Source organism: Ceratotherium simum, chromosome 40 (genome assembly GCF_057802395.1).
Source record: "Ceratotherium simum simum isolate JZ-2026a chromosome 40, ASM5780239v1, whole genome shotgun sequence".
NCBI classification, from domain to species: Eukaryota; Metazoa; Chordata; class Mammalia; order Perissodactyla; family Rhinocerotidae; genus Ceratotherium; species Ceratotherium simum.
The window spans coordinates 710,250-781,984 of NC_141939.1; the positions used below are offsets into that span (position 1 = coordinate 710,250).

The 71,735-nt window shown below is 42.4% G+C and overlaps 3 protein-coding genes across 3 annotated transcripts in view; 2 read left to right on the plus strand and 1 right to left on the minus strand.

Moving 5' to 3' along the window:
* The window catches only part of IL1A (interleukin 1 alpha), an 8,422-nt gene extending 6,649 nt beyond the window's left edge, over nucleotides 1-1,773 (plus strand). The window contains exon 6 of the mRNA XM_087426091.1: nucleotides 820-1,773. Coding sequence (XP_087282217.1) covers nucleotides 820-1,011 — 192 coding nt within the window. The 3' untranslated portion in view covers nucleotides 1,012-1,773. The remainder of the gene's footprint in view (nucleotides 1-819) is intronic.
* A 13,771-nt stretch (nucleotides 1,774-15,544) lies between these two features.
* CKAP2L (cytoskeleton associated protein 2L) lies at nucleotides 15,545-56,528 on the plus strand. The gene is made up of 9 exons (XM_014791606.2): nucleotides 15,545-15,651; nucleotides 16,932-16,998; nucleotides 18,403-18,454; nucleotides 40,769-42,015; nucleotides 45,591-45,798; nucleotides 50,734-50,889; nucleotides 52,192-52,255; nucleotides 53,679-53,868; nucleotides 55,317-56,528. The coding sequence occupies exons 1-9, from the start codon at nucleotides 15,621-15,623 to the stop codon at nucleotides 55,540-55,542; spliced, it is 2,241 nt and encodes a 746-aa protein (XP_014647092.1). The 5' UTR covers nucleotides 15,545-15,620; the 3' UTR covers nucleotides 55,543-56,528.
* A 7,136-nt stretch (nucleotides 56,529-63,664) lies between these two features.
* Nucleotides 63,665-70,625, minus strand: NT5DC4 (5'-nucleotidase domain containing 4). The gene is made up of 16 exons (XM_087426080.1): nucleotides 70,549-70,625; nucleotides 69,936-70,009; nucleotides 69,721-69,838; nucleotides 69,546-69,641; nucleotides 69,245-69,336; nucleotides 69,078-69,135; nucleotides 68,644-68,737; nucleotides 68,398-68,451; nucleotides 68,071-68,154; nucleotides 67,722-67,754; nucleotides 66,920-67,027; nucleotides 66,631-66,697; nucleotides 66,343-66,513; nucleotides 65,575-65,626; nucleotides 65,130-65,190; nucleotides 63,665-64,010 (listed from the first exon to the last, which is right to left on the minus strand). Exons 1-16 carry the CDS (start codon nucleotides 70,623-70,625, stop codon nucleotides 63,801-63,803), a joined length of 1,449 nt encoding a protein of 482 aa, XP_087282206.1. The 3' UTR covers nucleotides 63,665-63,800.
* Nucleotides 70,626-71,735: the final 1,110 nt, after the last annotated feature.

The following is a 71,735-nucleotide window of genomic DNA, read 5'->3' on the forward strand; positions in this document are numbered from 1 at the left end:
TACTGAGATAGGAAAAACTAGGAGAGGAATAGGTTTGGGAAATAAAATTCTTGTTGACATTGAAAACCCTAAGGAAACCTCAAAAGGTATTTAGTTGTTTTAAACTAAAAATAGTAAAGAAGAAGCATCTCAAGTTGGAATTTGAATTTTATTTTCCCATGAAAGTATTGTTAGATTCTATACATACTCACAAGAAGAGTACAGTCTAAAGAGATCACAATTGTCAAAAATCGCATTGAAAGGATTCAGCTGCTGATTTGCCTAGGAAGGTGTGTGTGTGTGTGTGGGCGCGCGCGTGTCTGTATGTGTACATGTGTGTGTTTTAGGTTTTTTTAAGCCCTCAATTGTTGACTTAAATACAGAGATAAACATCTATAAATTCTAAATTATTTTCTCAAAGTATGATTTGCCCACTTAGAGGTCAAAATGTTTAGAGGTCTTAGAATTACTAGTGCTCAAATTTGATGCAAAATGCCTTATGCCTATGTTGAAGGCAGGACAAAAACAATGTTTCACCCTACCTGGCAGGATTCAGTGAGACACTAGTGTCATTGGCAATCTTTAGGAATAATTTGGATTTTTCTCCAGTTAACTAAGGAAATCAACTATTATGAATAGACTGGGCCATACATCTAATCGGCATGTAATAAATGCTTGCTGAATGAACATATGAATGAAGAACCTATATCATCATATTACAGAGTCACGGTCCTAAAGTGCTTATGTTTCTCATAAAGGCCAAATGCCAAGGGGTTGAGCTTCAGTTCTTTTTCTAGCATCTTCTCGTTCTCTAACAGATCTCTATTCCTCCTATCATAGGAGATGCCTGAGACACCCAAAACCATCAAAGATGAGACCAACCTCCTCTTCTTCTGGGAACGTTATGGCACTAAGAGCTACTTCAGATCGGTTGCCCATCCAGAGTTGTTTATCGCCACAAAGCAAGGAAAACTGGTGCACATGGCAAGGGGGCAACCCTCTATCACTGACTTTCAGATATTGGACAACTAGCCTTGACTCTGGAGTCTACTTACTTGTGAAGTGTTGACAGTCCGTATGTACCATGTACATGAAGGAATCAAATCCTTTACTCTTAGTCACTTGCTAAGCATGTGCTGAGCCTTTGTAATTCTAAATGAATGTTGACTCTCTTTGTAAGAGAGGGAGCAAAATCTAGTGGAGCCAACACTAACATATAATGTTGTCTGTTATTTAAAGAACACCCTATACTTTGCCAAGTACCAATCATTTTAATTATTATTCTTCATAACAACCTTGAGAGAACCAAGGCTACTGACTATGGCTACCAAAAAGACTTTACCCATATTACAGATGGATTAACTAAGGCATAAGAAAACTAAGAAATACCCACAATAGCAGTTGGAATGAGAAGCCATAGACCTGGGATTTCATTCCAACTGATTGCCTTCTGCTTTTAAGTTGCTGATGGACCCTTAATCAAATGCTGTATGTTTCTGGGACCTCAGTTTGATCATCTTCAAAATGGAGGGAATGATACCTATATCCTTCCTGCCTCAACAATATTTTATGCCAATCAATGAGATCATTTTAGTAAAACGCTTCTTGAAGCTGAGCCTCAAGAAGAAGGCAAAGCATGAAATGTTATTTTAAGTTATTATTTATATATTTATATATATTTATAAATAAATTGTTAAGATAATTATATTATTATATTTATGGCAGTTCCTTGCAATTTCTTGTGACCGGGTATCCTCCGCCCCAGTAGACAGTGTTTTCCAGGCTGAGTGAGTTTCATTGAGTTACACTAAGGCACTTTGGTCCCCCAGTTGTGCTTTTCCATTGTCATGAACTCTGTATTCCAGTACCTGGGAGCCCGGAAGTTGTGGTAATAAATTTATGTTAATTATCTTGTTTGTTTGAGCTGGTAATTGGTCAAAATTTTTCACTCCTCTGCCTTTAAACTTACTTTGGCATTCTTGTGTCATTCATTTCACCTGCTATCAAGTCCTACTAGCTAAAATGGGATGAACTGAACTTGGGCAACCACGGGACAACTGTTACCTAAACTTTCTTTTCTGGAACATAAGAATGTTCTTTCTAGATTCTAAAAGTTGTGATCAAACCATAGTGTTACATTACTATCAACAATAACATTATTATCAGTCATAATTGAATAAAACTTTTAAAAAAGTAAATCTAACACATAATTATTTGTTGTCTTAATCATTATTTTACTGCATGGTAATTAGGAACAAATGACAAAAGTTCACATAAACAACTGTAATTAGTGTTACTTTACAAAACCAAACCAAGATTTTATGGTTTTTCTCTCCCCTTTGTTATCTTCCCAGTAGGCATAAATGACATTAAGAATGATAATATTCCCAGGTTCATTTAAAGGTCACATTACTCTTGTACAACACGTGTGTTTATATATCCATACAAACTGACACACACAGAGTAGCATTAAAAACTAATGGATCCATTTGGAAAGCATGGATATAAGATATGTTGAATTGGAAAAAGTTAAAATCAAGGGAACTTGGAATTAGATGTGGGAAATAGTTGGGAAGGAGTAGTCCAAGACGACTCTCAGTTTCCTGGTATTGGAGAGAGGGTGAGTGGCAGTGCCTTAATCAGTACTTTTGGTAGAAATATGGAGTTCTTCTCAATCCCAGGATGAAGTAGGATGAGTACCATTTTAGACATGTAATAATTTGAGCTACTGGCAGGACACCCAAGTGCAGATGTATAATAGGCAGATGATAATGTGTCTGGAACTCAAGTTAGAACTAGATATAGATTTGGAAGACATCAGCAGGTTTATAGCAGGTAAAATCCTTAAAATGACATCAGAGAGAGAAGAGAAGCATATGGTGAACCCTATTGGTTGACAATGCAATCGCCATCTCCATTTCCTCCTTACTCACAGAACCCTGATTTCATTCAGAAGGAAATGTGTCTTGACCCAAAGAATGAATCCAATCGATATAAGTGATTCATGGTCACTCTATCCTCACATGACTGAGTCATGTTGAATTAGTCCTGTCTAATGAGATATCAATCTGCTGAGAGCAACTTCTGGGACAGATCTTCTACCCTGATGAAAAATAGAGACATATAAATCCAAAAATTCATATGGGGCAACAAAGGACCCCAAATAGCTAAAGCAATCCTGAGAAAAAAGAACAAAGCTGGAGGCATCACAATCTCTGACTTCAAAATATACTACAAAGCTATAGTAATCAAAACAGTATGGTACTGGTACAAAAAAACAGACACACAGATCAATGGAACACAATTGAAAGCCCAGAAATAAAACCACACATCTACAGACAGCTAATCATTGACAAAGGAGCCAAGAACATACAATGGAGAAAGGAAAGTCTCTTCAATAAATGGTGTTGTGAAAACCAGAAAGCCACATGCAAAAGAATGAAAGTAGACCATTACCTTTTGCCATACACAAAAATTAACTGAAAATGGATTCAAGACTTGAAGGTAAGACATGAAACCATAAAACTCCTAGAAGAAAATATAGGCAGTACACTCTTTGACATTGGTCCTAGAAGGATCTTTTTGAATACGATGTATACTTGGGCAAAAGAAACAAAAGAAAAAATAAGCAAATGGGACTTCATCAGACTAAAGAGCTTCTGCAAGGCAAAGGAAACCAGAAACAAAACAAAAAGACAACCCACCGCTTGGGAGAAAATATTTGCACATCATATATCCAACAAAGGGTTAATCTCCAAAATATAAAAAGAACTCACACAACTCAACAACAAAAAACAACCTGATCAAAAAATGGGCAGAGGATACAGACATTTTTCCCAAGAAGATATACAGGTGGCCAATAGGCACATAAAAAGATGTTCAACATCACTAATCATCAGGTAAATGCAAATCAAAACTATACTGAGGTATCACCTTACACCCATGAGAATGGCTATAATCACCAAGACAAAAAATGACAAATGTTGGAGAGGATGTGGAGAAAAAGGAACTCTCATACACTGCTGGTAAGAATGCAAACTGGTGCCTCCACTACGGAAAACTGTAAGGAGATTCCTTTAAAAATTAAGAATAGAACTATCCTATGATCCAGCTATTCCACTGCTGGGTATTTATCCAAAGCACATGAAAACATGAATGCATAAAGATACATGCACCCCTATGTTCATTGCAGCATTATTCACAATAGCCAAGATTTGGAAGCAACCTAGGTGCCCATCCAGGGACAAATGGATAAAGAAGATGTTGTATATATACATGATGGAATACTACTCAGCCATAAAAAAAGATGAAATCTTGCCACTTGCAACAACATGGATGGACCTTGAGGGTAACAGGTTAAGCGAAACAAGCCAGACAGAGAAAGACAAACACCACATGATTTCACTTATATGTGGAAGATAAACAAACACACGGACAAAGAGAACAGATTAGTGGTCACCAAAGGGGAAGGGAGCTGGGGGGTGGGCATAAGGGGTAAAGGGGCACGTATATATGGTGACGGACAAATAATAATGTACAACTTAAATTACACAATATTATAAACTATTATGATGTCAACAACAAAAAAAATAGAGCCATATAGAAGAAAGTCCTTTTTCTTCCTTCCTGCGTGAAATATGTTCTATGAGCATGTGGAGCGTGGAACTGTAGTAACCAACTTGCAACTACCAGGAAGACACAGCCACATGCTGAGGGAGGCAGAACGGAAGGAGAAAAAGAACCAGCATCTCTGATGACACGATTGCACTGAGAACCTATGGTCGGACTTTAAGAAAACAGGAAACATTATTGTGGTTTTAAGCCATTTTCATTTGGTTTGTTGTTACTTACAGCCACACTCACCCTGATACAGAGCACCACAGAAAGAACAGAGAGAAAAGGAAGAAACCTGGTTTCTTGTTTGTTTTACCCCATTCTTTCTAGCTGCCACTACTTTCCTAGGATTTCTGTACCCCAAGTCTGGCTAGAGTAAGACTAAGTATCTTAATATTTAAGAAGTAGAAAAATACAAACCATTGAGCAAGCAATACCAATTCAAGAAATCTTAAAAAGTATAATAGCTCCTCTGTCTTTAATAGTGAAATAGTGAATCATTCTAGAAATGGCCTCAAAGTGTTATTCTGATAGGGCCAGTTATGCATATTCTCTACTCCCCACTCTCCCACTGCCTAAACAGTAAGTAGGTCACCCTGATAAGGTTCAACAGTCTTAGCACTAAACTTGTTGGATTCTATTTCTTTTATTATAGTCTTATTCCTCAGTTTCCAAATTGATGAGAGTAAAGCCAAATTTCGACCTTTAAGTCCAAGGTACAGAAGCAAAAATCCCAAGGATATTTCTCTAAAGCTTCTCCCACTAAGTCACCCCTGACACTTAAAAATACCTACACTCAAACTTTTGGGGATGACGGAAATAGTTGAAATAGCAATAATTACTGTGCTGCATATAAAATATGCTTGTGTATCTATATCCATTCCTTGATTATGTGGTGGTTTTATGACTATATACATTTGTCAAAATTGTCCTCTTGAGTCTTGACCAATGTTGGCTAGTCAATATCTTTCATAAAATTTTTTGCAGAGAATTGAGTATAGTACTCAAGATATGGTCAGACCAGCACAGACTAGAGTGGGATCTTGTCCTTCCGATTTTAGACACCATGCTTTTGTTAGAAAGTGACATTCGCTTTTTGAAAGAAAGTGACATTGTTGATTCATATAGTGCTTGCAGGCAACTAAGACCTATAGGTTCTCAACCTAAGTTCAAAACTTTAAATGTATCCCTGTTAAATTTAATCTTGTTAATTTTGCCCCAGATCTTTCTAGATTATTCCAGATTCTTTTTTTTTTGTACACTGGCTCTTCCTCTTAATTTTGTGACAGCTCTAATTTGGTGAGCATATTTTTATTTTGTTCATAGTATGCTGTAGAGTATATAGAATAGGTTACAAACATTTTTATAGTGTGATCCTGTTTTTATTTAAAATATCTACAATTTTTATTTAAATGATTATGGAAAGGTATACACCAAAATGTTAACCATCCTTATCTCTGAGGGACTGATTAATTTATAAGTTTTATTTTTCTGGTTATATATTTTTCTAAATTTTTAAATGAATGTATGATTGCACAACAAATTACCAATTTACACAAAAGAAATTTTTATGAGTTTGACTTTTTATTTAGATTCCACATATAAGCGATACCATCAGTATTTATCTTTCTCTGTCTGGCTTATTTCACTTAGCATAATGCCCTCAAGGTCCATCAATATTGTGGCAAAAAGCAGGATTTCCTTCTTTCTCATGGCTGAATAATATTCCAGTGTGTGTGTGTGTGTGTGTGTGTGTACCTATATACATATACACACACATACCACATTTTATTTATTCATCCTTTGATGGATGGATGGGTTGTTTCCATAGCTTGACTAATGTAAATAATGCTGCAATAAATGTGAGAGTGCAGATATCTCTTCAATATCCTGTTTTCATTTCCTTTGATATATAGCAAGAAGTGGAAATCCTGGATCATATGGTACTCCTATTTTTAATTTTGGGGGAATCTCCATACTGTTTCCATCGACAGTGCACAAGAGTTCCCTTTTCTCCATATTCTTGCCAGCACTTGCTTTCTCTTGTCTTTTTGATGACAGCCATTCTAACAGTTGTGTGGTGATATCTCTTTGTGGTGTTGATTTGCATTTCCCTGATGATTAGTGATGTGGAGTATCTTTTCACGTACCTGTTGGCCATACATATATCTTCTTTGGAAAAATGTCTATTGAATTTCTCCATCCATTTTTAAATCAGATTGGTTTTTTTTGCTATTGAGTTGTATGAGTTCTCTATATATTTTGGATATCAACCCTTTACCAGAAAGATGGTTTACAAATATTTTCTCCTATTCTGTTGTTTGCCTTTTCATTTTGCTGATGGTTTCTTTAGCTGTGCAGAAGCCTTTTAGTTTGATGTAGTCTCACTTGTTTATTTTTGCTTTTATTGCCTTTGCCTTAGTGTCAAATCCAAAAACTCATTGCCAAGACTGATGTCAAGGAGCAAACCCCCATTTTCTTCTAGGATTTTTATAGTTGTGGGTCTTAAATTTAAGTCTTTAATCCATTTTGAGTTGATTTTTGTGTATGGTATCAGATAGGCGTCCAGTTTTCCCAACACCATTTATTGAAGAGACTATCCTTTCCCCATTGTACATTCTTTGCTCCTTTGTTGAAAATTAACTGGCTATATATGCATAGATTTATTTCTGGGCTCTCTAACCTGTTCTATTGGTCTATGTGTCTGTTTTCATGCCAATATAATACTGTGTTGATTACCATGCTTTGTAATATAGTCTGAAATCAGGAAGTGTGATGCCTCCAGCTTTGTTCTTTCTCAAGATTGCTTTGGCTATTTGGGGTCTATTGTGGCTTCATACACATTTTAGGATTGTTTTTCCTATTTCTGGGAAAAGTGCCCTTGGAATTTTGATAAGGGTTCCACTGAATCTGTAGATTGCTTTGGGTAGTATGGACATTTTAACAACATTAATTCTTCCCATCTGTGAGCACAGAATATCTTTCCATTTGTGTCTTCTTCAATTTCTTTCATCAATGTCTTATAGTTTTCAATATACAGAGCTTTCACTTCCTTAGTTAAATTTATTCCTAAGTATTTTATTTTTTTGATGCTATTGTAAATGGGATTGTTTTCTTAATTTCTCTTTCTGATAGTTTGTTGTTAGTGTATAGAAATGCAATGATTTGTGTATATTGGTTTTGCACCCTGCAAATTTACTGAATTCGTTTATTATTTCTAACAGTTTTTTGGTGGAGTCTTTAGAGTTTTCTATATATAATATCATGTAATCTGCAAATAGAGACAATTTTATTTCTTCCTTTCTGATTTGGATGCCTTTTATTTATGCCTAATTGTTCTGGCTAGGACTTCCAGTACTATGTTGAATAAAAATGGTGAGAGTGGGCATCCTTGTCTTCTTCCTGATCTTAGAGGAAAAGCTTCCAGCTTTTCACCATTGAGTATGATGTTAGCTGTGGGCTTGTCATTTATGGCCTTTATTATGTTGGGGTACGTTCCTTCCCTACCCAGTCTGTTGAGAATTTTCATCATGAATGGATGTTGAATTTTATTAAATGTTTTTTCTGTATCTATTGAGATGATCATATGATTTTTATCCTTCATTTCGTTAATGTGGTGTATCACATTGATTGATGTGCAGATGCTGAACCATCCTTGCATCCCCAGAATAAATCCCACTTTATCATGGTGTATGATCCCTTTAGTGAACTATCGAATTCAGTTTGCTAATATTTTGTTGAGGATTTTTGCATCTACATTTATCAGGAATATTGGCCTATAATTTTGTTTTCTTGTAGTGTCCTTGTCTGGTTTTGTTACCAGGGTAACGCTGGCCTCATAAAATGAGTTTGGAAGTGTTCCCTCCTCTTCTATCTTTTTGGAAGAGTTTGAGAAGGATTGGGACTAATACTTTTTTTTTTTAAAGATTTTATTTATTTATTTTTCCCCCAAAGCCCCAGTACATAGTTGTCTGTCATAGCTGCACATCCTTCTAGTTGCTGTATGTGGGACGCGGCCTCAGCATGGCCGGAGGAGTGGTGCCTCGGTGCGCACCCGGGATCCGAACCCGGGCTGCCGGCAGCAGAGCGCACGCACTTAACCGCTAAGCCACGGGGCCGGCCCCAGGGACTAATACTTTTTAAAATGTTTTGTAGAATTCACCAGTGAAGCCATCTGGTCCTGGACTTTTACTTTGGTGGAGGTTTTTGATTACCTATTCAATCTCCTTACTAGTAATTGGTCTGTTCAGATTTTCTATTTCTTCATGATTCAGTCTTGATAGGTTATATATTTCTAGGAATTTATCCATTTCTTTTAGGTTGCCCAATTTGTTGGCATGTAATTGTTCATAGTAGTCTCTTATGATCCTTTGTATTTCTGTGGTATCAGTTGTAGTGTCTCCTCTTTCACTTATAATTTTGAGTCCTCTCTCTTTTTTCTTGGTAAGTCTAGCTAATGATTTGCCTATTTTATTCATCTCAAAATGTATTATTTAAAAACATCTCACTGAACTATATATAAAATGAATGTTAATATATGTAAAGTATGCCTCAATAAAAAAGTTTTGTTTTGTTTTTTTCATTTACAAGGGCAAAAATGTATCCTTATTCTATTTCTTTCTTTGTGTAACCAGCATGGGTTTTGTTTTATTTTGTTTTGTTTTGGTACCCTCTCTCAACTCTGGCCCTGAGATGTTCACTTATCTGAAATTGCTCTATAAAGTTGTTTCTCTTTCTTGTGGATACATTGTTTGCTTTTCCCCCTCATTCTTCTTCCTACGTTCCTCTCTCACTTGCCAAGGACACTTGGCTCCCAGTTCTCAGTAACTTATATTTTACCTCTTTTTCCATCAGAGTGACTGACAGACAATAAAGGGTCTTATGCAATCTTAAAAGCAAAAAGGCTAAAGCCCTGAAAGGTGTTAAACTGAGGTCTCTGGAGTGCCTGGAGTTCTCTAACATTAGTGTTTTTCAAAACTTTACCTGCGCAGGCCTCACTTCTAGAGATTCTGATTCAGTCAGTCTGGAGTGGCGCCTTGAACATCTTATTTTTTTTAAAGCTCCAACAGTCATTCTCATGTTTATCCCTGGTTAAGACTCACTGAATGAAGGTATTTCCAGAATCAAAGATGGTTTTATCAGAGGACTAACCATGGCTCCTCATTGGGCAAGTCAATTCATGGTTAGAAGAGGTGAGAAGACACAAGTCCCATCAATTCAGCAGAGGCTTTCTTAAGGCTGCGGGACACCAAAGCCCCCAAATAGGAAATAGGGTAGCCCACCCATTTCATATAGACATTTATATTCACAAAGGAGCTGAGGGGCCTGGCAAGTAAGTTCTTGCCACTGGATTTACTCTTTCAAAAGTCTGGAGTGCTCTGCCCAATTGAGAGAGGAATACGGAATAAGAAAACTGTGAGTGGATTGTCCCTGAACTGTCCTTTCATCTCTTAGCACCCCAAAAGCCGACTTTGGTTCTTAGTACCATAACAAGAGACCTTGATTCCCAGAAGAATACTCCCCTCCAACCCATACTAAGTAGAGCTAATTTCTTCCACACAGCTCCTACTCACTACTTCATAGATGGTGAAGTCAGTTCTTCCTCTTGTGAAGAGAAATGCAGTTACTAATTTTTTTAAAGGAAAAAATTTTGGAGATTACAGATAGGCATTCTTGACATGAACGGATTGCAATAATTTAGAAAAGATCATTCAATAGATGTTCTGTGAGTGCATAGAATAAAATGCTTCAGTCGCAAGGTCTCAGCCTGAGCTCTCTAGAAGCAACTTATGCCACAAATTTCATTTCCATTTTTGCTGGCATTACCTTTGGTGCCATCGGAGGGTATATCTCCATTGTGGCAATGGGTGTATTGTGGCTTAACGTCATTAAACATTTAAATCAGATACATACCTCCTCTTGTTCTGATCCATACTCACTCAGGGAATTTCAGGAATTATAACCTGGTTTCCTGCACGTTTGCCTCAAGGAAGAGAATGTGCCGGCTAGAGGATGGGAACGTCAAGTGTCTTCTGCAATTCTAGCCCTGTTGTAAATTAAAATTAGCTCTCTCTAATAATTCAGTCTCTTGTAAATTTAGAATACGATAAAGAAAAAGAGAACAGACTTTGCAATCAGTACTGGATTCAAATCTCATTTACTTTATAACTCTGAGCTATAATTTTGGACTATAACTTTCTTTTAATCTCTCAATCTGTTTCCTTACCTGTAAAAATGGAGACAGTAATAACTACATCAAAGATTTGTTGTGTTAAATGAGCTGAAATACAGAAAGAGCTTAGCACATGACCAGGGATTTAGAATGTTCAATTCATTAAGAGTAGCTGTTATCAGTTCTACTACTGAATACGTCCCTGAGAGACCAATCCACAATCAGGATACCAATTAAATCAAGTTCCTGAACCCATAAACTTGAGGATTGGACCCCAGGTGAAGGGAAACGTCCTGCACACCATTAGGTAAAGTCTCTTGAACAGCCATTCTGCTGTCCTTGTTGACTTCAACCTCCCCACGCCCATTTCTTTCCAACTTCTACGTTATATTGTATTTTGATTTTTATGGCATTTAGCAATGTCTTTAATGATATAGTGTGGACAAGACGGAGACATAAGGGCAGGAAAAGCCACTAGGATTACTGCGTGGACTTGCAGCTACTTCCACATAGTGTGGTTACTATATTGAAAGTCTTTAAAGGGAGAAAGCTCTATTCATTCATTCAATAGATATTTACTGAGTTCCTATTTGGTGCCAGACACAACAGACACAATGGTCTAGTCTCATAAATCTTACAGACTAGCAGAGAGAAAGAGAAATAAATAATCAAGCTAATCACAAAGTGAAACTCAGGAAAGCTTCCTTGAGAAAAGGATGCCTTGCCTGAGACTGAAAAATGATTGAGAGTTAACTAAGAGATACACAATTATAAAAAAACAAATGACCCAATTAAAAAATGGGCAAAGCGGGCCGGCCCTGTGGCTTAGCAGTTAAGTGCGTGCGCTCCGCTGCTGGCGGCCCAGGTTCGGATCCCAGGCACGCAGTGACGCACTGCTTCTCCAGCCATGCTGAGGCCGTTTCCCACATACAGCAACTAGGAGGATATGCAGCTATGACCTACAACTATCTACTGGGGCTTTCGGGGGAAAATAAATAAATAAATAAAATTATTTAAAAAAAAAAATGGGCAAAGCATCTGAATAGACATTTTTCCAAAGAAGATATATAAATGGACAATAAGTTGAAAAGATATTCAACATCATTAGTCATCAGGGAGATACAAATAGAAACCACAATGAGATACCACCTCACACCCACTAGAACCGTTATAATTAAAAAGATGGACAATAGGGGCCAGCCCCATGGCACAGTGGTTAAGTTCAGCATGCTCCGCTCTGGCAGCCCAGGTCAGACCCCTACACCACTCGTCAGCGATGCTGTGGTGATGACCCATATACAAAATAGAGGAAGATTGGCACAGATGTTAGCTCAGGGCTAATCTTCCTAAGGAAAAAAAAAAAAAGAGGAAGATTGGCAATAGATGTTAGCTCAGGGCTAACCTTCCTAAGCAAAAAAAAAAAAAACATGAACAATAACAAGTACTGATTAGGATGCAGAGAAATTGGAATCCTCCTATACTGCTTGTACAAATGCCAAATGGTGCAGCCACTTTTGGAAAATAGTCTGACAGTTCCTCAAATGGTGAAACATAGAGTTACTATATGACCTAGTAATCCCACTCCTAAGGTATATACCCAAGAGTATTGAAAACATATGTCCACACAAAAACTTGTACATGGATGTTCACAGCAGCATTATTCATAAGATCCAAAAAGTGGAAACAACCCAAATGTCCACCAACTGATAAACAGGTAAATAAAATGTGGTATACCCACACAGTGGAATATTATCCAGTCATAAAAAGGAATGAAGTATTGACACATGCTACAACATGGATGAGCCTTGAAAACATTATGCTAAGTGAAAGAAGCCCATCATAGACCACATATTGTCTGATTCCATGTATACGAAATGTCCAGAACAGGCAAATCTATAGAGATAGGAAGTAGATTGGTGATTTCCAGGGAATAGAAAGAGGGAAGAATGGAGAGTAACTGCTAATGAATATGGGGTTTCTCTAGGGAGTGACAACAATGTTCTAAAATTGAATACTTTAAGTAGATGAATTATATGGTACGTGAATACCTCAATAAAGTTGTTATAGTAATAACAAGAATTTTTAAAAACTAGGAAAAGGGGGGAAGAACGGTTGAGCTCCCAGACAGTGAGAAGTAGTGAAAGGAAAGGACGAAAACAGCAGTGTGACCGAACTACAATGAGCAAAGGGAGAGTACTTTGAGCTGCAGCTGAAGAAGTAGGCAAAGGCCAGGCCGGCAGGGGCTTGTAGGACTTGAGCCTGAGAGCAATGGGAAGCCACTAAAGCCACAAGGAGAGCTACAGTAGCCACTCTGCTCCATGAGTTGAGATTTGTTAAAACTGCCTAGCTTTTTGTCCACACTTTGTGTCCTACAAAATAGCTTTTCAAATATCCAAAGAATGTAGAAAAGGGTGCAGAACTGGCCTATGTTGCTCCAAAGAACTAAGATTAATGAGCAAGAGGCTTGTTTGAGTGCCATTTCAAAGAAAGTTTCATAATAATCAGGGCTCTTCAGTAACAGGACAGGTCAGGCAGCTCCTTGACACCAGCAATATTCCTGCAAAGATGTGATACCTACACGAGATCTATAAATACACTAGCACTGGGTGGGAGATCAGACGAGATGAATCCTAAAACTGAAACCCATTCAATCACTGGGATTCTATAAAGACCAACAGAACTCCCTTCACTTTTCCGAAACCGTCTGTACAAGCCCCTTTCTTACTCATTAACGAAAAAAGGCTCTTGCCAGCTGCTAGATTTAACCATTAGGCACGGACTCATGGTCCTAGACAAAGAGTCCAAAATTTTGACTAAAATCATTATCAGTTGTCCTATTTTAAACATATTTGTATACTACTAATGTCAATGTCCAAATGCATAAATCCAGAAGCCTCAGCAGGGTTCCCTGTCAAACTCCCGGCTTGGGGCCAAAGAGAAGATCTGCTGCAATGGCTTCATGCCTGGCTGAGTACCAACTGGTGACACGCACCTGGCCAACAGGGGCCCAGACACAGCTGCCCCTCTCCACCCACCACCTCTCCAGCACCCAGGGGAGAGGAACTCTAATACGCAGGGTGCCAGACGCACTTCCCAGACCCCTTCATGAAACCGGGGAACAGCCAAAAGAGGGGGCAAACTTCCAAGGAAAAGGTTTTAGGGGCCAGCCCCGTGGGCTTAGCGGTTGAGTGCGCGCGCTCCGCTGCTGGCGGCCCGGGTTCGGATCCCCGGCGCGCACCGAGGCACCGCTCCTCCGGCCACGCTGAGGCCGCCTCCCACCTACAGCAACTAGAAGGATGTGCAGCTGTGACATACAACTATCTACTGGGGCTTTGGGGGGAAAATAAATAAATAAAATCTTAAAAAAAAAAAATGTTTTAGGGCTGCGCACAAGGAATGAGATGTCTACGGACTCAGGAAGACTGGGCCTGCCCCCATCACCCCTTCCTCCTTCAGGCATAACACCAAGCTGATGAGTTCAAATCAGAAATGCACACTAGGGCTGGCCCCGTGGCTTAGCGGTTAGGTGCCCGCACTCCGCTGCTGGCGGCCGGGGGTTCAGATCCCGGGCGCGCACCAACGCACCACTTCTCCAGCCATGCTGAGACCGCATCCCACATACAGCAACTAGAAGGATGTGCAGCTATGACGTACAACTATCTACTGGGGCTTTGGGGGGAAAATAAATAAATAAACAAAATCTTAAAAAAAAAAAACAAAGAAATGCACACTAAAAACGAGCCACCCTGAAAACGGGAGGGCAGTTCCTCAGAAAAGCAGAATCAGCATACAATTCTCGACAGCACCGCTTCTACACATATGCTCCAAAGAGTGGAAGGCAGAGACCCCCACAGATGGTTGCACACGCGCGTCTGCAGCAGCAGCATTCACGAGAGCCAAAAGCTGGAAGCAACACGAGTGTCCACGACAGATCAGCGGGCACGCAGGGTGGCACACACGTCAAACGAAACACCATTCGGCCTTGGAAAGGAAGGACATTGTGTCACAGGCCACAACGGGGAGGAAGCTTGAAGATTCAACGCTAAGTGAAACAAGCCAGTCGCCAAAAGACAGACACCGGGTGGCTGCGCTCACAGGAAGCTCCTAGGGTCGTCAAAATTGTGGACAGAAAGCAGAGTGGTGGTCGCCAGGGCCTGCGGGGCGGGGGCAGCGGGGAGTCGGTGTTTAACGGGCACAGCGTTTCTATCTGGGAGGACAAGGAAGTCCAGGAGACGGACGGTGGTGATGGTTGTACAACGTTCTGCACGGAGTGAACGCCACCGACGTGCGCACCCAACGAGGGTCCAAGTGGGAAATTTTAGGTACATTTTCCCACAGTGAAAAATGAGAAAGGAGCCACCCTGCCGCACCAAGGACTGAGAGACCTTCGATCCATGGGACCCTGAGCAAGGAAGAGGTACATACTCGTCAGGAGCGGCCGAATTCAGCGCATTGCGGTTTGGGCCCACTTTTGCACAGCTCCTGCGAACCTGAGGGTCTGAGGGGCCCGCGGCCCCGCCCACACGGCCCCGAGCCGCCCCGCCGCCAGCCCCGCGGGCTTCAGCGCAGCGCCCCCCGCACCCGCCCGGCCCCGCAGCCCGGAGGCGCCCCCGGCCGACGGCACACGGCGTCCGCCGGCGGCGCTTCACGTTCTTCCAATCACAGGGCCCCCCGGAAAGGGCTTGAGAGGCAGAGCCAATCGCAAGCGTCTTTTTTCTTTCGTCCCGCCCTCCCCTGCTTCCGACTGGCCGGTTTCAAACCCACGGCAGCCAATGAGAGCGGGCGGGCGGGCGGCCGCGGCGCGCCGGCTCAGCTGCAGGCGCGGCCCTTGAAGGAAAACTGTCGCCGAGGAGTCATGGTGGCGCCCGCGCCCTCCGCCGCCGCGGGTGAGAGTGACCGTGAGCCCCGGGCCTTGCGGGCGTTGCGGCACGGGTGGGGAAGGAGGGAGGCTTCCAGTGAGCGCTCTCCGCCGCAGCTGCGGTCCTCTCGCCCGCCTGCCGCTGTGCCCCGCTGGGCGTCTCCATTCCGGGGGGCGCTGACGGGAGCCCCCCGTGAGACGTCTGGGCGGGGGTGGGGCGGCTGTGCGCGGGGCCAGATGCCCCCCAGGCATCGTCCGGCAGCTCCCGCGGCAGCCCTGCGGGAAGAGGTCGTTGTCCCCTCGTGTAGACGCCGAGGCCCCTTGCCCAGGGTCGCACGTCCAGCAGGAGGCCAAGCGCTGTCCGACCCAGGTTGCAGAGTCCGGGGGGGGGCCCTCTGTGCTGCGCCGCCCGAGCTTGACAGCTGCCGAGACGCAGCACCCCACCCCAGCGCGGGGCCCTCCTGGCCGCCTCCCGAGCCTGCGCGCGCGGGAAGCTGGTGGGGTCGTTCTGCACCGAGGGCTCGGGGTCCTGGGCTCCCCGACCCCTTGCATGTGCCTGGAGCCCTTTGCCGCCTTTGAGAGTGCTCCTGCTCAGATGCCGCCTGCGCCAAGATGCACACGGTGCTCCGATGGTGTCAGTAGTGATGCCCCGTGACCGTCTGCTGGGTCCTGGGCACTGTCCTAGACGCCTTACATAAGAACCCTTAAGGAGGGGCCATTTCTGGGGCCGGCCCGGTGGCTCAGCGGTTGAATTCGCGTGTTCGGCTTCCGTGGTGGTCCGGGGTTCACGGGTTCGGATCCTGGAGACGGACCTACACCCCTCCGTCAGCCATGCAGTGGCAGCGACCCACATACAAAGTGGAGGAAGATTAGCAGAGGTGTTAGCTTAGGGCGAATCTTCCTCAAGGCGAAAAAAAAGAGGAAGATGGGCAACAGATATTAGCTCAGGGCGAATCTTCTTCAGCAAAGGAAAAAAAAAAAAACCTGGTTTCACATCTTGGCTTTGCCATATATGAGCTGAGTAGCGTTGGGCATGTCCTTTACCCTCATTGGATTTCAGACTCTAAAATAACTCATATGATTATTGTGCAGTAAGGAAAGCAATGTAAGTGTGAAGAGCTTAGTATAGGACATGGCATATAAATGATGTTGATATTAACCTAGAGGCACATGTTTAGGGCTAGGGACTTGATAACATTATGATCCAAAGCCCAAATCATTACAGAAAAGTGTCATCTTTTAGAATATAAATGAACTGGTGAAAATCGAGCTGAAGTTCTGTTGTGTGTTTGCTCGCCTGTTTTGCAGAAGAGCGACAGAGAAAGCTCCAGGAGTACCTAGCAGCCAAGGGAAAACTGAAGTGCCAAAACACCAAGTGAGTTTATCTCCCACAGTTACGTGAGTTTTGTTGCCCTGGTTGCTAATGGCAATTTAAAGCCTTTTCAAAACCACAGCTCTTTTGTTTGCAGTCTACTCAGTCTGTGATGGGATCCTATGAGAAAAAGGGCGTTTCAGTCCAGGTATAACAAAAAGCACTGGGCAAAGATCTAAGCATTATTTAAGCATTTTGTGACAGTCTCCAAAGGAAGGAGGGGAGGGTCTACAACATCACCTACAATGCTGGAAACTTTTTCTCTCTGCTTTTTTTCCTGGGACAGTGATTCTCATGAAGGTAATGTTTGGTCAAGGAGTTGAATGACCCTGGTTCTGGAGTTTCTTGCTAAAGCAGGAGAGTCGGTTGCAATCCGTCCTGCACAGCTGCACAGCGGCATCCTCTAGCCTGACAGTGCTCTTTGGTCATTCTCTTAGCACTTACTCTTGAGGTGGACAGAATATGACTGCCTCACTTTTGTCTTTTGTCCACATCTTGCCATCTTAGTGGTGTTATTTATCCCTCTTATTTAGCATCAATATATTTTCTCCCCACCATGTTGCTAAGTTTTTATTTGAAAGTGAATTTTTACAAAGTTAACTTTCACCGTTTATTTTAGTTTCTTTTACTTTGAGTTTTTACTCAACTCTGTTTCCTTGATTAAGTAAACCTAATTCATTTATTCAACAAATATTTATTTGCGACATATAGTATATCAGTCACTCTTGGTTCTGGAGATATGGTGCTTAAGAAGACAGAAGTCCTTGCCCTCCCAGGGCTTACGTTCAAGATGGGAGAGACAAACGTCAAGTCATGATCAAAGTCCCTGTTAGTCTGGCAATTGTTTTTGATCCATGGAGATTGAATCCTTATAAATTCTCCTCTACTCTCCTATTTTTCTGCATTTTCGGTCTCACTAGCTAGATTTCATATGTGCCTGTTTTTTAAATTATGTCCCTCTTCTCTCCCTGAGAATTCACTATTTGAAGATACTTAAAACAAGAAAATTTCTTAAAGAAGCAATTAATTATCGTATTTGGCATTGTATCTCTAGTGCCTGGCACATTGCAGTGTTCAGAGAATGATGTCTGAATGAATAAGATTATGCAAATATGAAGAAAATACGTATATTTCATTAATATTGTTAGAATGCTATATTTATGCATAGGACATCTCTGAAAGAAGCACAAAAAAAAATGAATAAGAGCGGTTGTAGTCTCTGAGCATAACAGGACCAAGGAAGGGATGATAAGGAGACTTTTTATTGAATATAGTTTTGAATTATTTTACCATATACAGAAATTCTAAAGATTTAAAATTCTAATGATAATAATTTTTAATCACTATAATTCCCAAGCCTTGCTGATCCTTCTGTACTAAGAATTAATCTTATTTTGTCTTTTACAGGCCTTATCTAAAAGCCAAGAATAATTGCCCGAATCCTCCACCTTCTAAATCTGTAAGTAGAAATTAGTCTTTTAAAAAATATCCATTTTAGATGATTAGTAATAAAAATAATAAAGATATTAGCAACCTAAAGAACATGTTTTGCAAAGATATTTCTCCTAAATTTTTAAGAACAATTTGGTTGGTAAGAGACAGAATCATTTTTGAAAAGTACAACATATTGTAGTTCAGTTTTGTGAACCAAAAAAAAATCCTTAAGTGCACTTTGGTCCTCTTAATAGCTAACATATATTGAATACTTACTATATGTCTGGCACTTTTCTGACTTGCATTAACTCATTGAGTCCTTACAACCTTATGAGGTAGGTACTATTAGTAGCCCTATTTTACAGGTGAGGGAACTGAGTCACAGAATGGTTAAGTAAATTCCCAAGGTCACATAGCTATTAAGTGACAGAGCTGAGAGCTTGTGGTCTTAACCACTTTGGTATGCTGCCATGAAGTTACATAGCTCAGTAGTCATTAAAAGAGAATACCTGTGTTGGATCTTCCACGCTACTTAACAAGAATATGTTTCCTAATCAGTTCAGTTCAGCTAGGTTGTAGGTAGAATGGTAAAGGATCCTAACATACTTAAGGTTTAAATGGGAGAAATTAGCCTTCTGAAAGTGGGACAAATTCTTCATCTGCAATAAAATAATCAATAAAAATCCTACCTTTAATCTTTAAAATCATAGTTTTATCTAAGTTCTAAAGTATTACTGGGCCGGCTCCGTGGCTTAGCGGTTAAGTGCGTGTGCTCTGATGCTGGTGGCCCGGGTTCGGATCCCGGGCGCGCCCCAAGGCACCACTTCTCCGTCCAACGCGAGGCCGAGTCCCACATACAGCAACTAGAAGGATGTGAACCTGCGACATACAACTATCTACTGGGGCTTTGGGGGGAAAAACATGAATAAATAAAATCTTTAAAAAAAATAAATAAATAAAAAAAATAAAGTATTACTGACATAATGATGCCCAAAGTGAGACGTTGGTGCCAGTTTTAATGTTTTAATGATTCAGTCACTAAACACACACGCAAAGACACATATACATATATTCCTATACACCTATCTGCATAGGCATGTATATGTCGTATATGGACTATATATGTTATGTGCACACATGACATCATTAGACACTACGGAGGATGTATACAAGGCAAAATTGGTGCATAATGATGTGAACAGGGGAATCATTAGGTTATACTTCTACTTTATGCAGAGTGAACTAGTGCAGCATGCAAGTCTTAAAGGAAAAATCTGCTGGAAAAGGCCCTCATTCAGAGTTCCCAGAGGCTTCTCTAGAAGCTGACAATACTGATTTCAGTAAATCATCTCTTAAATGAGGTGATACCTGCCTTATCTGTTTCACACAGTTGCAAAGATAAAAATGAAGTGGGGAAGGCAATTATGGAACTTAGGAGAAACTAAAAGGACTAGGCAAATAGTAGTCATCATTACAATTGTTTAGTGCTTTACAATTTATAAATCATTTTTATAAAGCATTATGCAATTTACAATTGTAAAAAACAACTGTTTAATGTTTTATAGTTTGTAAAACATTTTTTATACCTAACTGTAATAGCTAACATTTGAGTGTTTATTATCATCCAGGTACTCGGCAAGACACTTTTACACACAATATCACCATTAATATTCAAGACAACCCTGTGAGAAGGGTGGCCATATGATTTAATGTCCAGATACCTTTGAGAGTAAAAGGAGGTGCTGTTAATAATTATGTTGGCCAACAGGCATAAATCAAAACTGTCTTGTGAAAACCAGAACGTTATGGCATCCTTCCTAGTAGATGGATATCATTATCATTATTATTTCCATTTTACAAATAAGAGGACTGAGGCTCAACGAGATTAAGTACTTGGCCAAAATTATACATCCAGTAAGGGTCAGACCCAGGATTTGAACAAAGCTTTTCTGATGTACTCTGCCTGTGGTGTTACTACTCAAAAGAACACACAAAGTTTTTCATTTTCTGTTCCTATACAGGAGTTTTAACATATTGAACCAAGATTTGAAAAGATTCCTTGGAGCCATGCTCTTAAATTTATAGAGAAATAGTAATGTATAATAGTTAAAAACTGCCTAGGTCTAAATCCTAACTCCTTCATTTTCTAACTAAGTGACTTGGGCAAGTTATTTAACTTTTTTTTTTTGGTGAGGAAGATTAGCCCTGAGCTAACACCTGTTGCCAATCCTCCTCTTTTTTGCTGAGGAAGACTGGCCCTGGGATAACATCCATGCCCATCTTCCTCTACTTTATGTGGGACGCCCGCCACAGCATGGCTTGATGAGTGGTATGTAGGTCCTCGCCCGAGATCCGAACCTGCAAACCCCGGGCTGCCAGAAGCGCACAAACTTAACCACTACGCCACCAGGCCAGCCCCTAACTTTTTTTTTTTTTTTTTTTTGTGAGGAAGATCAGCCCTGAGCTAACATCCATGCTAATCCTCCTCTTTTTGCTGAGGAAGACTGGCTCTGAGCTAACATCTATTGCCAATCCGCCTCCTTTTTTTTACCCCCCCCCCCCAAAAGCCCCAGTAGATAGCTGTATGTCGTAGTTGCACATTCTTCTAGTTGCCGTATGTGGGACGCGGCCTCAGCATGGCTGGAGAAGCGGTGCGTCGGTGCATGCCCGGGATCCAAACCGGGCCGCCAGTAGCGGAGCATGCGCACTTAACCTCTAAGCCACGGGGATGGCCCAGCCAGCCCCTAACTTTTATCTGTAAAATGGGAATAAAGGAGATATCTCATAGAGTTGTTTGAAAGAATTGAGTTGACGCATATTGAAATACATTTAGAAACGTCTGCAGATTGGTATATGTGTCCCTCTGGCAGTGCGTAAATGATGTCCAACGGGTCAGCATTTTAACAGAATCAATTTCCAGATCTTCCAGATCTGCAGCTTTCATATGTGCTTTTGCCTAAAATTGATTTGTTGTAGCATGCGCCTCACCTACAGTTTCTCCTTTCCCACTTCTCTTGGCACTGTCCTCTTTCTCCTACCTTTTCCATCCTTCTTCATTTCTTTCTTTCTCTGCTTATTTTAAACAAACCACTGACCCATCCCATCCCTAATCTTAATATGGTACTTGGCCCTGGAATGGAAATACCTCCAAGGTACAAAACCAAGGGACAATTTGGAATACTGGTGTTGATGTTGAAAAAGCCTTTTACAGTTCAGGTAGCTTCCAGTTCTTTGCATTCAATGTTGTCATCTGGTGGAACATTAAAAATAATTTTTTGCTGAGAGATCACTATGTGATTTTTTTTTTCTTTTGTTTTGTTTTTATTTTTTGCTGAGGAAGATTCGCCCTGAGCTAACATCTGCTGCCAATCTTCCTCTTTTTTTATTTATTTATTTTTTTCCCCCAAAGCCCCAGTAGATAGCCGTATGTCATAGCTGTACATCCCTCTAGTTGCTGCATGTGGGACGCGGCCTCAGCGTGGCTGGAGAAGCGGTGCGTCGGTGTGCTCTCAGATCCGAACCCGGGCCGCCAGCAGCAGAGCGCACACACTCAACTGCTAAGCCACAGGGCCGGCCCAAATCTTCCTCTTTTTATATGTGGGCTGCCACCACAGCATGGCCACTAACGGAAGAGTGGTGTAGGTCTGCGCCCAGGAACCAAACCCAGGCCACGGAAGCGGAGCACCACCAGGGCTGGCCCACTATGTCATTTTTAGCATATGCCTCTGGATGAGTTCAAAGAATTGACTGTTACTGCTATAACAAAACATTTCCTATTCCCGTCTACTTATTAATGTGAACAAATTTTCTCAGTTCTTTTTTTAATTGAGGTAACATTGGTTTATAACATTATATAAATTTCAGGTAAGCATCATTGTATTTCAGTTGCTTTATACACTACATCGTGTTCACCACCAAAAGTCTAGTTTCCATTTGTCACAGTACAAATGCCCTCCCCAACGCCCTTCCCCTCTGGTAACCACCAATCTGTTCTCTGTATCTATGTGGTTGTCGTTTTTGTCTTCCACGTATGAGTGAAATCATACAGTATTTGTCTTTCTCCATTTGACTTATTTTGCTTAGCATCATGCTCTCAAGGTCCATCCATGTTCTCACAAATGGCAAGGTTTCACCTTTTTTATGGCTGAGTAGTATTCCCTAGCTTCTTTATCCTTTCATCTGTTGATGGGCACTTAGGCTGTTTCCCAAGTATTGGCTATTGGAAATAATGCTGCAGTGAATGTAGGAGTGCACATATCTTTGAATTAGTGTTTTCATGTTCTCTGCATAAATACCTGGAAGTGGAATAGTTGGATCATATGGTAGTTGTATTTTTAATTTTTTGAAGGATCTCCATACTGTTTTCCATGGTGGCTGCACCAATTTACAGTCTCACCAGCAGTGTACGAGGGTTCCCTTTTCTCCACATCCTCTCCAACACTTGTTATTTCTTGTCTTTTTATTTATTTATTTATTTTTAATTTTTTGTTTATTGCAGTAACATTGGTTTATACCACTGTATAAATTTCAGGTGTACATCATTATACTTCTATTTCTGAATAATAGCCATTCTTATGGACACGAGGTGATATCTCATTGTGGTTTTGATTTGCATTTCCCTTATAATTAGTGACTTCAAACATCTTTTCATGTGCCTGTTGCCATCTGTATATCTTCTTTGGAAAAATGTCTGGTCAGATCCTCTACCCATTTTTTAATCAGGTTGTTTGTTTTGTTGTTTAGTTGTATGAGTTCTTTATACATTTTGGATACTAACCTCTTATCAAATATATGATTTGCAAATATCTTCTCCCAATTGCTAAGTTGTCTTTTTCTTTTGTTGATGGTTTCCTTTGCTGCACAGAAGCTTTTCAGTGTCATGTAGTCCCATTTGTTTATTTTTTCTTTTCTTTCCCTTGCCTGAAGAGACATATCCAAAAGATACTGCCAGACCAATGTCAAAGAGTATACTGCCTCTGTTTTCTCCCAGAAGTTTTGTGGTTTCAGGTCTTGCATTCAAGTCTTTAATCCGTTTTGAATTAATTTTTGTGTATGGTATAAGATAGTGGCCCACTTTCATTCTTCTACATGTGACTGTCCAGTTTTCCCAAACCATTTATGGAAGAGACTTTCTGTTCTCCATTGTATGTTCTTGACTCCCTTGTCGAAAATTAGCTGTCCATAAATGTGTGACTTTATTTCTGGGCTATCAATTCTGTTCCATTGATCTGTGTCTGTTTTTGTGCCAGTACCATGCTATTTTAATTACTATAGTTTTGTATATTTTGAAGTCACGGAGTGTGATACCTCCAGCTTTGTTCTTTTTTCTCAGGATTCCTCCTGGTTATTCAGGAGTCTTTTGTTGTTCCATATCAATTTTAGGATTCTTTGCTCTATTTCCATGAAAAATGTCATTGGGATTTTTATAGGGATTGCATTGAATCTGTAGATTGCTTTAGGTAATAATGACATTTTAACTATGTTAATTCTTCCAATCCCTGAGCATGGAACATCTTTCCATTTCTTTCTGTCTGCTTTGATTTCTTTCAACAATGTCTAATAGTTTTCTGTGTACAGATCTTTCACCTTCTTGGTTAAATTTATTCGTAAGTGTTTGGTTCTTTTTGTTGTGATTATAAATGGGATTGTATTCTTGATTTCTCATTCAGCTAGTTTGTTGTTAGTTTATAGAAACACAACTGATTTTTGTATGGTGATTTTGTACCCTGCAACTTTACTATATTTGTTTCTTATTTCTAATAGTTTTTTGGTGAATTCTTTAGGAGTTTCTATCTATAAAATCATGTCATATGCAAATAGTGACAGTTTTACTTCTTGTTTTGCAATTTGGATACGCTGTATTTCTTTTTCTTACCTAATTGCTTTGGCTAGAACTTCCAATTATATGTTCAATAAGAGTGGTGAGTGGGCATCCTTGTCTTGTTCCTGTTCTTAGAGCTTTCAGTTTTTCACCATTGAGTATGATGTTAGCTGTGATATATGGTCTTTATTATGTTGAGGTATGTTCCTTCAGTGCCCATTTTATTGAGAGTTTTTATCATAAATCAATGCTGAATCTTATAAAATGCTTTCTCTGCATCTATTGAGATGATCATGTGATTTTTATTCATTTTGTTAATGTGCTGTATCAATGTTGATTGATTTTTGGATGTTGAACCATCCATGCATCCCTGGAATAAATACCACTTGATCATGATATGTGATCTCTGTTTATTTTTCTTTTATTTAGGTGACATTGGTTTATAACATTATATAAATTTCAGGCGTACATCATTATGTTTCGATTTCTGCGTAGACTACATCATGTTCAACGCCCAAAGACTAATTATCATCAATCACTGTACACATGTCCCCTGTCACCTCTTTCTCCCTGCCCCCTCCCCCTCTGGTGACCACCAATCTAATCTCTGTATCTATGTGTTTCTTTGTGTTGTTGTTGTTTTTAACTTCTACTTAGGAGTGAGATCAGACAGTATTTGACTTTCTCCCTCTGACTTATTTCACTTAGTGTAATACCCTCAAGGTCCATCTATATTGTCACAAATGGCAAGATTTCATCTTTTTTTATAGCTGAGTAAGATTCCATTGTGTACATACACCACATCTTCTTTATCCATTCATCCCTTGATGGGCACTTAGGCTGTTTCCAAGTCTTGGCTATTATGAATAATGCTGCAATAAACATAGAGGTGCATATACCTTTATGCATTTCTGTTTTGTCTTCTTTGGATATATACCCAACAGTGGAATAGCTGGATCATATGGTAGTTCTATTCTTAATTTTTTGAGCACTCTTCATACTGTTTTCCATCATGACTGAACCAGTTTACGTTCCCACCATCAGTATATGAGAGTTCCCTTTTCTCCACATCCTCTCCAGCAGTTGTTATTTCTTGTCTCATTAATTATAGCCATTCTGACGGGTATGCAGTGATATCTCATTGTAGTTTTGATTTGCATTTCCCTAATAATTAGTGATGTTGAACATCTTTTGACGTGCCTGTTGGCCGTCTGTATATCTTCTTTGGAAAAATGTCCGTTCAGATCTTTTGCCCTTTTTTTAATTGGGCTGTTTGTTTCTTTGTTGTTGAGATGTATGAGTTCTTTATATATTTTGGATATTAACCCCTTATCAGATGTATGGTTTGCAAATATCTTCTCCCAGTTATTGGGTTGTCTTTTTGTTTTGTTGATGGTTTCCTATGCTGTGCAGAAGCTTTTTAGGTTGATATAGTCCCAATTGTGGTTTGTTTTTTTTGTTTCCCTTGTCTGGTCAGAGATGGTATTTGAAAATATGCTGCTAAGACCGATGTCAAAGAGCATAGTGCCTATGTTTTCTTCTAAAAGTTTTGTGGCTTCAGGTCTTACATTCAAGTCTTTAATCCATTTGGAGTTAATTTTTGTGTATGGTGTGAGATAATAGTCTAGTTTCATTCTTTTGCATGTGGCTGCCCAGTTTTCCCAACACCGTTTATTGAAGAGACTTTCCTTTCTCCATTGTGTGTTCTTGGCTCCCATTGTCGAAAATTAGCTATCCATAGATGTGTGGTTTATTTCTGGGCTCTCAATTCTGTTCCATTGATCTGTGTCTGTTTTTGTACCAGTACCATGCTGTTTTGATTATTATAGCTTTGTAGTATGTTTTGAAGTCGGGGAGTGTGATACCTCCAGCTTTGTTTTTTTTCCTCAGGAGTCCTGTGGCTATTTGGGGTCTTTTGTTGTTCCATATAAATTTTAGGATTCTTTGTTCTATTTCTGTGAAAAAATGTTGTTGGAACTTTGATAGGGATTGCATTTAACCTGTAGATTGTTTTAGGAAGTATGGACATCTTAACTGTGTTAATTCTTCCAATCCAAGAGCACAGAATATCTTTCCATTTCTTTATGTTATCTTAAATTTCTTTGAACAGTGTTTTATAGTTTTCAGTGTACAGATCTTTCACTTCTTTGGTTAAATTTATTCCTAGGTATTTGATTCTTTTTGTTACAATTGTAAATGAGATTGTATTCTTAATTTCTCTTTTCGCTACTTCATTGTTAGTGTATAGAAATACAGCTGATTTTTGTATGTTGACATTGTATCCTACAACTTTACTGTGTTCATTTATTATTTCTAAAAGTTTTTTGGTGGATTCTTTAGGGTTTTCTATATATAAAATCATGTCCTCTGCGAATAGTGATGGTTTACTTCTTCCTTTCCAATTTGGATCCCTTTTATTTCTTTTTCTTCCCTGATTGCTCTGGCTAGAACTTCCAGTACTATGTTAAATAAGAGTGGCAAAAGTGGGCATCCTTGTCTTGTTCCTGTTCTTAAAGGGATAGCTTTCAGATTTTCTCCATTGAGTGTGATATTAGCTGTGGGTTTGTCATATATGGCCTTTATTATATTGAAGTATTTTCCTTCTATACTCATTTTATTCAGTGTTTTTATCATAAATGGATGCTATATCTTGTCGATTGCTTTCTCTGCATCTATTGAGATGATCATGTGATTTTTATTCTTCATTTTGTTAATGTAGTATATCACGTTGATTGATTTGCTGATGTTGAACCATCCCTGCATCCCTGGAATAAATCCCACTTGATCATGGTGTGTGATCTTTCTAATGTATTGTTGTATTTGATTTACTAATATTTTGTTGAGGATTTTTGTCTCTCTGTTCATCAGTGATATTGGCCTGTAATTTTCTTTTTTTGTGTTGTCCTTGTCTGGTTTTGGTATCAGGATGATGTTGGCTTCATAGAATGAGTTAGTAAGCTTCCCTTCCTCTTCAATTTTTTGGAAGAGTTTTAAGAAGGATAGGTATTAAGTCTTTGAATGTTTGGTAGCATTCACCAGAGAAGCCATCTGGTCCTGGACTTTTGTTTTTTAGGATGTTTTCGATTACTGTTTCAATCTCCTTACTAGTGATCAATCTATTCAGATTCTCTATTTCTTCTTGATTCCATTTTGGAAGAACCTTATGATTCTAAGAATTTATCCATTTCTTCTAAGTTATCCAATTTTTTGGCATAAAGCTTTTCATAGTATTATTCTCTTATAATCCTTTGTATTTCTGTGATATCCATTGTAATTTCTCCTCTTTCATTTCTGATTTTATTTATTCAAGTCTTCTCTTTTCTTAGTGAGTCTAGCTAAAAGTTTGTCAAATTTTTTTATCTTTTCAAAGAACCAGCTCTTAGTTTCATTGATCTTTTCTACTGTCTTTTTCATCTCTATTTCATTTATTTCCACTCTGATTTTTATTACTTTCTTCCCTATACTGACTTTAAGCTTTATTTGTTCTTTTTCTAGTTATTTTAGGTGTAATGTTAGATTGTTTATTTGAGATTTTTCTTGTTTCTTGAGGTAGGCCTGTATTACTATAAACTTCCTTCTTAGTACAGCTTTTGCTGCATCCCATAGATTTTGGTATGTTGTGTTTTCATTTTCATTTGTCTCCAGGTATTTTTGACTTCTCCTTTATTTCTTCATTAATCCAATCATTGTTCAGTAGTATGTTGTTTAGTCTCCACATACTTGTGACTTTTCCAGCTTTCTTCTTGTAGTTGATTTCTAATTTCATATCATTGTGGTCAGAAAGGATGTTTAATATGATTTCAGTCTTCTTAAATTTATTGAGACTTGTTTTGTTTCCCACTATGTGGTCTATCTTTGAGAGTGTTTCATGTGCATTTGAGAAGAATGTGTATTTTGCTGCTCTTGGATGGAGTGTTCTATATATATCTATTACGTCCATTTTATCTAATGTTTCATTTAAGGCCACAGTTTCCTTGTTGACTTTCCATCTGGATGATCTATCCATTGATACAAGTGAAGTATTAAAGTCCTCTACTGTTATTGTGTTACTGTCAATTTTTCCCTTTAGGTCTGTTAATAATTGCTTCATATATTTTGGTGCTCCTATGTTAGGTGCATATATATTAATAAATATTATGTCTTCTTGATGGCTTGTCCCCTTTAACATTTTTTATAATGTCTATCTTTGTCTCTTGTTATCTTTTTCAGCTTGAAGTCTATTTTGTCTGATATAAGTATGGCTACACCTGCTTTCTTTTGGTTGCTGTTTGCTTGGAGTATCTTCTTGCATCCCTTCACTTTAAGCCTGTTTATCTTTAGAGCTGAGATGGATCTCCCAGGGGCAGCATATTGTTAGATCTTGTTTTTCAATCCATCCAGCCACTCTGTGTCTTTTGATTGGTGAATTCAATCCATTTACATTTAGGATAATTATTGATATCTGAGGACTTAATACTGCCATTTATCTTTTGTTTTCTGGTTGCTCTACATTTCTACTGTTTCTTTTTCCTTGTGTTTCTCTTTGCCACTTTAGTTTGGTGGTTTTCTTTTTTTTGGGGGGGGGGGTTGGTCCTGAGCTAACATCTGTTGCCAGTCTTCCTCTTTTTGCTTGAGAAAAATTGGCCCTGAGCTAACATCTGTGCCAGTCTTCCTCTATTTTGTATGTGGGATGCCATCACTGCATGGCTTGATGAGCACTGTGTAGGTCTGTGCCCGGGATCTGAACCCGCGAACCCCGGGCCACCAAAGCAAAGCACGCGATCTTAACCACTACACCACCAGGGCAGCCCCCATTTGGTGGTTTTCTGTGATTTTTTTCTCAGTTTCCTCTTTTTTGTGTTTCTCATCTCTGCTCTAAATTTTTGTTTTGTAGGTACCATGAGATTTGTATAAAAGATCTCAAAGATAAGATAGTCCTTTTTCTGCTCAGAGCACCTTATCTTCATTTGCCTATGTAGGTTCCATCCTTTTCCTCTTCCCCTTCTATATTTTTGTGGTCAAAAATTATCCCTTTTTGGGAAGAGGAAAGGGATCAAATTGACTTAGTCCTAAGGAAATAAGAGGTCGTCAGATCATGTACTATCTCATCTACGACATTTTTTATACAAACTTCAAGGTAACCACTAAACAAACAATCAGAACAGAACCACATATGATAAATAAAGAGGAAAACTAAGACTCGTCATACAGAACTACCAAACTGAATTGGTAGCCCGAAACACACAGGACAAGAAACAAAGGAAATGCAAAAGAATCGGAAAATAAGTGATAAAATAGCAACATTAAGCCCTCATATATCAATAATGACTCTAAATGTAAATGTATTGAATTCTCCAATCAAAAGACCGAGAGTGGCAGGATGGATTAAAAAGCAAGACCCAATTATATGCTGCCTCCAGGAAACACATCTCAGCTCTAAAGACAAACACAGGCTCAGAGTGAAAGGATGGAAGACAATACTCCAAGCTAATGGCAAACAAAAGAAAGCAGGTGTTGCCATACTTATATCAGACAAAGTAAACTTCAAGATAAAACAGGTAATGAGAGACAAAGAGGGGCGATATATAATGATAAAAGGGACACTCCACCAGGAAGACATATCAATTATAAATATATATGCATCCAACATGGGAGCACCAAAGTACATAAAGCAACTATTAACAAACCTAAAAGGAGATATTAACAACAACACAATAATAGTAGGGGATCTTAATACCCCACTTACATCAATGGATAGATCATCCAGACAAAAAGGCAATAAAGAAATAGTGGACTTAAACAAAAAACTAGATGAGATGGAATTAATAGACATATACAGAGCACTCCATCCAAAAACAGCAGAATACACATTCTTCTCAAGCGCACGTGGAACATTCTCAAGGATAGACCATATGTTGGGAAACAAGGCAAGCCTCTATAAATTTAAGAAGATTTAAATCATAACAAGCATCTTTTCCGACCATAATGCTATGAAAATAGAAATCAACTAGAAGAAGAAAACTGGGAAAGTGGCAAAGATGTGGAGATTAAACAACATGCTACTGAACAACCAATGGATCATCAATGAAATTAAAGGAGCAATCAGAAGATATCCAGAGACAAATGAAAATGAAAACACGCCATACCAACTCGTACGAGATGCAGCAAAAGCGGTCCTGAGAGGGAAACTCATAGCAATACTGGCCCACCTAAACAAACAAGAAAAATCCCAAATAAGCAACCTTAAACTACATCTAACAGAACTAGAAAAAGAATAAACAAAGCCCAAGGTCAGCAGAAGGAGGGAAATAATAAAAATTAGAGCAGAAATAAATGAAATTGAAACCAAAAAAACGGTAGAAAGGATCAATGAAACAAAGAGTTGGTTCTTTGAGAAGATAAAAATAATTGACAAACGCTTAGCCAGACTAACTAAGAAAAAAAGAGAGAAGGCTCAAATAAATAAAATTAGAAATGAAAGAGGAGAAATCACAAGGGATACCACGGAAATACAAAGGATTATAAGAGAATACTATGAAAAACTGTATGCCAATAAATTGGACAATCTAGAAGAAATGGATAAATTCTTAGACTCATACAACCTCCCAAAACTGAACCAAGAAGAAATAGAGAATCTCAATAGACCAATCACAAGTAAAGAGAGTGAAACAGTAATGAAAAACCTCCCAAAAAATAAAAGTCCAGGACCAGATGGCTTCTCTGGAGAATTTTACCAAACATTCAAAGAAGATTTAATACCTATTCTTCTCAAACTATTTCAAAAAATAGAGGAAGATGGAACACTTCCTAGCACGTTCTACCAGGCCAACATCGGGATCACCCTGATACCAAAACCAGACAAGGACAATACAAAGAAGGAAAACCACAGGCCAGTATCGCTGATGAACATAGATGCAACAATACTCAACAAAATATTGGCAAACCAGATACAACAATATGTTAAAAAGATCATACACCATGACCAAGTGGGATTTATACCAGGGACACGGGGATGGTTCAGCATTCACAAATCAATCAATGTGATACACCACATTAACAAAACAAGGAATAAAAGCCACGTGATCATCTCAATAGATGCAGAGAAGGCATTTGACAAGATGCAACATCGATTTATGATAAAAACTCTCGACAAAATGGGTATAGAAGGAAAGTACCTTAACATAATAAAGGCCATATATGACAAATCCACAGCCAACATCATACTCAGTGGGGAAAATCTGAAAGCCATTCCTCTGAGAACAGGAACAAGACAAGGGTGCCCACTCTCACCACTCTCATTCAATGTAGTTCTGGAGATTTTGGCCAGAGCAATTAGGCAAGAAAAAGGAATAAAAGGAATTCAAATAGGCAACGAAGAAGCAAAACTCTCACTATTTGCAGATGACATGATTTTATATATAGAAAACCCTAAAGAATCCATCAGAAAACTATTAGAAATAATCAACAACTACAGCAAAGTTACAGGGTACAAAATCAACTTACAAAAATCAGTTGCATTTCTGTATACAAATAAGGAACTAACAGAAACAGAACTCAAAAAGATAATTCCATTTACATTTGCAACAAAAAGAATAAAATATCTAGGAATAAATCTAACAAAGGAGGTGAAAGACCTATACAATGAAAACTATAGGACATTACTGAAAGAAATCGATGATGACATAAAGAAATGGAAAGATATCCCATACACATGGATTGGAAGGATAAACATAGTTAAAATGTCTACATTACCTAAAGTAATCTACAGATTCAATGCAATCCCAATCAGAATCCCAATGACATTCTTCACAGAAATAGAACAAAGAATCCTAAAATTCATATGGGGCAACAAAAGACCCCGAATAGCTAAAGCAATCCTGAGAAAAAAGAACAAAGCTGGAGGCATCACAATCCCTGACTTCAAAACATACTACAAAGCAATAGTAATGAAAACAGCATGGTACTGGTACAAAAACAGACACACAGATCAATAGAACAGAACTGAAAGCCCATAAATAAAACCACACATCTTCAGACAGCTAATCTTCGACAAACGAGCTAAGGACATGCAGTGGAGAAGGGAAAGTCTCTTCAGTAAATGGTGCTGGGAGAACTGGACAGCCACATGTAAAAGAATGAAAGTATATCATCTGCTTTTGCCATTTGCAAAAATTAACTCAGAATGGATCAAAGACCTGAAGGTGAGACCTGAAACTATAAAACTCCTAGAAGAAAATATAGGCAATACACTATTTGACATTAGTCATAAAGTAATCTTTTTGGATACCATGTCTACTCGGATGAGAGAAACTGAAGAAAAAATAAACAAATGGGACTTCCTCAGACTGAAGAGCTTCTGTAAGACAAATGAAACCAGGATCAAAATGAATAGACAACCCACAGCTGGGAAAAAATATTTGCAAAACATATATCTGACAAGGGGTTAATCTCCATAATATATAAAGAACTCACACAACTGAACAACAAAAAACAAACAACCCGATCAAAAAATGGGCAGAGGAGGGGCCGGCCCAGTGGCACAAGCGGTTAAGTGTGTGTGCTCCGCTGCAGTGGCCCGGAGTTCACCGGTTTGGATCCCGGGCGCGCACCCACGCACTGCTTGTCAAGCCATGCTGTGGCAGCGTCCCATATAAAGTGGAGGAAGATGGGCATGGATGTTAGCCCAGGGCCAGTCTTCCTCAGCGAAAAGAGGAGGATTGGCAGATGTTAGCTCAGGGCCGATCTTCCTCAAAAAAAAAAAAAACGGGGGCGAAGGAAATGAACAGACGCTTCTCCAAAGAAGGTATACAGATGGCCAAGAGGCATATGAAAAGATGTTCAACATCACTAATCATCAGGGAAATACAAATCAAAACTACACTAAAATATCACCTTACACCCATCAGAATGGCTATAATCACCAAGACAAAAAACAACAAATGTTGGAGAGGATGTGGAGAAATGGGAACCCTCATTCACTGCTGGTGGGAATGCGAACTGGTACAGCCTCTATTGAAAACAGTATGGAGAGTCCTCAAAAAATTAAAAATAGAAATACCCTATGAGCCAGCTATCCACTACTGGGAATCTATCCAACAAACCTGAAATCAACAATCCAAAGAGGCTTATGCACCCCTGTGTTCATTGCAGCATTATTCACTATAGCCAAGAAGTGGAAGCAACCCAAGTGTCCCTCGACTGATGACTGGATAAAGAAGATGTGGTATATATATACAATGGAATACTACTCAGCCATAAAAAAAAAAGACAAAATTCTCCCTTTTGCAACAACAGGATGGACCTGGAGGGTATTATGTTAAGTGAAATAAACCAGAGAGAGAAAAACAAACACTGCATGATATACACTCATATGTGGAATATAAACCAACACACGGCCAGAGAGAACTGTATGGTGGTTACCAGGGGCAAGGGGGTGGGGTGGTGGGCACAAGGGGTGAAGGGAGGCATTTCTATGGTGACTGACAAACAGTAATGTACAACCAAAATTTCACAATGTTATAAACTATTAAGACATCAATAAAAAAAATTATCCCTTTTTGTATTATGAGTTTGTTACCAGATTGCAATGGTTATGGTTATTTTTAATGCTTCCTTTCCCTTTAGCCTTTATATTTAAGTGTTTACTAACCTATTCTAATATAGAGTTGCTATTTTTTGATTCTGTCTATCACCTTGCTGAAAGCTTTGTATACCTTTGTCTTTTCATTTCAGGTAGGAGAGCCCTTTTCAACATTTCTTGTAAGGCAGGTCTAGTGGTGATGAACTCCCTCCACTTTTGCTTGTCTGAGAAAGCCTTTGTTTCTCCTTCATATCTGCAACATAACTTTTGCTGGATAGGGTATTCTTGGCTGACAGTTTTTTATCTTTCAGTACTTTGAATGTATCATGCCACTCTCTCCTGTCCTGTAGAGTTTCTGCTGAGAAATCTGCTGATGACCTAATGAGGGTTCTCTTGTAGGTTATTGGGTTTTTTCCCCTGACTGCCTTTAATACACTTTTTTGTCATTGACTTTTTTTTTTAATTTTTTGTTTATTGCAGTAACATTGGTTTATAGCATTGTATAAATTTCAGGTGTACATCATTATACTTCTATTTCTGCATAGATTATATCATGTTCACCACCCAAATGCTAATTACAACCCATCACCACACACATGTGCCGAATTATCCTTTTCGCCCTCCCCCCGCCCCCTTCCCCTCTGGTAACCACCAATCCAATCTCTGTCTCTATGTTTTTGTTTGTTGTTGTTATTATCTACTACTTAATGAGTGAGATCATATGGTATTTGACCTTCTCCCTCTGACTTATTTCACTTTGCATAATACCCTCAATGTCCATCCATGTTGTCACAAATGGCTGGATTTCATCGTTTCTTATGGCTGAGTAGTATTCCATTGTGTATATATACCACATATTCTTTATCTATTCGTCCCTTGATGGGCACTTAGGTTGCTTCCAAGTCTTGGCTATTGTGAATAACGCTGCAATGAACACAGGGGTGCGTGTATCTTTACGCATTGGTGTTTTCAAGTTCTTTGGATAAATACCCAGCAGTGGAATAGCTGGATCATATGGTAGTTCTATCCTTGATTTTTTGAGGACTCTCCATACTATTTTCCCTAGTGGCTGCACCAGTTTTCACTCCCACCAGCAGTGTATGAGAGTTCCCTTCTCTCCACATCCTCTCCAACTCATGTTGTTTCCTGTCTTGTTAATTATAGCCATTCTGACGGGCGTGAGGTGATATCTCATTGTAGGTTTGATTTGCATTTCCCTAATAGTTAATGATTTTGAACATCTTTTCATGTGTCTGTTGCCCATCTGTATATCTTCTTTGGAGAAATGTCTGTTCATGTCTTTTGCCCATTTTTTAATTGGGTTGTTAGTTTTTTTGTTGTTGAGATGCATGAGTTCTTTATATATTTTGGAGATTAAGCCCTTATCAGATGTATGGTTTGCAAACATCTTCTCCCAATTGTTAGGTTGTCGTTTCGTTTTGTTGATGGTTTCCTTTGCTGTGCAGAAGCTTTTTAGTTTGATGTAGTCCCATTTGTTTATTTTTTCTATTGTTTCTCTTGCCCGGTCAGACATGGTGCTTGTCATTGACTTTTGACAGTTTTATTATTATGTGTCTTGGAGAAGGTCTTTTTGCATTGAGATAATGGAGTGTTCTGTTAGCTTCATGGGTTTGTATATCCAGTTCCTTCCCCTGAAGTTCTCAGCTATTATTTCTTTAAATAAGCTCTCTGCTCCCTTCTCTTTCTGGGATACCTGTTATCCTTATATTACCCTTTCTAATGGAGTCAGATAATTCTCATAGCATTTCTGCATTTCTTAAAAATCTTAGTTCTCTCTCCTCTTCTACCTGCATCATTTCTAGGTTTCTATCTTCAAGCTTGCTAATTCTGTCTTCCATATGGTCTGCTCTATTTCCAGTGCTTTCTAATGCATACTTCATCTCATTTATTGAGTTCTTCAGCTCCAGAGTTTCTATTTGGTTCTCCTTCAGAATTTCAATCTCTTTGGTAAAGTATTCCTTCTGTTCATTGGTTTCATTCCTGAGCTCATTGAACTGCCTTTCTGAGTTTTCTTGTAGCTCATTGAACTTCTTTATGGCAGCTGTTTTGAATTCTTCATCAGTTAGATCTTCCAAGACTTTATGTTTAGTTTCTGGAGAACTATTTTCTTTTTGTGATGCTGTGTTATTGTGGCTTTTTGTGATACTTGCTGAGTTATTCCTCTACTGGTGCATTTGTCATAGCAATTCCTATTTAGGTATAGCTTTGTTTGTTTTGATTTAAACTTTTCAGCCAGTTGGAGATTAGAGGCCTTTCTTTGTTTTTCAGTAGGTGGCACTATAGCGCTAGTTTTTGGTTTCTCTTACCCAACCTGCTTCTGGTTATATTTGAGGATTGAGAAGTTCCACCCTCCACCCCCTCTACTCGGAGTGTCACTGGTACTCATTGCTGCCTGCACCTCTGGGGGTCACTGATGCCTTGCTGTTGCTGCTGCAGTCGCCGGCTTCACCACCAGGGCTTCAGGGACGGCTGATGGTTCTGCTGCTTCTGGAATCACCTGGGTCAGAAGCTCTGCCACCCTGGCAGGGGGAGGGAGCCAGGTTCGTGGGGCACCGCCTCTGCTGTTATCCATTACCTTGTGGCCACAGACGCCGCTATAGTTGGGATGTCAGAGCCATGTGTGCAGCTCCAGGCTCTGAGTCGTGGCCAGGGGCCTAGAATCATGGGGCTCTGCCTCTGCTGCTGCTTTGCTCCCCGTGGCCACAGGTGCCACCACAGCTGGCTGGCCAGAGTCGTATGTGCACCTCTGCTGCTTCCCACCGGGTTCTCTGGAGCTGGGGGAGACTGGCTCAGGGTCCTGGGCACTGCCTCTGCCATTCCCCCGTTTTGCCTCCTCTGTGTGCTCCAATCCACCCACTTTCATATGTACCAATGTGTGGATCTCTCTGGCGTCCTGGTGTGTTGGGCAATGTAGCCTTCGTTGGGTTATGGATGTTTTACTTGCTATAGGTTGAAGGAAAGAGACAAAGGGAACCTCTCACACTGCCATGATGATGTCTCTCACTGTTTTTATTTAAAAAGAAAATGGATAACATTGATGCAGACCTCAAATTTAAAAATGTACAAAATTTGTTATCAATGGAAAATATAAGGTCTCCCAATGAATACATGAACTAATTGTGGGGGGAAAGCTCCAACCAACTCATTAAGAGATATATTTCCATGTTTTTATGAAAAAATATTTTACTTTTTATGTTTAATAATTATTGATCAAAATTGGTAACATTTATCTTCTTTTGCTGAATTATTTATAGTTATGATAAATACAAATTAAGATAAATTTATATACATGTATTTGTTGAGAAGTATGATAGGGTAATGAACTGTAATCTGGGATAAAAATTTTGTGGTAAACTGGAACAAAAGTAGACCAAGGAGAAAAGGGTAAGGTTATATTTTCAATTGTTAAAGGAGAGTATGTTTATATAGTTTTTTAAGTGGATTATAGTGGATATGAAATTTCATTTTATCTTAAAATGTCAATATTGACAGTGTGCCTGAAATTACATCTTTTGCAACTATTTAAACTAACAATGAAAAATGTTAGATGTTAACTTTAAAAAGTACTTTGGGAGTATATGAACAAAAACACTTGAAAACCACTGATAAGATGAGCTCTGCAATCCCTCCCAGCTCTATTATAGCCCCTATTTCATCATATCATGATTTTTTTGAGTCTGTGTCTTTTCTATTAGGGCTCCTCGGGGGCAGATGTCATCTCCTCTCATCTTTAGATACCCTTTATATCCCCTTAGAGTCAGCACAGTACCTAGTATACATTCAGTGAATCTCTCTCGATTTAAACCCAGTTATTTCCTTTGTGAATTTTCTCCCTTCTCTGGCTTCATATGTCCAGAATGAAGTGACCAAATTCAGTTTGAATCAATTGTTCCTCCTTGTACATTCTTTTTTTCTTTTTTAGTTAAATTGATCCATCAATTCTGGGGTGAGTTGTCAGAGATCAACAGTGAGACTGAAGTTCTAGCTCCAACCCTGCCTCTAATGCCCTACCTAACCTTGGGCCGCCCTCTTTCCTTCTCAAATGGAAGGGTCAACTTAATGATCTCTAAAATCCCTTCCAGCTCCACTGGTCTGATTTTCATATTGATTGCAGGCTTTTCCACTGGCTTGATGACTCTTCTCAGCCCAGTTTTTCTCTCTCAATGAAATGCTTGAAACTGCATGACCAGTCCTACCACCTACAATGAGTTAGTACGGTCAGGCTGATCTAAAATAAAGACATAAAAACAGTACAAGAGAGAAAATGTTTACAAATCATATATGTGATAAGGGTCTACTATCCAGGATATATAAAGAACTCTCAGAATTCGAGAATTAAAAGACAGCTAATTTTAAGAGAATTAAAAGACAGTCCAATTTTAAAATGGACAAAGGATCTAAATAGACATTTCTTCAAAGAAGATCTACAGAGGGCCAATGGGGACATGAAAACATCATTAGCCATCAGGAAAATGCAAATAAAACCACAATGAGATACTGCTGCACACCCCTTAGGATGGTGATAATCAAAAAGACAGATAATAAGTGTCGGGAAGGATGTGTAGAATTTAGAACCCTTGTACATTGCTGGTGGGAATGTAAAATGGTGCAGCCACTTTGGAAAACAGCAATTCCTCAAAAGTTAAACATAGATTTACCATATGACCCAGCAATTCCACTCCTAGGTATATACCCAACAGAACTGAAAATATATGCTCACACAAAAACTTATAACAAACGTTCATAGCAACATCATTCATAATAGCCAAAAAGTGGAATCACCTGAAGTGTCCTTCAATTGATAAATGGATAACTAAAATGTGGTGTATCCGACAATGGAATATTTATTCAGCCATAAAAAGTAACAAAGTACATGTGTGGGGACAAGGAGTATATGGGAACTGTCTGTACTTTTCTCTCAGTTTTGCTTTGAACCTAAAACTGCTCTAAAAAATAAAGTTTATTAATTAAAAAATAATGATATACTGATACACGCTACAACATGAGTGAATCTTGAAAACATTATGCTGAGTGAAAGACGCCAGATACAAAAGGCCACATATTGTATGATTCCATTTATATGAAATGTCCAGAATAGGCAAATCTATAGAAAGTAGATTAATGGTTGCCAGGGTCTGCAGGGAGAGAGATATGGGGAGTGACTTCTAACAAGTATGAGATTTCTTTCTGGGGTGATGAAAATATGGAATTAGATAGTGGCAATGGTTGTCAACCTTGTGAATATACTAAAACCCACTTGTGTTAAAATGGTGAATTTTATGGGGTGCAAATTATATCTCAATTTTTTTAAATGTACAGAAAAGAACAACTAAGGAATAGCACATGTTTGGAAATTTTCCCACCAACACCACTCCCTCTTCAGTAAGCAGTGATGGAGACATCAGAGGTTGATGTAAATGTTGGGGCTCTAGGGGTAACCCAGCTATAGCCATATGGGTATACCATCCATCTCTCTGCCTCCCACTCCCAACCCTCCCTTATCCCACCCCTAGCAACACCACACACCATCATACTATTCTAGGATGGACATCTCTTTGCCCTTAATGCCAAGTGGTTCTGGTCACTGACTTCCTTTACACACTTACAAAGTTTACATAGTAATTCTTAGCAATATTATCAAATCAAAAGTAGAGTAGTAACTGGAGCACTCCCATATCTTCTCCTGGAGACATATATTCTACAGATCACTGCCCAATTCTCCCCTCTGAGAAACTGCTTTCAGTGCAGATGCTCTGGAATCCACAGTGACTTGCTCTTATTATTTACCATATCAATTCTAAACTCCCTTCCCTAGTTTTTAAAATTCTCTGTAGCCTAGTCCTACCTTTCTTACCCAAAATTAAATCACATCACTGAAACATTTAGTTATTAGTAACAGAATCTAACCTTAAAATCCTGTCCTGACTTCACAAATATGACTTTCTCCTGAGATGTTAGAAGCTTATTGAGAGCTGTTCCAAAGTACCTCAGGCTTCCCAGCATCTACCCTTGCCACTGATGTCCAAGGATGAGACAAAGGTTCTTCATTGAAACTGTGACCCTTACAAAGGCAATGTTGTTTTAAAAAAATTAGTGTATCAATGCAAAGCACTAGCAAGAACTTGGGAGGTCACCTAACATAACACATTTATTATGTGTGTATCTTTCCAGAGTCCCTAGAAGGACACTTCATTGGGACATAATGCGCATTCAGCAAATACTTATTCAATTGAGAAAAATTTTTTATAATTTTTGTATCTTCATTGCATCTCTCCTTAATTCTATCAAGCTAAAAGATTCTGATATATTTCTGATAGAAACTCGTTATGGGGTTGGCCCAGTGGTGTAGAGGTTAAGTTTGCATGCTCCGCTTCTGGCTGCTGGGGTTCTCAGGTTCAGATCCTGGGCGTGGACCTATGCACCACTCATCAAGCCACACCTGTGGCAGGCATCCCACATAAAGTGGAGGAAGATGGGCACAGATGTTAGCCCAGAGCCAATTTTCCTCAGCAAAAAAGAGGAGGATTGGCAACAGGTGTTAGCTCAGGGCTAATCTTCCTCACAAAAAAAGAAAAAAAAATTCAAGTTATATAAATTATCTATTTGTGGGGCAGGCCTGGTGGTATAGTGGTCAAGTTCACACCCTCTGCTTCAGCAGCCCCAAGTTCGTGGATTCAGATCTTGGGCATGGACCTAGACACTGCTCATCAAACCATGCTGTGGCAGCGTCTACAAAATAGAGGAGGATTGGTATAGATGTTAGTTCAGGGACAATCTTCCTCACCAAAAAAATCTATTAACCAGCCTTTCTTTATTTTTTCAGGATTCAACTTTCTTAAATGAAATTCCAAATAACTAATTTTTTTATTTTAAATTCATAAGAATAGTAAGCTATTCTTATGAATTTACTTTTTTGATATTTTTCTTTCTCTTTTTAGACTATTAGACCCAAAAAGGATGTTACCAACCATGTTGCTTTGCCTGTCAAAGCTACAAGACCCATCAGCAGTAAACTTCAGCCCAGACCTACCAGTATCACAGGGTCCCAGAAGTCAAAGGTGGAGCCACCAAAACTTCTAGGCAAAAGGCTGACTTCAGGATGTGTTTCATCTAACCCAAACTCTCGGCCTTCTAGCAGTAGTCAACAACAGCGTGAAGCTGGATCCTCCTCTGCTGGAGAGCTGTCAAGAGGAACCGTGGGGTCACTTAATACACAGGAATTGAAAACTGCAAAGCAGCAGGTGACAGGTCAAGGAAATGCTAAATGTGCAGACTCTGTGGACAATGCCCATGTTGAAAAGGAATCCTTGGATAGCTTTCTAAAAGAAGAGAACAAAGAGAACTTGCCCCAAACCCTGCCACACTCTGAGAGGAAGCCAAATCCTGAATTACAGACCAAAAGTAAGCCAAAGACTAACTCTTATAATCAAACCAAGAGCTGTTTGGCTCCTAAACAAGCCGTGGGCAAAAGCTCAGTAAATAGTATTGTTCTGAAAGACAGAGTTAATAAGCAGGGTGTTGGAGAAACACAAATCAAGATTCCACCAATAAAGTCAAAGCAACTCTCTAGAGGAGCAGATCTTGCAAGACCAAGAGAAAGACCTCCAAAGACGGTTTCCTCTCACTTTGTTCAGACCCTTAGTAGGATTCAAGCATCAAAGAAACCAGTGGTCAGGGATGTAAAGGTTAATAGGAGTAAATACAAAAGACCAAATGAAACTAAGTTACAGTCATACGCTGTTACTGAACAGAAAGTAAAACATGCTAAACCCAGGACATACCCCAGTGTGCTTCAGGGAGGAAATAACAACAGACATCCAAACACTAAGCAAGATCCGAAATCCACTCAGCCTTGTTTTAGACCTCGGACATCATGTGTACTGCAAAAATCGAAAGCCACAAGCCAAAGGCCTGATTTGACAGTTGGCAGCTTTAATGCAGTGCTTCCAAGTACCCCTAGCCTAAGAGCAAATGGAACCAATGGGAATAAACGCAACAACAGCTGTCAACAAAAAGCATGGACTTTGGACTCCAAGTTGAAAAAGGCTCTTCCCCAGAGCCATTTTCTAACCAAGACAGCTCCCAAAACTCAAGCTGGCGACACAACCACACATGGAAAAGGAGTCCCAAATGGGACCCAAACGAATCCACATATTAAGAAGAAGACCACAGCAGAGGATCGAAGGTACTTTGCTTTAATTCCAAAATTTTGTAATTTAAGAGGATCAGGCAAATTGTCCATCAGGAATACTCGGTCAGGAAATAGGCTATAGATAATGGCTCCTGGTAATTTTTAGCCACAATCCTGAAAAAAAGATTCGAAGCAAATATAACAAATATTAAGACTCGATAGGGCCGGTGCCATGGCTTAGCAGTTAAGTGCGTGCGCTCCGATGCTGGCGGCCCGGGTTCAATCCCGGGCGTGCACCAACGCACCGCTTCTCCGGCCACGCTGAGGCCGCGTCCCACATACAGCAACTATAAAGATGTGCAGCTATGACATACAACTATCTACTGGGGCTTTGGGGGAAAAAATAAATAAATAAAATTTAAAAAGAAAGATTTAAAAAAAAAAAAGACTCGATAGAGCTGGGTGGTATATACGTTTGTTATAAATTATTCTCTGTAATTTTCTGTATGTTTGAAATGATTTATTTTTTAAGAAGAAACTGAAACAAAATGGTTGAGTGAGAAATAGGGGTTGCAGATGTAGAGTATTCATTCAAGAAGTACCCTCAGGAAACTGAACATCCATAGAAGAGGACAGGGCAGGAGGAGCCCGAGTAGTGAGTTTACATAGTTAGGAAGCAGGGAGATGGTAGTCCCCTGTCAAGCAGACCAGTGGTTAAATCCAGAAAAGTTATCAGCGAAGAAGAAACAGGAATCTTCCATGAGTCTGAGCAGGCCAAGTTTTGGAAAGTAAGCTGAGGCAGAAAGGAGCAATCAGTCCATATACAGAGTTCAAATGGTAGAAATCAGGACCTCAGGTTGCTGGGGATTAACATTAACAAACATAATGCTTGAAACTGAGCCAAAGGATTTCGTACACTTTCTGCACAGGATCAAACATAGTCTCATACTGTGGTGAACCTCCCAGGAGAAACACCTATGTACACTTGGTTGGAGTAGAAAATGAGACTCCTGACAAGGGTGAATGAAATTTAAAATTAGATAGTAGCTAAAAGGTGTAGCAGGGTGAGGTGAGGGCAGGATTTATTCTCTGAATACAGCCCTGAGCACCACCAACAAGCTCTGCCCTCCCGAAGAGACAAAAAAATTAACAACTTAATTCAGGGTGATGTGACTAAGAGAGTGAGGCTGGGATGACTTCTTCAGATAGAAAGGTCAGGGGAAGTACTTTCAACAATGACGTCTGGGCTGAGAAAAGGACAGTGTCAAGAAGAAGGATGAAGCTTCTGAGCAAAAGAAACTGAGTGCAAAGACCATGAGCTGGTGAATGAGGAAGTCAGGGTCTCTACCCTGGAGCTCATAGTCTAGACCAGATAACAGATGATGGATCTTAAGATAGTGTGTGGAGTGTTGGCCATGTTTGATTACAAAAGAGAAGGAGTCTGTGGAGAGGGATAGAGTGATCTATCCCTCACTCATCCTCGAGTGTTCCTGCAGCACCTACAGTGTGCCAGGTGCTGGGAGATAGAGTGGTGAGCACACCGACACAGTGTCTAACCTTATGGAACTTTTTCTCTGGTGTATCTATGGAAAGTGTTAGAATAGTAAAATCATGGCCTTGAAGTCCTAGGAATAAGTTGACTTTAGAAAAGGCAAGTTCCCTCTTCATTTATGATTAGGAGGAAGGCTGAGGAGATAGGAAGAATGCCAGGAACATAGAAGAAACACATGCCAGACGTCTCCACTTCTATCATTAAACAGGTGGTTAGAGTGAAGGTGAAGGGGAGCAGTTGGAGCTGAAATAAGCACTGTATGGATTGTGCTCTGGAGTCAAGGAGAGAAACAATAGAGTTAATCAGTTGTTAACATTCTGGAAAAAGCAAAACTATAAGGACAGAAAACAGATCGGTGGTGATTGCCAGGAGCTAGGGATGGGGGCGGGGTTGACTACCAAGGAGCGTGAGGGAATTTTTGAGGATGTTATATCTTGATTATAGTTATGGTTACATGACTTCATGCTTTTGTCAAAACTCACAGAACTGTATACTGAAAAAGTGAATTTTACTCTGTTATTGAACACTTCTGTGTTCCAGACACTGTGCTAGGCACTGGGACTTCTAGGGTTTCTGCCTTCATAGAGCTTGCCTTCTAGTGGAGAAGACAGAAAATTAACACATTGATTAAATAGGAAAGAATAATTATGGATAATTACCTCTTCAAGGAGGTGTCATTTGAGCAGAGGACTGAAGACTGATAATGCAAGACCCTGAGGCAGGAATGAGCTTGGGTCAAGTAACTGAACGAATGTTAGAGCTCCTGGAGGGTAGCGAGTGAGGGGGAGAGCGTATGACATAAGGTTGGAGAGGTAGGCAGGAGCCAAATTACACTGCACTTTTTGGCCATAGAAAACATTTTGAATTTTATTCCAAGAGCCATGGGAAATTCCTGGCAGTGACTCAGTCTGGCTTACATTTTAAAGATCGCTCTAGCTACTGTGCACAGGTTGAATTTGATAAGGGTTTGAGTGGAAGCAAGGAGATGAGTTAGGAGACTGCTGTGGCATTTCAGGCAGAAGGTGAAATGATATGGACTAGGATGGTCGTAGTGGAGATAGAAGTAATACTGACTATACAGTGATGTGTCAGATGTAGGGGAAAGAAAGGACTACTCAAAGACAACTCCTAGTTTTAGGTCCTAGCAACTGGGTAGATTAGGGTACTATTTACCAATGTAGGGAAGGCTGTTTGGGAAGAGATATGAAGGTGAGAATCAAGAGCTTTGTTTTGGACAATATTAAATTTGAAATGTCTGCCAGACCTCAAATAAGAGATATCAGGTAGGCAGTGGATTTTACAAAGTTTGGGACTCTAGGGAGAGATCTGGGCTGAAATCTACATTTGTGAGTCACAAATGTGTAGTTGTAATTTAAAGAAGCTAAAGATCCTACGTCCAAACGCTTGGGTCTACATGTCTTGGTGTCTTCTCCAACAGTAGTCTGTTGACTACGTAGAAGCAGGAGTGAAGAATGTGAATAGTGTGGAGAGCGAGGATTAGGACTTGACACCGTCAGCAGCCTGCTACTTAAGAAAAGAGCCATGAAAGTATTGATCTTGTTTAGGAAAAAAGGGCGTCATGTGTGGTTAGGAGAGGGCTAAGGACCTGGGCAAAGTGGGTCACTTTGAGTGGCCAAGACCCTGTTGAGGGCAGAATGCAGGTTTGGTGGGTCTGATTGAGTGGCAGATAGAAAGCTTATGGTGAGAGAAATGGAATACTGAATTAGTGATCTCAGAGGTGGAGCGATGTCTTAGGAAAGCAAGTATCAGAGGTCCATACAGATGAAATGAAAATTTTCAGAGAAAAATAATGAAGAATAATCATGAGGTCAAGAAATTTAAAGGCTGAGATGCTAGCCACCCGTAATCCTAATAATCCCTTTGGCATCTGCCTTCTTAAGGGTTGGAGGCAACCAGTGCTGCCATTACCCATTTGTAAATTGTTTTTAATTGTATTCTCCTGACTTTGTCTGTCGTTGAAGGTGTTTAGTGATAATCTATGCATATCATGTACTTTAGAAGCTTGACTATGTACAAAAAAACCCTAAACCATTCCCTCCCTTTAATTGCATAACAGGAAACAACTGGAAGAATGGCAGAAATCTAAGGGAAAAATCTATAAACGGCCACCAATGGAACTTAAAACAAAAAGAAAAATAATAGAGGAAATGAATATTTCATTCTGGAAGAGTATGGAAAAGGAAGAGGAAGAAAAGAAAGCACAACTTGAACTGTCCAATAAAATTAACAATACTCTGACAGAATGTCTGCAGCTCATTGAAGGGGTGAGTGAGGAAGATGATCTCCCAAGGCTTTGGCCCAGAATCTTAGAGTCTTTAAACATTTTTCTTAAATATTGTGTAGGGGAGATAACCTCTGTCTATGCAGAAAGGTAGCTACTCTTTTTAATGTAGGAGAATAATAATAATAGCAATAATAATAGTAACATGTACTTGAATAATGGCTCTTGTATACCAGGCACTGTTCTAAGCACCTGTATTATCTCATACAATTATCATAACGACTATTACTATGCCCACTTTACAAATGAAACTGAGGCATAGAGAAGTTGGGACACTAACCCAAGCAGTCTGGCTCCAGAGGGCTCCAAAAGGAACTTTGCCTTCTTTTAAGTTTTAAGGTCCAAAGAGTAAACATTTGACATTTGGATATGAAGCAAAAAAAGGCACACGTACAGACAGACACACACACACACGTAGTTATGCATCCCAGGCTTCTCCCTGGAGGTGACCACTGTTGCCACTTATCTTTCCAGATAGTTTTTATGCATGTGCATACAATATAGGTGCATAGGGAAATGAAGTATCTAATTTTGTTTTGTGAGTTGCAGTTATTTTCAGATTTTTATATACTTTGGTTGTCTTTTCTTGTGTATTCCTAGTATCAGTATTATGCTGGCTTTGTCAAATGAGTTGGGTATTTTCCTTTTTTCCTATACTCTGAAGATAGTTTATATGACATGAGAATTATTTTGTTCTTTGAAGGTTTGGTAAGAACTTGCCCATAAAATCATCTGCACTGTGGGGGATGGTTTTGTGTATATTGTTTCAATTTTTTCCATGGTCATTGGTCTATTTAGGTTTTGTGTTTCTTAAGCCAGTTATAGTCAATTTCTTGGCTTTTGTTTAAATCAGACTTGCTGAAGATTTCTCTATTCATTAATCTTTTTAAAAGGCCATCTTTTGGGTTTTATTGACTATTTTTTTCTCATATCAATGTCTGTATCTATTTTTATGTTTATTGGTTTTTTTCTAGCTTTTTTAGTTGAAAGCTTAGATCATTTATGTCAGTCTTTCTTATTTTCTTAAAACCACATTTAATGCTATAAATTTGCCTCTGAGTTTAGCTTTGGTCATATCCTTCAGGTTTGACTAGGTAATGGTCTGTATCAGTCAGAGTCAAGTCAGAAAAACAGAAATCACACCAGGTATCTCAATAGATAGGTACCTCAATGTAGTGTGAGGATTGGTTTCACAGTGTCTTATGTGAAAAAGTAATTTATTAGGAAGAGGCTCCCAGGGAAAATTGGAAGGGGAGTGGGGATATGGGACGAGGAAGGAAAGGAGGCCAAGCGGGGTGTGGTGTCAAACAAAGTCCATGGAGGGTAACTGTGGCACAATCCCACAGGGGAGCTCTGGAGACAATGTGGGCCACGCTTCTCGGAGTCATCCTGATCTGGGGCAAGGGAGCTGTAATATCAATACTTCCACGGTCATTGATTAATTGCTGCTCCTGGGGGGACAGAAATTCCCAGGCACTTCTGACTCTCTGGACACGTACAAAGAGGTGCAGATGCTGGCTGTTGGACATGAAAGTACTTTGTGACCCTGTGTGCACAAAAATGGTAAAGGGATCATCAGAGGGGACATGGATGCTACACACAGGACTGACAGCAAAAGGGAATCTGAGGTAACAGTGGCAGTAACTTCAGGAAGCAGCGGTTGGTTCTAGCCTCCGCTGGGTCTAGGGGAACAAAGAGAGGTTGGGAATATCAGAACCTAGAAGCTAGGAGAGACAAATTCTGGTGGAAATGGGACTCCAGCTCTAAGAAGGGCATTCTACCCAGCAGATGCTGGTACCACAGGAGCTGGAGGAGGGGCCCTGCAGGGCTGGGGCTCAGACCTTGAGAAAAGGATGTCATCCAGTTGGTGCTCTTGCCTCTGAAGGAGCACAGTGAGGCAGGATCTGGAATGCCAGGGTAAAAAGGTGAAGGCTAGAACCAACTGCTGCTGCCAGAGTGAAGGACAATTGCTGGGGTGATGAAAGCAAAATAGGAAAGAGGAAGTCCCCTATCTTCTCCAGCCCTGCAGTCTCCCTCTAGTGCCCCCTACTGGCAGAACCCAGCAGGGAGCTGCTGTCAAAGCATAAAGTGATTTACAGAATTCCAGCCCCAGCATCACCAAGCAGAGGATAAAAGGTAGGTTTGGAGCTAAGAGACCATCGATTAATAACTGACATGTTCTCACTGTTGTTCATTTCTAAATAGTTTGAGATTTCCCTTTTGGGTTCTTCTTTAACCCAAAAGTTATCTTAGAAAAATATCTTTTAACTTCCAGATATGTAGAATTTTTGTTTTGGGGGTTTTTTCTGGCTAACTTTCTGGCAGTTTTTAATTGTACTGCACTGTGGTTGGTGAATGTAGCCTGTATGTGTTCTGCTTGATGAAACTTGTTGAAATTTTCTTTCTGGTCTTAATGTCTGATCAGTCTTGGTGAATGTTCCAAAAGTATTTGAAAAGAATATGTATTCTCCTTTGAATAGAAAATTCTACGTGGATATCCATTAGAACAAACTTAGAAAATCTAAATAGTGCAATTATTTTTTGTTTACTTGAGCTGTTGCTTTCTGAAAGAAATATTCCAAAGTCTCTCACTGGCACTGATTAGTGATTGATAATTTCTGTTTGTATTTCTGTCAACTTTTAGTCTCTATTTTTCAAAGTTATATTATTAGGTACGTAAAGATTCATGACTTGCTTTGATTTCTCTTTTGTCTGATGTTAATCTTGCCACATCTGCCTTGTTACAGTTTGTCTGGTAAATCTTTTTCCATCCCTTTATGTCTTTCCATCCCTTCCATGTCTCATATGAACACATACAGGTAAATTTTTTTGACAAAATCTGAAACTCTGCTTTTAAAAAGCAAATTTAGCCCATACACATTTATTGTAATTACACGTATGTTTAAACATATCTCTGCCATTATGTTTTGTAGTTCAATTTACATGAATTCTTTTGGGTTTTTTTCCCTCATTTCTGTTTGATCCAGTTTGCTTTATTCCATAAAGAAAGCATACAAATTGAAATCATAAAAGAAAGTAGTAAATGTATGGGCCGGCCTGGTGGCGCAAGCAGTTAAGCGCGCATGCTCTGCTGCGGCGGCCCGGGGTTCGCCAGTTCGGATCCTGGGCGCGCACTGATGCACTGCTTGGCAAGCCATGCTGTGGCGGCGTCCCATATAAAGTGAAGGAAGACGGGCATGGATGTTAGCCCAGGGCCAGTCTTCCTCAGCAAAAAAAGAGGAGGATTGGCAGATGTTAGCACAGGGCTGATCTCCTCACAAAAAAAAAAAGAAAAGAAAAGAAAGTACTAAGTGTAAGTTCAAACATGGCATGCAAATTATATATGATAGTCTTCTTGTTTCAAGTCTTCCACTTGAATTCTAAAGTTTATTCACTAGTAACTTTATGGGTTTTGAATGGTAAATTTTCTGAGTCCTTATGCATGAAAATGTCATTATTTCACCCTCATGCTGGAATCACAGTTTGGCTGGGGGAAGTTTCTAAATTCAAATTGTTTTCCCTAGAAAATTTGAAGTTACTGTTTCATTTTCTTCCTTGCATCTGGAGTTGTTGGCTTATTAAAGTCTCATGTCAATCTAATTCTCAGTCCTCTGTAGGTAATCCCTTTTTTCCCATCTCTGGAAGCATTTAAGATTTTCTTTTTATCCTGGGTTTTCTAAGTATGGTTCTTTTTTCATTCGTCGTGCCCGGGTCTCTGGGGATCTTTCCCTCTGAACACTTGCTTCTTTGTTCAGGCCTTGGAAATTTCCTTCTACAACTCCTTTGGGTGTGTCTTCAGCTTTGTTCTCTATTTTTCCTTCTAGAAATTCTCTTAGATGGATATTGGAATTCCTGAGTAATAGATGTATCCTCCAGAACTCTTAACTTGTCTTGCACATTCTTCACCTCTTTGTTCTCTTGCACTGGGTTCTGGGAGGATTCCACAGCCGAATTTGCAGCCCACTGGTTTATTCTTCAGTGGTGTCTGTGCCGCTGCTCTGCCCTTCTGCTAGTTCTTTTTCATAGCAGTCTGCTCTGGCTTTATGGCAGCAATAGCCTCTTCTCACTCAGAAGGTACTAACTGCAGTCCTCTGAAAATCTATTCCTCTGTGCTCCTTCAGTTGTTTGCTCCAGTGTTCATTCTTCTGGTTGTTGAGTTTTATGCCTCCTTCATGTAGTGTTGGTTTTCTCAAACACTGGGGATTCTTGATTGTGAGCTTACCTTTGTGTCTCCCCCATCTCAGGAGGAGTAGGAGGCGCTGCTTAGTTGAGTGCACCAGTACCTGGGTTTCTGGGCATGGTAGTTCCCCATGTTCTTCCTGATCTGTGTCACTACCCTGTTCTGGGTACGAGCCAGAAGGGAACCAAATCAATGAAGCCATTTTAAAGTTCCTTTTTGTTGGATTTTACCCTCACTATATACATCTGCATGGATCCCCAACACACGCATGTATACACCCCTATGACCTTTGCATGCTTGTGCCATCCTTCATACTTCTGTTAGAGTCATAGAAATTCTACTCACTATTCAGTGTTCACGTTATTATAAATATGTAAGAAATATGTGAATGTTGATTACTCTAGGGTTTGGTTTGGTTTGATTTGGTTTGGTTTTGGTTTTTCATAAAAATGGAGAGCATATTCCTTACCTTCAGCTATGATAAACATTTTTCTGTCTATTTGGTCTCACGTAACTCTTAAAATTTAATGATTAATGTCAAACTCATTGGAATGTACTGTTGAAATGGGTGCATTTTATTATATGTAAACTGTACCTCAGTAAAATTGAAATTTTTTAAAAATTCAAAAAAATTATTGATCAGACTGATTTCTGCATACCTGCTATGATAAATATTAGGAGATGAGAGAGTAACAGTGAGATGGTAATAATTACCTCTGGGTATTTTCTTCTTTCCAGGGTGTACATTCTAATGAAATATTTACCATATTGTCCAGTATTCCTGAGGCTGAAAAATTTGCTAAATTCTGGATCTGCAAAGCAAAATTGTTGGCAAGTAAAGGCACCTTTGATGTTATTGGGCTTTATGAAGAGGCTATACGAAAGGGGGCAACAGTAAGTATCTGTGTTGGGTGGGTGACTTCTTGAAAATTCTCTTTCATGTCAGTTCTCTGTTGTTTGCAATATGGCAGTTATATAATGTAATGTTAAACTTCTAATTCATTTCATAAAGTCATACACAGAATATGAAGTACAATATGTCCTTTATGAACATTTTAATTAAAATATTTATTTTGTAGAAAGTTGTGTTACACGTAAACCAGTAGAATTGCTTTTCTTGTCAAGTGATTGTGTCTCACTTTACACTCATTGTAGAAATATGCACTTATCAAAAGTAATAGTATAGAAAGTTATAACATCAATATCCAATACTTACAAAATCATACCTCCCTTAAAGAACCTAAAAATATATTAAACCCAACACATCACTATCCATAATCAATAATTCAGAGCCGTTGCATGAAATAACTTAACTCTAAAACCTAGTAAAACCACTACCTCTATATAATTTTTTCTAAACAAAGACTGTAGCAAAAAGTTTTAGGGGCCGGCCCGGTGGTGTAGCGGTTAAATTTGTGCACTCCACTTCGGCAGCCGGGGTTCACGGGTTCGGATCCCAGGCATGGACCAACACACTGCTTATCAATCCAAGCTGTGGCAGCATCCCATATAAAGTAGAGGCAGATGGTCATGGATGTTAGCCCAGGGCCAATCTTCCTCAGCAAAAAGAGGAGGATTGGCAACAGATGTTAGCTCAGGACTAATCTTCACAAAGATAAAAAAGTTTTATAACTCTTTTCACTTAAAAATTGCCCAAAATGCCAACTAAAGATTGTATTTGGGTGATGGGATTATGGGTGATTTCCTTTTTCATGTTTGACTTTTTGCTCAGTTTTACTGTAATGAGGTATATGATTTTTATGATAAAAACAAAAATTCAGTTAAGACAACACTAAAAATGTATGCCACATTTTCTGTATGGCTAGCTTTACATCTTTGGGCCAGAATCATTATGTGGCAACACGTCTTCAATGGGATCATATAAATCGATAATAAAATTAATTTGATTTGTAGAAATTTTATTATAGACAACTTTCTATAAACATATCTCTTCATTAAAGTAAAGCATGCCAGCATTTAACCATTTTCTTTGTTCCTTCATTTTTCCCGTAAATCCATAGATCTATTCCTATATATCTGAAATTTTTTAAATGTTATTTATAGTTAGACAAGAGATAAGAAAGGAAACATTTTTATTATAAAAAGAAGTTCAATTGATGTTACACAAAGTTCCTTAGATCATTTTATCCGTGAATATTTTTAATACTGTTCATGTATTTCCTTCCTTCCTTCCAGCCAATACAAGAGTTGCGAGAAGTTGTTCTTAATATTTTGCAAGACCCAAACAGAATCACAGAAGGTACTATTTTTAGATTCATTCCCTCCAGCCGCTCGAGTAAAAGTCATCAAGGAACACATAGGGAAAAAAGAGAAGAATTATAAATCCCCTGAAGTGCCTCTCACTTCTTGGTTTCCATACCCTGGCCTTTTCAGCCATCATCAGCAGCTGATTTATTTCTATTATTACAAGCAAATGTACTGCCCAACAGCGAACAAAGGTTGTTTCCACCAGAGGAGCCTAGACTAGAGTGTCTTGCTTCCCTGGAGTCCTAGGTAGGAGAAGACAAGTGGCTCTTTATCAGAAAAGACTGCGGCAAAAGGGAGAAATGCCTGGGTTTAAGGTACATGTTTAATCATAGCAAACCCACCAAAACTTATACATCCAAATTCATGTTATACCTTTAAAAATAGCCATCTCAGGAATCTTTTCACTTAGTTAACCATTGCTGTCATCGGTCAGAACCTTTAGAGAACTATTCTCTGAAAAATATTGTGCCAAATACAGTGAGTAGCACATTATAATTGCTTATAATATTTGTTATATGAATGGAAAGAAAACATGCTACCATGAGAAAATAAAACAGATTATTTTTATTATCTTAGAAGGTGACAAATCATTTTCCTTTAAGAGTAGATTGAACTTTGGGGAACAATCAAGTAATGTGAAATTATTGCTAACTAATCCATTACTTTTGTGAATAGGTCATAGAGTAGATATACTCAATGTACTCTTACTGGGAATTGTGCTACAATTCAGACGTTTGTTTATAATATATGGCAGTGAGTTCTTCAAAGAGATAAAAAGAGGAGTCAGGAATCCATGCCTTTCCCACTTGTTGGCCCCTGTTGACCTCTCTTGAGGTCTCAGCCTCCAGCCACAATATCTGCCTGTCTCAGTCTAATTTCCTTCCCTTCCTTTTGGTTGTTGTGGTTGGCCTATCATTTAAATTGTATTAACACAAGACATTTTTTCACCCACTGTCCAAGGTGATAGCCCTCTGGTCTTCCCTGGATAGGGAGGGGATCAGGAGGTCAAGTGTGTTAACCCTAGTGATTAAGTAAATTGATGCAAGGTATGGTGTAAGGGTAAAAGGCCAATGATTAGTCCCTAAGGGAGCTCTCTGGAGAGTGAATAAGAGATTGGGGATGTGTTCAGAATGTTGAAAGGGTATCAAGGATCCATCCTCAGGTGGCAAGGAGGCCCAAAGGCTGTCTGGAGGGCTGGTTAGGAGGATGGCCTGATGTAGCAGGGCATTATTACAGGCCTCAGCAGGGAAAACGAGTTATAAGTCCCACTTCAAATCAGTTACTCTTTATTTAATATGTGGAGTCCATGAGGACCCTGGGAAATCATTGTATATAATGCTTTTTCATTTCATTGATTTTTAGCTTCAGTATTAAATTGCTAAGTTTTACTTTCCTTCTTGATCTTGTATACACAGGAATTACCTCTGACACTTTAGTTGCTGAAACTAATATAACGTCAATAGAAGAGCTGACCAAGAAGATGGAATCTGAAAAGTCTTGTCTTTCTCCAAAAGAGAGGGGAAAGGTTACAGCAACACCCCAAATAACCAAGACAGAACAGGATAATCATCCTGGTATCAAATTACAGATCGCCTCAATTCCTAGGTAAGCAAACTCTAAGGCAGGCTTTGTGTTCACAGGTCTAATTCAAGTCCAGTTCCCAGTTTCTCCTCTACAGCTCCAGAATACCTGCAATTTATTGATACCTTCTGCTTCATATGAGGACCAGGCAGTCTAATCCATCTTTGGTGTTAAGGGAGGGAGCCAAGGGTGAGGGGGGGGGTTGGAACCATTGACAGGAAGATCTGTGTCCTTTCTCTGCACACACACCTTTCCCCTTCACACAACCCCTAAAGAGACCTGCCCTGCAATGTGGAAGGTGCTGCTGCAGTCAGGAGGGATGGGATGAATTCACCTCCTCCCTCCTGGAATCGGTACTCCCTCTTTACCCTCATTTGTCCTGCACTTGCAGATCCCACCTACCTTTCCTGCCAGCCCCAGGGTAGGGGCAGCAGGGGCAAGCTCTGTAGCTGCAGTAGAGAAGGAGCAGTGAATGGCCCTGTGAGAACAAAGAGGGAAGTCAGGTTGTACTAGTTAGAGGCTGCTCATAATATCAAAAGTGTGTGTTTTTTTTAACAAGCATAAGTTTAAGGCAGAATCCGGAGTAATTTAAGGAAGCGTGTCAGGATATCAATGTCATTTTCTAAAACATTAATGTAACATCAATCTCTGTTTGTGATCTTGAAAGGATTTTTCCAAACAAAAGCACCAGGACCGCAGTTCCATATTTTATTCCCTGGAAAGCACAGCTGGGCCTCTTCCAGTCCTCAACTCCTCTCCCAGACATGTCATTTCCCCACTACAGGCAGCTCATGGATGGATGAAGGCAAGCAGTTGATCTGCAAACCAACTTTTGCTGGCTCTGGCATTTATTATGAGAGTTGTTAGCAGACTGGCCTGCTAGTATTGCTTAGGCTAATGTAATCAGTTGTTTTGTGAAGTGTAGACGAGATTTATGACATGGAAAGGTCTCTGCAACCTATCCTCCAGGCTACTTTTTATTAGGATGCATTAAAGTTTACAAAGAAGATGCCCAGTTTGTTCCAGTTTCAATTTGTGGTTTCGTCTACCATCTTAAAAGATGTTTTTTTGAATACTTGACTGTCAACACTAGAAAGAATCTTAGAATTCATTAGTCCAACCCCATTTGGTGTTAGGCCCAATTTCCTCAAAACTTGTCAACTCTTTGAAAGTTTATGGAGTAAACAAAGACCAACTAACTAGTGGTTGACTTCAAATAAAAGCACACAATGCCTCATTCAATAAATCCTTATGCTTCCACTATCCAAGAGCAGATGAACACCACCCAATTCATTCTGACAATCAAAGAAAAGCCATCTTAGGATAAGAGCTGCTCTAGACATGTCTCTTGTATCAACCTACATTGATATGTCTATCATGTTTTATCATAGAATAACAAAAAAATAAAGAATAGTAAGTATAATTTCAAAAGAAGTTATAAGGTTTTGAATGCCTCTCTTTCTGTCTCGCAGAATACACGGAATGCCAGAAGTACAAGACATGAAGCTTATCACTCCTGTTCGGCGTTCAGCAAGGATCGAGCGAGCGGTGTCCCGCTATCCGGAAATGCTGCAGGAACACGACTTAGTAGTGGCTTCTCTTAATGAGCTCTTAGAAGTGGAAGAAACAGAGTGTTTTATATTCCGTAGAAATGAGGCTTTGCCTATAACATTAGGGTTTCAAATCCTTGAATCATAATTACTTGATGCTTTTTTTTTTTTTTTTTTTAAAAAAAACCTCCATGAGACAAGAAATGCCCGTGTCCGGATGACCTGGAAGAAACTATATAATGGAAAGGCATCGTGGATGTAGATGATGGGCTCTCAGGACTTAGAAAGTAATTCACTGGGCTGACTCTCAAATTTTATATCCCACAGGAGAGTCTGGTTTAGTTTTTAAAGGCTGTAGTTGGCCACAGATTTATAACATACATAGATTTCAAACTATTGAATAGTAATTTACCCCACAAGTATGGTAAAAATTTGCTCTTTATTGATCTGCTTGAATCCCAACATAGTTATTTTTTGTATCAGAAGGTTGGTGCCACAATGTGATAGACCTTCCTTCTTGCATCCACCTTAGCAGAGAGGGCAAGTCCTCCCAGCATAGAAGATCTGAGTTTAGAAACTAGCCTTCCTAGCTATACAGGACATGACAGACTATCTGGGCAAATGCCCTCATTTTACAGATGGGTTTATACTAGCGATGCCTTTGCACAGAGGTGGCAAATGACTTTTAGGTGTGATCTTTGACTTAACTCACGGTATCCCTGTAGATGAGGAGTAATTCACGCGATTTCTGTGCCAGGTCTCCTCTAATGAACCACAATCCTGAATTGGGATGCTCATCTAGCTTTTTATATCTAAATCTAGTTTTGCATTTGTTATTCAGAAATGCTTCAAATAAAAACAAAAGGGAGCAGGGCAGAGGGGTGGGGAGGGGACGCTTGCTTTTTCACTGCAATTCTTTGCTCTGCTGAGGGACACCTGGCCTGAGAAGACAGTCCAAGCCCCAGAGACTTACAGGTTGCCTTTCCTTCCTCCTGGGCAACTGCTTATGGAAGGTAAAAGCAGAATCATTGTGTAAATATAATGTATAGAAAAACCTAGTCAACATATTTAAAATTTTAGCTTTCTTAAGTATTATCTAAAACAAGAAAAAACATTAAATTTTGTTCATTCGTGCTTGTTTATCTTATTTATTATAGAAAACAGTGATGATAGCTTGACTTAGAGAATTAGGAGTTTATGTGGAGAAACACCATAGGCTATCCCAAGAGGCCTCACAGGGAGCATTCATTACCATGGAGAGCTCACCTTGATCAAGGGTCTGACCATCAGCCTCACCCGGGAACTGGATTTTTTCATTGTGAGGGAAGCAGATCCATCTTTCCAGGTCAGATTTATAATAATGAGGTTCATAAAACTGAGCTGTAAAACCATAGTGCTAATAGACTAACTTGCAATAAGAAATAGGTTGTCACTACCACCAAAATGCAGGAATCCACACAGCCAGCCCTTTCCTTCCTTTATACAGACATGCTTTACCTGTGAGGCCAAATAATACTCGGGGGTTGCTGAGAGATCACAAAATCTGAAAATGGGACTTAGAGAAATCAAATGTTCAAAATCACCGGACTAAAAGAATCTGAAGCCAGTCCCTCCATGTTAGGAATGTCCTCGCCTCAGACCTCAGACCCTGCCTCTTACGTCCATTGACCAAGTCCTTGCGATTGGACCTGTACCGCTGTCTTTTGTGCAGTCACCTTTCCTTTGGCTTTAGAATGGTTCATCCTTGCCACCCATTGCCTACGCCCACCCAGGCCTGGGAATCACTTGTCTCTTTATGATGATTTTACAGGTCCCTCCTCAGGACCATTGTCTTAATATTACAGCTCAGTTCTCAAAAGAGCAACTTTATTTTCTTTATTGCCAGTGCCTTGCAGGATGTCTCACAGTATCACTCTGAGTACTAATAACGGTGTAGGTTGAACTGTTGGCGTCTAATAATGTATAGTTTTCAAAGTGACAAATTGGAGGTTTTGAACAGCCTGATTAGACTAAATAGCATCTTCAGGATATAAAAGGATGTGGAAATGATTGTGGGTGGCACATCAACTGTAGAAAACTGTACCCTAATTCTAAAGCTCTTTGTAGATTCTCAATAACCCTCTTGTTTAGTAAATAGCTGTTCCTAGAAACCAGGAACAGGAGGGAGGGAGAGAGAGGAGGAAAGAAGGCAGGCCCCTAATCACTTGGAAGAAAGATTCATAGGGAATTGCAATGGAAATATGGGCCTTGACAGAAATCAAGTCTCATGCTGTTTAAGGACAGCTGCTTGGAGGAAGTGAGTGTAAAGCTGGGTTTAAGGGAAGATAAACAAGGATAGTTGTATACTGGCATCCCTGTGCGAGATGACCGTGAACCGGAAGACAGGGAGGAGAGGCATGACAGTTCACATTTATCACTGTTTACTAGGTACCAGGTACTCGAGCTACAGAAGGCATCTGTTGTTGCCTACCCAGCATGTAGTCCTTCCAATAAGAGCACCCAGTTTCCTCAGGACCACCTCTTTCCCACTCACGGTCCACGGGTGTAAGAGCAGAGGACTCCACCCAGGGGTGAGCTGTGACCCAGGCTTAGTCCACCAAAGCCCAGCGTCTCCTGGCCAGTGGTATTGATTGGAGGGTGGGGTCATGTCTTAGTCAAAACCAGTGAGACTCATTTCCCAGACTTTAGTGGTGGAGTTGCCGAACAGATAAAATGAAAGTCTGTAAGCCGTCTCATAACCACGTGGAAAAAAATCTGCCAGAGAATGGTACCAACACAGAATAAACGTGAGAGCTGGAGAGACTGAGGTTTTGTCCAATGACATCATTTGGTCCCCTGGCCAAAGCCTGGAGCCAGTCAAGCCCTGGACTTTTCAATGATGAGACGATAAATGCTCTTTCTCTTAAGCCAGTTTCATTTAGGTTTCTGTCAGTTGCTAGGGGAAAAACTCCTGACTAGTACACACACATAGAATAGTATGTTTATGGAATTATGCTGACTCTGGCCATGTTCCATGCATATTATCTCACTACCTCCCCACAATAGCTTTATGACATAGGTATGGAAACAGTAGTTAGCCAGTAAGTGACAGGGCTAAAATTTCAAACTCAGGGCTGTCTGGCTTTAAGACCAGAGCTTTTTTGTGTGTGTGTGAGGAAGATCGGCCCTGAGCTAACATCTGCCAATCCTCCTCTTTTTTTTTTTTTTTTTTTTGCTAAGGAAGACTGGCCCTGGGCTAACATCCATCCCCATCTTCCTCCACTCTATATGGGATGCCGCCACAGCATGGCTTGACAAGTGGTGAGTCAGTGCACGCCCGGGATCCGAACCGGCAAACCCTGGGCCACCACAGCGGGGCACGCACACTTAACCACTTGCGCCACTGGGCCAGCCCCTAAGACCAGAGCTGTTCACTCCTATTTCTATTTAAAGTAGGGACATGAGGACTAGGATGGTGATGAGGAAAGAGCAAATCTCAGAAGGAAATTCTTAAACTATTCCCAGTTTACCAAACAGGAATTTCTGTGATAGCCAAAGTACTGCCATTTGTTCTACAGATGAGGTGACTTCATCACAGTTTTACCACAAGGTCACTACCCCAGGGATGATGCTTCTGTTCTCTCCACTTCTACTGCTCAGGACTGGATGCAGGAATTAGGGTATTGATTCAGCTGCCATAACTAGTCCCAAATGGAAATGCATCCCTCACATCAGCAGTCCAAGTGACACAGTCCAGAGCTCATATGGTGCCAGGCCCAGGCCACGTCTGTGTCATGCTCTGCCATCCCTAGGGTGCAGCCTCATCCATATGGCCAAGGATGGCTCCCAACCAATTTCATATTCCAGCCAGTGGGAAAGGGGAAGGGGGGAAGTGGAAGGCACACCTTCTGCTTTTAAGGTCATCTCTTGAAAGTTGGATGCATTATTTCTGCTTAGGATAGAGGGGCCAGAACTTCATCACTTGCCCCAACTCATCTTCAAAGAAGGCTGGGAAAAGTCTTTTGTGTGGCCACGGGCCCAACTAAAAATTCTTCCAGAAATGGAGTATGACTTCTCAGTGTCTACCACAATCTTAGTAACGGAGTACATCTCTCACTAAGATGTAGGTAAACAAGTATAGAAGTGACATCAGGTTTAAAAAAAAAATTGCATCAAATGAACAGCCCCCAAATAGAAGTATCTCCCACCCTACCTCGCCCCAGATGAGTTCCTAAGGGTTTAGGAAGAGTTCTAATCCAAAACTTTGTAGCCTTTCCCCACTTCCTCTTGTCTTATACTCTCTTTTGATACCTTTTGCCCTACCCTTTCCCCTGCAATTCTACAAGCAGACCCAGAGTAATAATAACACCAGGTGACATGGTTCAGTCAATAAAACATACAGGACACTGTGGATGCCAGAGATACAATGATGAACCAAATGACCTGACCCCATGGAGCCAAGAATCTAGTGGGGTCACACATTAAAGGATCTGCTCCAGGCAGAAGGAAAAGCACGGCAAAGGCCCTGTGGTCACTTCTTCCCTTCCTTTTACAGGGTCTCTCTCCCTTCTGTCCCCTCTCTCTCCCTCACTCTCTCTTCTTCAGAACCCATAAGGATCTTCTGCCCAACTATTTATCCCCCAGGCCCTTTCTGCATCCTCTCTACCCTGGGAAGAAATTGTAAGGGTTGATTTTTGTCGTATTAGCTAGTGTACTATATTTCAGCACCTTTCCAGAAGATCATGGGTCCTAGGGTCTGAGCAGTTTTCCTGACAAAATACTACCCTCTGGCCCTTGAATAAGAATCTAATGTTTAAAAACAAGGCCAAGGATATCTGGTCATTGCCTGGAGAACCTGCCCTTGTGACTCTGGGGCCCAAAAGTCAATCCAGGAAGAATGAAAGGCCTTTAGCAGTGCCAGACCTGGAAGCTCCTGAAATGCACAGGAGATGTGAAAAAATGACTGAACTCTGAGCACACGGCCTGTTGTCCCTTATTTATCCTCAGATATTCCAAATGTTTCCCTTGTTTATCCACGGAAAATGCACTAGTGAACTATGTCACAGAATTATTCCTTCAAGAGTTTGTTTTTTCATTTCAAACATGTAGATACAGTCATTCTAAGCCTCCATATAATGCCAGATGAGACCACTAACAGACAAAAAGTGGACTATAGGAGTGGATTCACATCAGTGACGTCAGAACAATGAAGGGCCAGGGCTTAATACCACAGAGCAGCTCCTGCTGCAATAAAGAGTCAAGTTTTGTCTGTTTTGTTGCAGGGAAAGATTTGCCCTGAGATGACGTCTGTTGCCAATCTTCCTCTTTTTTTTTTTCCCTCCCCCAAACCCCAGCGCATGGTTGTATATCCTAGTTGTAAGTCGTTATAGTTCTTCTGTGTGAGCCGTCACCACAGCACGGCAACTGACAGATGGGTGGTGCGGTTCTGCAACTGGGAAACGAACCTGGGCCGCCAAAGAGGAGAGTGCCGAATTTTAACCACTAGGCCATCAGGGCTGGCTCAAGAATCAAGTTTTTAAATCATGAGTATGACTTTTTATATGTTTTGATGGATGTATACGGCAAGTTCAAAGACATTTGGGCTCTCTCATTTACTGTCTTTCATAGTGACCTGGAATGCAGGAACAGTTAATGAGGTCATCTATAGCCAATAAGGTATTACTAGTAAGAGAATCAAAAGTGCACAGAAATACTATTTTTGAAAAGAAATATATAGAAGTAAAATTGGACATGAAATATAAGGTAGCTCGGGGGAACCGGGTAAAATAATTCCACTTGTTACACACATTTCCAAATAGCTAAAAGGCCATGGGAGATGCCTTCTAGGGCAATGGCAATATTCCTTCCTCCTCCCTAAAAGAAGCTCCAAATCTGTTACATTTAGGAGATTTCAATATGGATGCTTTTTCTCTCTTCCATACTTTTCCTGTTATCTGAAAAATATCTCAAGTAGAAGATGACCCATGATGCTGGCCCACAATCCAGGATTCAGTCAGCCTCGATGCAGCCCTTCTGGTCCTCGTCTCTCTCTTTGCCCTCAGCCATATAAGAAACAAAAGAAGCTGATTATGGAAACTTTCTTCCCAAGCTCACACGTGACTCCAAACCAGGGTTAGAAAATGTGTCACAATGCCCTCGTCTGGGCTGGGATGGAGATGAGGGAGTAAAGAGGTCAAATCACACACATCCCCAGAGAGCCCGCGGTTACTGATGGGAGTGTGCTCAGCCCTCTGATGGGTTTGGACAGAAAAATAGTTGCAAACCACTGATTAAAGATTATTGATGTACTTGAATTTTGAGCTCTTAGGCAGGAGTAAAGTAGCTTATGATTCGGTTCCCATATTGTCGGGCACGCAGGAGGCACTCAGTAAACATTGGTTGAAAGAATGCTCTGAGCCTGGAACCACCCAGCTAAAGGGAAGCTGTGAGATGGACATTTTAAAAATTGAGCCCCAGGGTAGAAACAAGAACCCTCATGCAGGGTTCAGAGATGCAGAACCAGGCTAGGAGCTGCGTCCGCCGCTCATGAAAGCTCAAAGGGGGATCAGGCAGCACAAAGTGACAGGGGTGGAACCAGGAGCCCCTACTCATTGTGTTTATAAAGGCTGTCTGGAGAGGAAGCCTGGCTTGGGAGAGCATGTGTTCTGCAACCTCTCCCAGAGTGGGAATGGGTTTGTCAGATGAATCAGCCAAAAGTAGTCTGCAGAAGTACAAGGCGCCTGTATAGTCAGCTAACCCCTGCTGAGCAGAACCCATGAGTCTGGGCGTAGAGCCCGCGGTTCTTGTCCCTGTCGGACCCAATGCTCCATTGTAAAAGCAAATATTTCAATTTCCTCTTTTCTATCCTGAACTGAAATTCATAGATAATATAATTATTATCTCTATAATTTTGAAAATTTTAAATACCCAAGAATCATTACATGATGGGAGCCCCAAGTCGCTGAGCTCCTTGGCCACAGCCAGGTGGCTCCTCCCAGCTCTGCTGGGGAGAGAATCGACCTGACACCACCTAACAACTCACCTTCTGGCTGCAGGAGAGGAGGCAGAAGGCGGAATCCAGACTGGTCCGTTCTTGCTCCACAGCTACCTCATGGGGCATCTGTAGGGTCAAATCCCGGGGGAGATGGAGTAACTCCATCAGTGGTAAGGCCTTCCAGGAGTCCTCAGTTATGCACAGACGCACACACACACGCCACCCTCTGCCCACAGCTGCCAGCTTCCTGCCCAATGATGCTGCAGAAGAGGGAGCCCAGGAGGGTCAGCTGGAGAAGGAAGCTTCCGGCAAACGGACTTCACTTCCTCAGAACTCCCAGGCCAGCATGGTTGGGAAGGTCAGATTTCTTCAAATGTTTCACCTGGGCGCTCAGGGGTGCTTTTTCTTCATCTGTCTGGTCTCTAATTTAGCAATGATGTCTAACAGCGCACATAACTGTGCCTTGGACCCCCGGCCTTGCCAACAGGAATTCTCCATCCCTGCTCATCTAAAAGCCCAGAGATGAAATGAGGCTGCCCAGTGAGAGCTCAGTTCGCCTAGCGTGTGGCAGCGTGGTGCAGGGGGCAGAGGGTGTGCCCTGGAGATCAACAGCACAGCGTTCAAATCCCGGCTCTGCAGTCTGCGCGCAGTGCGACAACAAGTTACTTAGGTTCTCTGCACTTCCATTTAGCCAATGGTAAAATGAGGATAAGAAAACCTACTTTGCTGGGTTATATTGAGCATTAAGCAAAATCAGTTAAAAAAAAAAAAGTTTTCCTACACTGTCTCCAGTGCAGGAAACATAGGAGACACTCAGAAAACGGTTTTTCCCCTCTCAAACACCTGGAACACAGCTGAGAGTGGCGAGGAAATCAGAGGACAGGGAGCCCCGGAGAACTAGTTTCAAGTTCAGATCCCTGACTTCAGACTCTACATCTGACAAGACGGAAATAATGAGCTTCATTGGGAGAACGGACGTGCGTGCTCAGGGAAGCTCTGCCCTGGTCAGTCCCACGGCTCCGCCAACCCAGGGGCGTCACTGCTGCCTCAACTTCCCTGCTCTTAACCCGGGAGCAGCTCCAGATCCTCCAGAGGAAAACCAGCTCCTGGAGCGTCTACTTCCTCTGGAGTCACAGTCTGTTTACTGCGAGTAGAGGGACTGCAGCCTTCCGCCTTACAACTGGTATCATTTGTACTAAGGAATAATGAGAGAACGTGGTCTCACTTTAAAGGAGGAGTTAAGGTTGGTCATGGGGAAAACTTCCCCAGCATCCTATCTATGTCACGGTAACTCCTCGCGTGCGTTTTTTACGGTGCGGACAGTTATCTGCAAGGCTGTGACCCACTGGTGTCTGGAGGTGGGAGATTGGGTCTGGTGACCTCCAGAGCTCTTGGCAGGGCTGGGGACCGGTGTGTCCTTCCGGGGCGGAGGGTCAGGGATGCCGGGGAGGTTCGCGGGGACCCACCAGCTCCGGGGCGGCCCGAAACAGCGAGCTGAGCGGGTAGTGCAGGAAGTTGAGGCAGGTGGCAGTGTAGAGGTCAGCGTAGCGCGTCAGCTGGCTGGAGAAGAGCGTCTGGCGGAAACCACAGCGGAACAGGCTGCCCATCCTGCTGTAGCACATGTCCAGCTCCCGGGTGACTCTCTGGCAGAGAGGAAGCACACCGAATCGAGATCCTATCCCCCCTGGACCTGCATCACCCACAGGCGATCCTGCCCTGCTAGGGCCAGGCCCAGCTCTGCCCTCCCTCTGTCTGTCACCTGGGCACGTTGAGGCCTTTGCCCACCGTAGGGAAGGAATTTAAAGGAATTTAAACACAGGGGCCGCACACGTGTTATTCGGCCAGCACGGGGCTTTGGGAGGTGGGGCAGCTCTCCACCTTGCCATGGAATCCCCACAATCACCTGCTTGGTCCTGGAGAGTAACTACCCGGCACTGAACCCTCAGCATCACGTACCTTCTGGTGCCCCCACAGAGGGCTTTGCAGAGGCTGGCACACCCAGGCCCACTCTGCCCCACACCCCCTCCAGCAGGCCCCCACCTCATCCCAGGCCCTGCTTTTAGAGGCTAGAGAACTGCTCTGGACATTTACTCCCAGCATGCTATTTTCCCTCTCTGAGCCTCAGTTTCCTCATCTGTAAAATAAAGGTGACAATCCCTGCCCAGCCCACCTCTCCAGGCTGTGGAAGGATCAAACAGCACGCAGGGCTTTATACTCTGCAAAATCCTTCATTATTGGTCCCAGCTGGCCCTGGGATTGCCAGGTGGCCTGAATCCCTTTGACACGGTCTGCAGGACGTGCCACAAGGGGACGTTTTCCTTTCTTTTTTTCCCAGGACACATCAGCTCACCAGCCCTAAATCTCATCTTCTCAGGCCCTTTGACTGGCTGACCCCAGAAGCTGATCACAGCCGACTAGTCAGTCACATGAAGACCCAACCCAGCAGGCAGGCACTTCTCAAGAAGGGTTAATGGTGGAGATTGAGGGACAGGGGCCAAGCTCCGCAAGTCACCCCACAGGCTGAACTCAGCCCTTCCTCAACAGCGAGCACACTGCTGTCATTTGGAACATGGACCAGCAGAGGGCGCTGGCTGACAGGGACAGGAGTTGCTCCGCCAGGAATTAGATAACCGGGCTCCAGGGACCGGGAACAGAGCAGATCTGTGCAGGCAGCCCAAATCCCGGTATGCAGCCCGGAGGCATACACCCGCCCCCTGGCCCCCGATGAGCCCTTCCCTCCTCACTCGGCACCCCACTCTTACCCGAATCTCCCTCTTGGTGGAGTTGATGACTTGCAGCCCACAACCGCTCCCATCCATGTGCCTGGTACAAAAATCGCCACATCACGCAGGAGAGGAACCTGGCCTCCAAGCTCCAGGCACAACCCCTCTAGACACCATGGGGGTTAGGGGGCACTCCACGGGCACCCAGTGAGGGCACGGGGCTGGGTGTGTGCGTGTGTGCGAGAGGGTAGGCGCCCCAAGTCCATGCTCTGTGGTCAGGAGGAAGGGCCTAGAGGGCACAGTGTGAGTGGTCCCAAGGGGGTCTGAGGGGTCCCAAAGTCCAGTTGACTAGGGAAGCCCAGCCTGAAACAGATCTTGATTTCCTGGCCACCCTGGCCAGGTCCTGCCTGCCGGGCCTGGGCGTAGGCCGCCACCATCCATCCCTCTCTCCTCCCCGGTAGGGGCCACAGGCCGGGGTTCTCACTGGTATAAGTCGGCCAGGTGCATGTCCAGCCTTTTCAGCTCTGCCATCCGCTCTGCAAAATGGACAAGGGACAGCAGGGGTGAGTGACAGCCTTGCCCACCTTTGTCTGCCCCAGGCCACCTTCAGACACGTGGTGAGGATAGAGCGGTCACCAAGGGTCTGCGCCCCCCAGCTATGTGCATAACATCCTTGGCCCCTTCCTTACACCAAGTGAGACTCTGCCCAGAGCAAAACAGGGACAGCAGAGCCTGTGGGACAGGTGAGGAAACTGGCCAGGGAGTCAGGTGACCCGCCCAAGGTCACACGGCAATGACTCACACCCAGCTCTCAGCACAAACTCGAATTGTTTGGGCTCATAGCAACTCCTGACCCTGACGATACTTCAAGTCATTCCGAGGCGGGGGAACGTACCTTCTGCTCAGTAAAGGTTCTCGGGGCGGGTGGGGAGGGTGGGGTCAAGTGAGGAAGGAAGCCTCAGACTACAGAAACACCACAGGACTCTGGAGTCAGGAGATGGGGATTTGAGTCTCAGCTTTGTCCCTTCCGGCTGTGTGACTTTGGGCAAGCTGCTTAACCTCTCTGGGTCTCTGTTTCCTCATGTGTAAAAGAGCCCCACTCTCATAAATCACAGAGTGGACAGTATTACCATGGTCGCTGCTAACCCCCCACAGGAAAGAGGGGAAGATGACAATGGGGCCGTCCTCTGCGCTGCTGGCCGGTGCCCCCCTGCTCATCCCTGACCCCCTGCCCCCCCGCCCCGCAGCTCACCCTTCTCTCGGGCCCAGATGTCCAGCTCCCAGGACAGCTCAGGAACCACCAGGCAAGTCCGCCAGCCCTGTTGCTTCTTGGACTTGAGGATGTCCCCAAAGACGTGGTCCCCGATGTACAGGATGTCCTTCCCCCGCACCCCGAGCAGCTCGCACACCACATCCGACGAGCCTGCCCCACCACGGAAGGACAGGCTCGCTCACAGCCCTTCCTGTCCTGGCAGGCAGGTTGGGGACGTGGGCTCCTGGTCGTGGGAGGGTGCCTGCGGAGGGTCGGGGTGGTGTCTACCTCCAGAGTAGACAGCACAGTGCTGGTGCGGCCCCGTGTAGGTGCCCACGCGGAGCTTGCCCGAGTCCTGGAGGGGACAAAGGGATGCCCTGGTCAGGGAGGGCAGTAGCCTGGGAGTGGCAGGGGGAACCATGGGGCGTGGGAGGCAGAAGGCAGCACCGGCCCCAAAGGAGTCCCTGGCTCCCTGCCTCCAGGGACAGATAGACCCACACAGCAGCAGCTGCCACAGGCAGGTCAAGCCTGAGAGGCAGGCTCCCTCCCCACAACATGGTCCAGCCCCTGCCATTACCGTGTTGACCTGTCTCAGCACCGTTCCCTCCGCAAAGAAGCGGGGCTTGTGCGTGTCCACCACAATCAGGTCGAAGTAGGACCTCCAGGTCCTGGCTGAGGCCTCGGCCTGTGGGGCAGGCATGGGGGAGTATGTGCAGACACACTCACCGAGTCTGGAAAATCTGACCCTGACGCAGCTCACAGGTCCTCAGCCAGGTCACCCACCCCCTGCCCCTGGCGCCAGCCCAAGCTCAGCCAAGCTCTGGACTGGGGAGAGCTTGCCAACCAGTCTTGAGCCACTCCAGGTGCCCTGGGTCTGCATCCCAGCCAGATGAGCCATCGCTGGGCTCCAGAACCAGGGGGTCTGGCTGCCTAGCATCCTGGACCACGCTGGCACAAGGAACTGCTCACAGGTATTTGTGGAGGCCGGTGTAGGATATCGTGAGGGCTCTGTGTCAGCCTCCGGAGCTCCTCAGGGCAAGTCAGAGACCCAGGGACACGTGACACAAGCACAGTGACTGAGTTAGAGCTCTGCTCACTCACTCACCTGCCCTGTGACACCTGGTCACACGTGGAGCCCCGCCCCAAACACTTCATGGCCAAGGCCATAAGTGGCCTTCCCAATCCCCCCAGGTTCCTCCCATGGCCTGGCTGAGGTCACTGGCCTCCCTCTCACTAAGGAGGTTCCAGTGAGGCCCACCCATGTGAAACGACCCCTCCTACACACTTGCTTCTTCCTCGAGGGGAGGGCTGACATGGGAGAGACCCTGGCCCTCCCTGCCCTTGGCACAGCTCACCCCAGCCAGGCACAGGGCACTCACCTCACCAACGCCAAACAGGTAGGTCATGATGGCCTGGCAGGGACAGGGCAAGGGTCAGAGCAGCTGGCTGGGCTGAGCCAGAGGCCACTGCCTGCCTCTGCCCTCACCCCGCAGGACACGCTGGGGACCACAGGAGCAAAATGGTGAGAAAATTGCTCATTTCCCTGAGACGTGAAAAGGCCAAGAAATGGAACCCAAAATGCCAACCAGAAGGTGGGGGTAATAGTGTCTTGGCTCCTCCCCACTCCCTCGTTGTTTCCTAGAAGGCCTCAGTCTCCCCAGGGCCTGGAAGAAGGCAGTTCTCTGGGCTCGGAGACCGAGGGCCCCATCCCTCCATACACACACTCACGTCGGTGTAGTTGTAGCTGCTGTTGGTGGCCAGAAACACTTTCCCAACCTCCTTCATCTTGCCCAGCAGGATGGGGATTCGCGCCTGGGGTGGGATAGGAGCAATTTCCAGGGGTGGGCCCCCAGAGCTGCCCTGAGATCCCCTCCTCAGGCCTCAGCCTCCCCCCAGGCGGCTCTAGGCCGTGCAGGAGTGTCCATGGACCAGGCCAGGCTACAAAGCTCTGACAAAGTCTTGAGGGAGGCCAGGGAAGGGGAGTAGGCCACTGCCCTGGGGAGGAGCAGGACAAGGGGACAGGCCTGGTCATGACCCTGGTCTGTAGACACTCACGTCCTTCTCCACGTACTTCTCCAAGTCCTCCAGGGTCTTCTCCTTGAGACAGCCCTGCAGGAGGGAGCAGAGCTGTGTGTGTGTGCGCATGTGTGTGCACACCTGCCATATGCCTGCATCCAAGAGAGGGGGAGCCCGGACCACAGTCCTCAGCAGGAAGAGGAGCGAAAACTCGGGGGGCTGGAGGCCTGGTAGTTGGCCCAAGAGAGCCGAGGGCAGACAGGCCAGGGGTCCTGGGCCACTCACCGAATGGTGGACGTTATCCATGGCTTCAGTCACATCCTGGAAGAGGCTTCGGAAGGACATGAAGAGGTTCCCATGCTGATACCCGGTGTCACAGCTGGAGCAGGCCAAGGGGGGACAGGGGAGGCTGATAAGGGGGCCTAAGGTGACCACCAACCCTGGAGCCCTTACCAGAGTGACTCTTCCAGCCACACTACGCTTATGTCCCAGCCATCCTGGGAGGAGTGTCACCCTGTGCTGAGGGTCATCCCTTGGGGGGCACTGGTTCCAAGGTTGGGGGGTCCCCTGCAGTGAAGGCATTGCCACTGAGCTCCTGGAGCCCTTCAAACCCCCCGGGAGGGGCCTCTGGCCCTTGGCAGGGCCCCCACTTCAGGGCTTAGCCTAGGCAGTAGCAGTGTCCTGTGGTCACCCAGGGCTGGGCAAGGCACAGGACTCACTTGGTGTAACGGGAGCAGCCGGAGAAGAAGTCCACCAGGCAGGCATAGAGGTAGGTTTCTGGGGTGGAGAGGCCAGTCAGTCACTGGCCCAGGGATCCAGACAGTGACCCCACTGGCCAGAGTGGGCCCCTGAGGACCACTTCCCCACACCCCCATCCAGCCCTCACCAGGCAGGTTGAAGAGTGTGTTGAGGATGTGGAACCGCTGCAGATTGTCCCTCTGAATGAACTTGCTGGGGTAGAAACTCCAGATCTCCGCCCTGGGGAGGGGGTGGGCTGGGTGCTGCCAATGCCCCCTCCCCAGTGCCTCCCAGAGGCCGGTCCAGGCCCTGCCATTCCTTCCTGCCTCCACCATCCCTTGCCTCCCTCCTTTATCCAGCTGGCATTGCTGAGCCTCTGCTGTGTGCCTGAGTCACTCCTCCCTCCCTTCATTCCTCCAGCGTCCTTGCCAGACACCATTGTCCCTTACTCTGAGAGGAAGGTGAAGCCGTGTGTGCCCAGCAGCACGTTCCCATGGGCGTCCACCTTCAGCAGGTTCCCATAGAGCGCATCAAACACCAGCCCCCTGGGGAGAGAGCGCAGAGGACGGAGGTGCCAGTACTGGTGACCCAGCCGCAGCCTCCCACCCCAGCGAGCCCCCGCACCTAGTGGGGAAGGCAGGGTCGTAGGTGTAGCGCAGGATCTCGTGCGGGTACCCGATGCACACCAGGCGCTCCAGCAGCAGCTCGAAGGCCAGCGCCTCATAGGCCGGGGACTTGTAGGCTGCGGGGACCAAGCAGACCCAGGCCCGTTGGTGCCCACTCCCTGCGCCCCCACCTCCCGCTCAGACCCAAACCCCATGCGCTCCCTCCCTCCCTACCAGCCAGAGTGTAGTCCATGTCGAAGCCAAAGCAGCGAACCTTCCCCAGTGCCAGGCTGCGGTTGACAAAAATCCTGGGAAGAGGAGGAGGATGTGGGACCAGCCCACCAACCCCCTAAACTCCAAGACCCAGGGCCTCCTTGGGTCTGAGTGTGTCTGAGCCCATGCAAGTGAGCGCGTGTGTGAGTGTGTGCCAGGAGCTGCAGAGGAGCAGGAGCTCACTGTCTCAGAGTGCCAGAGTGTGCTGGGGCGTCCTTGTGAGTGAGGATGTGTGATTGCCACTGGCAGGTTGTTGCTCTCCTGAGTGGAGTCACCGTGTCCAAGCTCAGGGATGACGCATTTGTCACAAATGGGCAGCACATGTCACCGTACGGGAGGGAAGTGAAGGGCACTCCCTCCCTGCCAGTGTATATTGTCAGTGTCTCCATCTGACAGGTCCCTGCCCACCTATAGAACGATGTCCCCTCGCAAGCACAGGTGCTTGTCTGTGTTGTGAGTGTCACTATATCTGTGTATTTAAAAGAGTCACTCTCGGGGCTGCTGTGTTATGTGGGGTATGTCAAGAAAGGGGGTGTATACAGGCTGAGATCCCCCACCCAAGTGCCCATCTCACCACTGGTGCCAGTCCTGCTCCGGGTCTTGAGAAGAAACCAGGCCCCGTGGCTTCCCTCTGGGCTCCATACTGTCCATTGCCACCAAGAGTGAGGAGGAGGCAATGGTCACTTCCCCAGCCACCTGCACACTATCAGTGGGGCCCAGCAGCTCCCCTCTCCCTCAAACACTTCAGAAACCACTGACCCAGATGGCCCCACCCTGGGCCTCCATCTCCTCCTCATTTGGGGGAGGAGTCAGCCAGATCAGTCTCTGGTACCCCCGCCCTTCTTCCAGAAAGAAAGCAGTTACGATCAAAGAAGAACAATTCATCTATATTAGCCTCTTCCATTTCTAGGGCTTATGCATCCAAGGACCTCCACCACCTAGAAGTGTAGCACAGAACCCAGAATGAAGAAAACAGGGTAGGAGACTCATGTACTTTAAAAATGAAAGCGTCTTGAATAAATACATAAAGAACTCAGGACTCTTGGTTTACACACAGTTCTAACACACTTGGTTATCAATTTTCCCAGCACAGGGCCATTTAAAGAAGTAATTGCTTAGAAGCATGCCAAGAGCTATAAGAAGTGGCAAATGACTAGAATCTCAGAATCAGAAAAAGAGTACAAAAGTGAGTATCCAAAAGTAGAGCAATCGGGACTATTAGTGTAGAGCTGTCAATAGCCCCTGAGGGCCCACAGTGCTGGTTTTACAACAAAGCACTATGACTTCCGTTCAAAGATTCGACCTGGATCATTCAGAAAGGTTTACGTGATGTGGAGTGTCCTCTTTTAAAAAGGAAGACAAGTTTATGATGCATTTTAGAAAACTTCCTCTCCAAAATGGCTAAACTAAATGAAGTTAAGCACTCTTGAAGGGATAAAAATTATGTGAGAAAAAAGTATTTCAATGGAGTAGTTCTTTCCTTGACAATGCCAGAGGAGCAACTATTAGGATGATGAGGCAAGAGTGTGGAGGCTGCTGCATTCCTTCATTGAATGGATGGATGGATGGATGGATGGATGGATGGATGGAGGGATGGATGGAGGGATGGGTGGGTGCGTGGGTGGATGGAGGGATGGATGGATGGATGGATAGACAGAGGGTTGGATGGATGGATAGATGGATGGATGGATGGATGGAGGGATGGATGGATGGATGGATAGACAGAGGGTTGGATGGATGGATAGATGGATGGATGGATGG

Excerpts from the sequence above, each read along its gene's own strand:
- CKAP2L (XM_014791606.2), top strand. The coding sequence starts at position 15,621 with ATGGTGGCGCCCGCGCCCTCCGCCGCCGCGG. Across the intron at positions 18,455-40,768 it reads ATCCTCCACCTTCTAAATCT|ACTATTAGACCCAAAAAGGA; the intron begins GTAAGTAGAAAT and ends TTCTCTTTTTAG. Across the intron at positions 53,869-55,316 it reads CAGATCGCCTCAATTCCTAG|AATACACGGAATGCCAGAAG; the intron begins GTAAGCAAACTC and ends TCTGTCTCGCAG.
- NT5DC4 (XM_087426080.1), bottom strand. The coding sequence starts at position 70,625 with ATGGACAGTATGGAGCCCAGAGGGAAGCCACGGGGCCTGGTTTCTTCT. Across the intron at positions 70,010-70,548 it reads GAGCAGGACTGGCACCAGTG|GATTTTTGTCAACCGCAGCC; the intron begins GTGAGATGGGCA and ends TCCTCTTCCCAG. Across the intron at positions 68,452-68,643 it reads TGGATAACGTCCACCATTCG|GGCTGTCTCAAGGAGAAGAC; the intron begins GTGAGTGGCCCA and ends TCCCTCCTGCAG.